Source organism: Mya arenaria, chromosome 12 (assembly GCF_026914265.1).
Source record: "Mya arenaria isolate MELC-2E11 chromosome 12, ASM2691426v1".
NCBI lineage: Eukaryota > Metazoa > Mollusca > Bivalvia > Myida > Myidae > Mya > Mya arenaria.
Window position 1 is genome coordinate 16914866 of NC_069133.1, and position 72089 is coordinate 16986954.

At 33.4% G+C, this 72089-nt stretch overlaps 2 protein-coding genes across 2 annotated transcripts in view; one reads left to right on the plus strand and one right to left on the minus strand.

Moving 5' to 3' along the window:
* The window catches only part of LOC128210314 (uncharacterized), a 21232-nt gene extending 17334 nt beyond the window's left edge, over positions 1–3898 (plus strand). The window contains exons 8-10 of the mRNA XM_052914582.1: positions 1075–1345; positions 3344–3411; positions 3546–3898. Of these exons, the coding sequence (XP_052770542.1) occupies positions 1075–1345; positions 3344–3396 (324 nt within the window). The 3' untranslated portion in view covers positions 3397–3411; positions 3546–3898. The remainder of the gene's footprint in view (positions 1–1074; positions 1346–3343; positions 3412–3545) is intronic.
* A 12324-nt stretch (positions 3899–16222) lies between these two features.
* LOC128210502 (uncharacterized) lies at positions 16223–47326 on the minus strand. Its single transcript, XM_052914851.1, has 9 exons — positions 47223–47326; positions 45912–45935; positions 42188–42208; positions 34132–34152; positions 28914–29106; positions 28031–28108; positions 27525–27663; positions 19364–20329; positions 16223–17330 (listed from the first exon to the last, which is right to left on the minus strand). The coding sequence occupies exons 1-9, from the start codon at positions 47324–47326 to the stop codon at positions 16876–16878; spliced, it is 2001 nt and encodes a 666-aa protein (XP_052770811.1). The 3' UTR covers positions 16223–16875.
* Between the last annotated feature and the right edge of the window lie 24763 nt (positions 47327–72089).

Sequence of the window (72089 nt, forward strand, 5' to 3'; positions counted from 1 at the left end):
ACTCATTAACTTTAAGCTACAACATAGTAACTTGTGGCCACAACTTAGTAACTTGTGGCCACAACCTTTTTACTTGAGTCCACAACTTAGTTACTGGTGGCCACAACTTAGTACCTTGAGTCCACAACTAAGTAACTTGTGACCCAACTTAGTAACTTGTGACCACAACTTAGTAACTTGAGGCCACAACTCATTAACTTATAGCCACAACTTAGTAACTTGAGGCCACAAACTATTAACTTTAAGCTACAACTTAGAAACTTGTGGTCACAACTTAGAAACTTTTGGCCACAACCTTTTTACTTGAGTCCACAATTTAGTAACTGGTGGCCACAACTTGGTTATTTGAGTACACAACTAAGTAACTTGTGACCACAACTTATTAATTTTAAGCCAAAACTTAGTAATTTGAGTCTACAACTTAGTTAATTGAGGCCACAACTTAGTAATTTGAGTCCACAACTTAGTAACTTGAGAAAAAACTTATTAAATCGTGGCGACAACTTAGTAACTTGAGGCCACAACTTATTAATTTTAAGCCACAATTAAGTAACTTGAGTCTACAACTAAGTTAATTGTGGCCACAACTTTGTAATTTGATTCCACAACTTAATAAATTGAGGCCACAACTTATTAAATCGTGGCAACAACTTATTAAATCGTGGCCACAACTTAATAACGTGAGCCCACAGATTATTAAATAGTGGCCACAACTTAGTAACTTGAGGCCACAACTTAGTAACTTGTGGCCACGACTTAGATTAGCCAATTTAAACAGCCGTTTCATTTTTGCCGCTTTATGACAATAACACAGTTAGCACGCCTGATACTAAAACGCCATTTGTACACATAAGCTGTGGCCATAGGTTACTAAAATGTGGCCACAATATAAATAAAATGTTGCGGATGTCACCTATGTGCCACCATAGTGTAGCATTTAGAAATAACGTTTTCTAAGTCGGAGGCTTTAAAACTCAGATTCGACACGTTGATGATTATTGGCCAGGACGTCCCATTATAATATCATATCATCATCATGTATCGCAATTGTAACCATATGAGGTCATTTATCAGGTGGAAGCCGTTGACGGTCCAAACGTCGGCTACCGGTTCCCCGGAAGTGGCGCAATGGCATACAGCGCCACCGTTCTGGATCCGGTCTGTACATATGGAGGTTTGACGTACGCTTACACGCAAGAGGCCGTGCGCTTCTGGCGTCCAACTGACGTCATCAATGGTGGACTGGTATGCGTTGCCAGCGTGTTTGGTAACGGAAGGAATGCTCAACGCTCAGTAAACGGCCTTGCGATTGTGATGGTGTGGACGTCAGTGACACATCCAGAAGGTATGATGCATTATGTCGCGTAACGTAGTTGCGTGTAGACACTTTAAAGTGTCACGTAACATAAAAGTTACGTATGAAACACTTTAAAGTGATAGCCAAAAATCAATAGTAGAATTCAAAGTTTATTTGAGACAGAGGGCAAATACTTCATCATAATTAAATGTAGATGTACTTAGCTGGTGACAGTCGTGATAGCCGCTGGCTATTGGTCCAATTAGCTGGACAGTTCATGACTGTAGAATACGTTCTTTTTGTGTATGGCAAGAAATTAGATGTGCACAACTGTCACTAGCTAGACAAAAAGTGATATATATAGACGCATGATTATAATGTTAGGGAGTTGGGTTAGGCACGGCAAGGAGACCGGCCTTGGGTCCTTAATGGACGGCAGCTAGGATGTGGGATTACCTTAAATGTCATGCTGTATTATATACTGATTATTATACTTAGAAAGAACGGTGAACAATAAAGACTTAGAAGACTTGAACAGTTGTTGGTTGGTTACTGAACGAACTATCACGAAAGTTAAGTGAGCGTTGGCATTACGCGACAATTATTTGATTTATTACAGGAGCAATATGTATTTCTTAATAAAACGTACTACTGATACCCTGTTTATATGACAAACATTTGCACTATGGGTGGATTAAAATATACCCTCTGCAGATCATTTGCTCCTGTGGTATGTGTTTGTATAAATCCCATCACCAGCCATGGGGAAAATTTTGACCCGAGTGCAAATTTATCCAAGTGGGTATTTGATTTTATACGCACATATTTGCCTCTGGTTTAAACGGCGTATTAATTTCAAGTTTTAAAGAGAGCACACTTAGAAATCCAAAATAATGAAAGTATAATTGTAAAATAAATAAAGCTTTTAGCTTTCCTGTGGTAAGGTACTTTAAAATGAAACGAGAAATGAATACCTCGGGTGATATTCATGAAACTTCTTAAGTCATTTTCTAACTTAAGTCACTTTCCTAATTTAAGTATCTCTTCAGTCCTATGAAATAGAAAATAAAGAATTTCCAAAATACATTATTTCTATTGACCTTATTGAATAGAACATACTTTAATTTTAAGTATACTTATACATTTATTTTTATTTGAGTATGAGCATTTTAAGAAAGTTATTTAGTTTAGAAAATAACTTACGAAGTTTTATGAATATCCCCCCTCCAGGCCCCTATTTCTTGGAACGTCTGAAGTCCATTGATTATAACAGTATCAATATAAGCTCACTATTTTTGTTTGGTTTAATGTGATATATTCAACATTCTTCAGACATTTGAAACTTTAAAAGGAAATTAACTCTAGTATGATCACCATAAGCTAATTCTTTATTTACGGAAATCAATATAAAGTAAAAGATTTGGCTTAATGAAATAAGATACTTAAGCTTGTTAAGCTAAGAACGTTAGAGAACTTGCAGCCTTGGCCCGATTATCACAAAAATACTCAAGTCAAATTTTCATCTCAATCTGAACATATTTTACCACATAAAAGCATAGTGATTTTAAATCTTGCAATTTGTTATATTTTGTGAAAACGTATTTTCTCATAGAATTTTATGATAAAAAGATTTAGTCCATATTTCTAAGAAACTTAATTCCGCAGCAAAAAATATACTTGAGTAATTGTTAAAAAACGGGAAGTTTTACTTAAGTACATTTTTGGCTGTACAATATATTTTCCTTGGAATCTTGACCAATGGCATAAATCATCATATTACCTGATAGGATGCCTCTCCGAAGGTGTGAACTCAATTGTTATTTTTAATAAATTTGGATGCTTAATTTGGTCTTCTAACAAGTAAAATAATAATAGTATGGAAGTAATAATTGTTGACTTGAAATGATTGGAAAAAGTGCGTCTCTTAACCTTATTACATAACACTATTAACAGTATGTTTACGTACAAAAGAAAACATCAGCCTGTTATACCCTTGTTGAATTTAAAATTTAATGAATATATTTCTACATTTTTTCTTTGTTTCAGACACATTCCAGTGGGCTGACCCAGAAGAAAGATGTATCCGTATACAGCCGTGAGCGCTGGCTTTAATGGTGATCAGCCGGCATTTTATACTCTTACCAAAGGGCAATTTGCACATGGGATTGCTGATTTTTCATATTTCATATCGTCTGTATTTCACCAGTGAAATAAATCTAATCTTATTTTTCCTTTCTTTTTATTCCAGCGCCCGAAGGTGATCGTGAATTTTCCGGGAGGCGGTGTCCCCCTTTCGGCTTATCCTATGGGAATAATTTTTCAAATTTAAATTTTATATGATATCTTTTTAAATGAATGCATATGTAAAAGCGATAATAAATGACAAAATGACGAATGCTGCCTTAGACAGGACAAAGTCGCCGACAAAACTCCAGTAAATGCTGCAAATAGTGGACTTACAGATAACTGGATTTAATTATTTTTTCTAGACACTACTTTGTGGGTTTTAATTTTATGGTGACTTCCTTAAACATTCTTATTTTGAAATTTAAATGAATTAACAATTGTTTAAATGAAATGATTTTTTAAATAAATGTTTGCAATAAAATGTATGCATTAAACAAGTTTGTAAACATATATTTTTGTTCTAATATTTAAACAAATCAGTGGCCGTTAATGCATTTCGTCCAGTGTATTTAAGTCTTCTTCATAGGGAGTGCAAGCGCCCGCAGATCGAAGAAGCGTTATCAGACAACTTAACATCAATTCAATATTATCCAAGGGCAATAGTTATATGAGACTCTAGCATGGTTATATACCCACTTTATTTTTTTTCACTAATAATTTAATCCTAAATGGCACTGGGACTTGAACCGAAACTAGGCTTGCACGGGTGGTTTCGTCATGTAAACAGGAAAGCATTTTATGGCCAACACAATTCGCTAAACAGGGGCTTGTTTAATATGCTTGTTTAACAAAATTGTCAAATGTCATTTGCGCTCTACTGTCTACAAGTGTGTGTATATACCACGTGACAAATTACATCATACATGCTACGTCGGAAGGCAACATTTTAAGCAACATGAAGATTTAAATCAAAGATAACTTTTCTGTTACAACGCCATTTAAAATAAAACAAAGGGCAGTCTTAAAGAGCCCCACCTTCGTCTTATTACCGGAGTTTGATAAGGTGATTAGTTTCATCAAACACTTCCAGTGTGTGTATACCACGTGATATATTGCGTCATATATGCTACGTCGGAAGGCAACATTTTACTTTAGATGAAGTCTTAAATCAAAGATAACTTTTCTTTTACTACACCATTTTAAATAAAACAAAGGGCAGTCTATGCCACTTAAAGAACCACGCCTTCGTTTTATTACCGGAGATTGATATGGTGATTAGTTTCATCAAACACTTTGACAAACCTGTTTCCAAAATAATGTTTGGACAGTGCTCCGTCAGACGGCCGTATTGTGAAAAGGTTTGTCGAGGTGTTTTAAAAAACTAAACTTTCAATCAAACTCTGGTAAAAAAAACAAACAAAGGCGGGGCTCCGTAAGTGGCGTAAACTGAGCTATGTTTCATTTAAAATGGTGAAGAAATAGTGAAGTTATCTTTAATTTAAGTCTTCATTCGCAGCAAGATATTGCCTTCCGACGTAGCATTTATGACGTAATTTATCACGTGATATGCACACACTGGTCTACATACCAGCTGAATTGAAAAAAGAACGTGTCTGTTTTTAAAATAATAGTGATGGAATAGGAATATTTAATGTTAAACCAATAGTGATGGAATAGGAATACTTAATGTTAAACTAATAGTGATGTAATAGGAATACTTTGTGCTAAACTAAAAGTGATGGAATAGGAATACTTAATGTTAAACTTAATGTGATGGAATATTAATACTTAATGTTAAACCAATAGTGGTGGAATAGGAATACTTAATGTTGAACCAATAGTGATGGAATAGGAATACTTAATGTTAAACTAAAATGATGGAATAGGAATACTTAATGTTAAACCAATAGTGATGGAATAGGAATACTTACTGTTAAACTAATAGTGATGGAATAGGAATACTTAATGTTAAACTAAAAGTGATGGAATAGGAATACTTAATGGTAAACTGAAAGTGATGGAATAGGAATACTTTCTTACTACCAAATTTCACTTTCAAATTAGAATATTGGAAATTTAACTGCACTCGATTGTATTCATTGTATTTGTTTAATCGGAAATGACGTTATTTTTTATCTTCTCAGCGCTCTGTGAGAATATTCCAGTTTTTTTTTTTTACATTGCAACGGTCATTCGGAACACCTCGGTCATTTTCCATCGAAAATAACCTCGGATGTATGGCGGTACATCAGTAGAAGTAGTTCGTAAAAATTTAGATAATAGTTTTACTTATATTTTGTATTTCTAAGTTTAAATTGATTGTTGGTGAGGTATACATAATAAAGATTCCTCAGACTAAAGTCATAAAGTTTTACTGCTAAATTGAGATTACTACGCGATCTATTTGCTGTGTAGTTAAATGTATATATTTTTGACATTGTAAATCGTCCATATACATCCGAGGTTGTTTTCGATGGAAAATGACCGAGGATTTCCGAATGTGGAACGGTCTTAAAATGAGCGAAACAGCGGAGTAATAAGTATATTGATAAACGCACTGTTTCAAACGGTTAGATTTTCAGGATTTAAATCACCGTTATTTTTTAACGAATCATTGCAAAGGCATGAACTAAGAGTAGTTGTTTGTGCGTTTAGTGTAAGTTCCTGTTTCGCTACAGGCTGGCGCCAGTTAAGTATTATACAGCACATCATTGCTTTACGGGCTAAGCCACAGGGCGGGTAATCGACCTGCACCTTACCGAGATTTTACGAATACAATTACTTTCTTGGATAAAAAACATTAGAAATAGCAAACTACACTGCACTTTACCCAGTCAAATCGTGGTAATTTCATGTCGATTCAATTTACCATACACTTGTAATTTTTGTTCTAAAATGACGTAGATGTCGAAAAGTGGGGAGCAGGTCAATAACTTGTTTTCTGCTTCAATAATTTACTATAAAAGGAGAAATAGTTGAAAACGTACATTTTCACACCCAAGATGGCCGCATTTTGTTTACATTTGGAATGGTACATGTACGGTACAGGTCGATTACCCGATTACCCGCCGGGTGATGAAAATATCAACAAGGTCTCGCGAAATAAATAAAATGCTATTAAAGCATTGGGGATAAACCGCACGGGATGTTAGCTTTAGACTTAATATGTTTAATCGAGAAAGAAATTAAATTACAAAATGCTTGAAAATTGAAGTGCTTGAATGATTATTTGTCGTCGGAAATAAGTTTCAATCAGAACGATATATATTATAGCAATGCAAATTTTATTTCAAACGAAAATGCAGTTAATGGTATTATTTTGTATTTTGGCGATCAACAAAAATGGTAAGTGTTTAGTAATTATCAAATAAAGCCGACTTAAACCACTTAAAGGTAAATTGTTTGATGTTATATATTTGCAAATTTTGTTTAATAGAAAACAAATCGTATTTACTTTATATATTTTTTTTTGTTAAAAAAACTAAGTATGCTTTAAGAGATTGATATTTCTAAACAATCGATTATTCTTGAACAATGCATTCAGATTTTATTTTTCATTACGTTCTTTGCCGAAGGATGCTGAGCTTTAAACTAAAGTTGTCCTTCGGCACCCACAATACACGTAACTGGGTCTCTGACACAGGTGTGTAAAATGTTGGAAACTTCACAATTTGTTAAAAAAAGCTAATTTTTACATTACGTTGAACTGAGAACTTGCACCCCTTGAATATGCCGGTATCGGGCATGTAGTTTGATGAACTAATTTGTAGTTTTCTCGAAGTGTTGAACACTTCCAGTAATCGCTTTTCTTGTTGTTTTGTTTTTCAACATGACATTGTACATGAAAGTTAGTAGTACAGTTCCGCTATTTCTTAAATATTAAAAATCTGCGCTACTATAAAGTACTAGTATTTTAGTGATATATGCCTGCTGTTCTGTTTTTCTGGTCGACTGACGGATTCTGGTATGATTGAGATGTTCGCGTGGGCTGCATCGTCACTCCGGCCAGCCTTCACCGCCGCAATGGACAATTGACCGGAAGTGGTCGACGAACAGCTTGGGATTCCGCTTACTTCCGGTCATTTTGACTCCTTTACCAGAGCCTGGGTAGGTACATATTGAGCAAGACGTGCTCAAGTTGAGCTATTGTGAAAGGGGGGTTGTCGTCCATCGTCCCTTCTAAACCACTGAGATTAATTCAACTTAACTTCACAGGAATGTTCCTTTGGTGGCCCTCTCCCAGATATCTCAATAAAAGTTGTTCCAGGCATAACTCTGGTTGCTATGACAGCCTGAGGGAAAATCTTCTTGTTAGAAACCGTTATCCTGATTTAAAAATAATGACCCTATAACAAATTCCTTCATCCCATGTTGATTCATAAAAAACCCATCGCGGCCAGGGGTAGGAGCTTATTTTCCCTATATGTCTTAATTGAAAACTTTGAAAATAGTTTTTCCCAGAATCTGTTGGCCCGATTTTTAAATACTTTTAAAGAAATGTTCTTTACGTGGCCATGTATCAAATTATCAAAATAATATCATATATGTATCGCAATTGTAACCATGTGAGGTCATCTATCAGGTGGAAGCCGTAGATGGTATAAACTACGGATACCACGCGTATTTTACTTGACAAGTGAATGAATATATTTCTTAATATTTCTCTGTTTCAGACATCTTTCAGTGGGCTGACCCAGGAGAAAGATGTGTCCGTATAAGACCATGAGCGCTGGCGATAATGGTGCACCACTCTTGACTTAATATCCATGTGGTTGACTTTGCATAAACATGTATAAAAACATTTGCTTTTCGCCAGTGAAGAAGTGTGCTATCTGATTAGTGTTCCCTCCTTGACAATGTTGCAGAGACAACTCAAGATGCAAGTGATTTTCCATGAGACGGGAGCCCCCCTTCAGGCGTATTCCCGAGGAACTATTTTAAAAATTATTATTCTTTTTAACCCAAATTTTAACTCATTCCCAGGAATCACCTCTATCTTTTAAAACAGCTTTAAAATAGTAAATTTCTCAACTTAATTTTGAACGAACATAATAATATATATTTTTTTAGATTATACCAGTAATTAGCTTGGTCCAGTAGTAAAATGGTATATCAAATTGACTTTACAATGACAGAATGTTGGTTAGCTTTATCAAAACATGACATTTAACCATTCCTGTATCGAGGTGGCGTCCGTGGTGTGTTCGTTTCCTTTGTTATGACTTTAGTTTATACCTGATTGGTTTGACCTGCTTTACCGATATACATAATTTTGCAGCTCATGATGACCATCAGCAGCTAATATCAAACTGATATACATAAATGGAGCACATTAACCCAAACGCATTCAGGATCAGGTATCCCATTCATGTACAATGTATATATCAGAAAGTCTGATACAATATCATTTAAACAAGCACATTTGCCATGCATTATCATGATATTGTAATAATCAGATTTATATCTCATAATATGTCATTTCCGTGACATGCGGTTAACAAAGTATATGGCCTTTATGGTTACAATGTCATATTTTTAGCACTGCAAAATGAAGATACGCGCACTTCCCTGTCGGAAACGTACTGTCCGTTGTATCTTGGTATGCGTTTAGAAGTATCAGTCTCCTCACTGCGCAACATGAATGACCGCTGCGCTCATTGCTGGCATGTCCACGAAAAAGATACATGTGTCCTATCAGTGACAACACGAGCAATGTGTAGTAAGGCTTATAACTCTGAAAAAGATACATGTGTCCTATCAGTGACAACACGAGCAATGTGTAGTAAGGCTTATAACTCTGACAAAGATACATGTGTCCTTTCAGTGACAACACGAGCAATGTGTAGTAAGGCTTATTACTCTGAAAAAGATACATGTGTCCTATCAGTGACAACACGAGCAATGTGTAGTAAGGCTTATAACTCTGACAAAGATACATGTGTCCTATCAGTGACAACACGAGCAATGTGTAGTAAGGCTTATACATCTGACAAAGATACATGTGTCCTATCCGTGACAACACGAGCAATGTGTAGTAAGGCTTATAACTCTGACAAAGATACATGTGTCCTATCCGTGACAACACGAGCAATGTGTAGTAAGGCTTATAACTCTGACAAAGATACATGTGTCCTATCAGTGACAACACGAGCAATGTGTAGTAAGGCTTATAACTCTGACAAAGATACATGTGTCCTATCAGTGACAACACGAGCAATGTGTAGTAAGGCTTACAACTCTGACATTGGCTTTAGTCATGTCAGTTATTAGTATCATACAAGTTTCACTCGTGTGGACTATTAATGTTCACCTTGGCCGTCCGGCCGGCCGGAAAACAACTCAAAAATGGCTCAAGAAGTATGCAAGCTAATTTACGAAACGTTTGATGTGATTAGAGAGTTAGAAGGATATCATGTACGCTATATTGGACCGAAAATGTGGTCAACGAAAATAAGGAAAATTCCATAATAACAGGATCTTTGCATAACTGAAAAAGCATATTAGAAAGCTACATTTATGATGTGTGGATAAAGGGTACTAAGAAAGATATTATCAGTAATTATTATTCAACAAAATTGTCGGTTGCTATGGCAACATAAATAGTGCGATTGTCTTTCCTTCCGTCTGAAAAAAAAAAGAATTACCACAGTTAATACAGTTGTTTTAAAGTGACACTCTTCCAACACACATCATTTATGACTTATAAAGCTTTAACTACTTACTAAATAAAGCATTATGGAAAGTATTAATTACTGGTAACAAGAATAAAAAAAGAAATGATTGGTGAATGCTAAACTATTTACTAAGGTCCACTTTAGTCTCATAGGGTAGAAATAGTGCGTTTTATGCTCATTTCTGTCATTGTCGAAAACAATGGTTCTTATCAAGGATACTGAGTTTAATTTGAAGAAAAGTTGCAGAAAGCATGGCATTCCCACCTTAGGAGACTATAATATATCACAGTAAATCTTTAAGCCCTCACTAATCATCCACTATTTTTGCGTTTTCGGTTATTAAAAACACGGTTACAATCTTGTTATCAGTAATTATTTTTTTCATAGATGTTAGATTTAGTAAGTAGTTAAAAATGTATCACTCAAATTTTATGTTTATTATACATGTGTATGTGTTGATTTTAAAGAAGAGTGCCACTTGAAACATCATATAAAGTCAATCTCTTTTGATAAGGAAAGGTGACATACGTGCTTTTGTCTTTCTCTCGTTTAAACGACTTACGTATCTCGTTAAAACTACATAAGCTTTGTTTCCAAGGGCAGATACTAGTATTCATTATATCTGTTTGTTTGTTTTAACTGATTCTTAGAAATATTTAAGATCATCCTAGAGTCACGGTGACTCTTCAACAATACCTGATCAATGGAAAAGTAGATCGTTATTATAATTTACAATTCATTTGCCTCCAATCAGAGCCCGGGTCTGGAATGATAATGCCCATCACTTTAACAGCGACTCACGGGCTTCATCGGGTTATCGGAAATCCGTACAGGAGTTCTGTACTAATACTTGCTAAATTAAAACGTTCTTGATTTGTCAGGGAAAAGTTTAAGATTAACATATGTATGTTTAATCTTTAGAATTCAGTCCTTAATTAGAAAGTGCGAGGATTAGTAAACAGTGGGGATACCGCTTATTTCAAGCGAAAATGCTTGTCTCGGTAATAGTTTGTGTTTTGGCAATCAAATATGGTAAGATTTAATACTTATTTAATTTATACCCGTTTTCATTTTAAAATAAAAACAATGTTGTTTTTTCCTTGAAATTTAACACACAGCATAGCGTCTAAAGAATTCAATCTAATTCTTAAACTAACTGGATTAAAAAAAGCAACATTAAGAACCTGTTAATGATTTTGAAACGGCGTAGAATAAAAGTTTTTAGATATTATGATATTTGTCGAAGGTTGTTGAATTGTTGTTGTTCAATTTAATATGTATTTTACCACAACTGCATGCCCATTTTGAAAATTTATCTATAAAATAACACTTTCTACAAGTGATATTAAAACATTTGGCACACGTTAATTGTAAAATGCGTCTGTTTACAGAAAATGTCATTTGTAAATCTACTTGTATGTAAAATGCATTTTGTGGGTTAAAAAACGCAGTCAGATCAAATACTATACAGTGTTTAGTGACCGCCACTTTTCAGCCAATGGACTGGGCTTTCCTGACTACCAGAGTAAGTGGATACCGTTGCGTTCGGGAAAACGTGGTCAGGCGCTGGTCAACGTCACACACGGGCTCGGGGAGACGCCCCTCCTCTTGGACGTCCAGGTCAAGTCCCCGGACGCGCCTGACTTCATCTTCACAGGAATGGGTTTGATTGTTGTCTATTTTCTAGATTAGGTATGCAAATTTGTACCTCAAAGATAAACTGATTAGGCCAAAAATAGTTTGGTAAGAGTAACCTCCTTTTTTAAACAGGTAGGGTAGGTAGTATATATTTTTTTCGGTTGGGTCGGCGCCTTTTTGTAAGTAGGGTCGGGTAACCCGAACCAAATGTATTTTAACGGCTTAGTCAACGTTTCATTTTTCAGCAATACTAAAGAGACCATTACAATGTTGACAGCTGACCCGATATGTCAAAAGATGCCCAGATATGTCAAAGGATGCCCCGATACATTATTAGTAGCCCCGATGTGTCAGTAGTTGCCCCGCTATGTCAATAGTTGGCCCGAAATGTCAACAGTTGTCCCGATATGTCAATAGATGCCCCGATACATTATTAGTAGCCCACATATGTCAATAGATGGCCTGATATGTCATTAGTTACCCTGATATGTCAATAGTTGCACAGATATGTCAATAGTTGGCCCGATTCATTTTAAGTAGCCCAGATATGTCAATATTTGCACTGGTATGTCAATAGTTGATCCGTAATGTCAATAGTTGCCCTACAATGTTGATAGGAGCCCCGATATGTTAAAAGTTGCCCAGAAATGTCAATAGATGCCCCGATATGTTAATAGTTGCCCCTATGTGTCAATAGTTGCCCCGATATGTTTGTCAATATTGGCCCCGATATTTCAATAGTTGCCCCGATATGTTAATAATTGCCCAAACATGTCAATTAGGGACCCTGATATTTCAAAAGTTGCCCAGACATGTCAATAGTTGACCTGAAACATCAATAGTTGCCCTGATATACGTCAACAGGAACCCATATAATACAATAGTTTCCAGGATATGTCAACAGTTGACCCTTACATGTCAATATTTGCCCTGATATTTCAATAGTTACCCAGATATGTCACTAGTTGTCCAGATTTGTCAATAGTTTCTAAGGTATGCCGATAAGTGTCCCTGATTATGTTAATAGTAGACCCTGATATGTCAATAGTTGCTCAAACATGTCAATACTTGACCCTGATATTGCAATAGTTGCCCTGATATTTCAACAGTCGCCCCGATATTTCAATAGTAACCTAGATATGTCAATATTTGAACCTGATATGTCAATAGTTGCCCTGATATTTAAACTGTTGCCCCGATATGTCCCAAGTTGCCCTGATATGTCAATAGTTGACCCTGTTATGTCAATTGTTGCCCTGCTATTTCAACCGTTGCCCCAATATGTCAAAAGTTGCCCAGATATGTCAAAAATTGAACCTGATATGTCAGATATGTCACTAGATGCCCAGATATGCCAATAGTTCCCACGGTATGCCGATACATGACCCTGATATTTCAATACATGACATTAATATTGTCAAAAGTTGCACAGAAACGTCATTAGTTGACCCTGATATGTCAATAGTAGCCCTGATATTACAAAAACTGCCCCGATATGTCAAAAATTGCCCATATTTGTCAATACTTGCCTTGATATGTAAATAGTTGCCCAGATATGTCAATAGGCAGATATGTCATAAGCTGACCCTGATAGGTCCATAGTTGACCCTGATATGTAAATATATGCCCCGATATGTTAAAAGTTGCCCAGATATGTCAATAGTTGAACCTGATATGTCAATCTTGGCCCCGATATGTTAATAGTTGCCAAGATATGTCAATAACTGAACCTGATATGTCAATATTTTCCAACATATGCCAATTTATGCCCTGATATTTCTCTAGATGCCCAGATATGTCACTAGATGCCCAGATGTGCCAGGTAGTTTCCACAGTATGCCGATACATGACCCTGATATGTCAATACGTGACATTGATATGTCAAAGGTTGCATAGAAACGTCATTAATTGACCCTAATATGTCAATAGTTGCCCTGATATTTCAAAAGCTGCCCCGATATATCAAAAGTTGCCCATATTTGTTTATAGCTGACCCTGATATGTCAATATGTTATTCTGATGTTAATATTTGATCCGATATGGTAATTGTTGCCTTGATATGTCAATAGTTGCCTAGATATGTCAATACCCAGATATGTCATAAATTGACCCTGATATGTCCATAGTTGACCCTGATATGTCAAGATTTGCCCCGATATGTCAAAAATTGCACTGATATGTTAATAGTGGCCCTGATATGTAAAACGTTGCCCAGATATGTTAATAGTTGGCCAGATATGTCAAAAGTCGATCCTGATATGTCAATATTTGACAAGATATGTCAATACTTGCCCTGATATTTCCATAGTTTTTCCATATATGTCAGTAGTTGACCCTGATATGTCAATAGTTGGCCCGATATGTCAATAGTTGGCCCGATATGTTAATAGTTGGCCCGATATGTCAACAATTGCCCCTATATGTCAATAGTTGCCCCAAGATGCCGATAGTTGCCCTGATGTGTCACTAGATGCGCCGATTCGTCGATAGTTGCTCCAGTATTTCAATAGTTGCTCCGAAATGTTAATTGTTACCTCTAGATGTCCGGGTGTGTTAAAAATTGCCCAGATATTTCAGTTGTTGCCCTGATATGTTAATTGATGAACTGATATGTCGAATTGCCCCGATATGCCCTGATAAGTCAATAGTTGCCCCGATATATTAATTGATGCCCTTATATGTTAATGGTTGCCCTGGTATGTCGATTATTGTCCCGATATGTCAATAGATGCCCCAATATGACTATGAGTGGCCCCGTCATGTGAATATCTGCCCAAATAATTCAATATTTGGCCCGATATAGCAATAGTTGTCCCGATATGTCAATAGATACGCCGATATGTTAATAGTTGCCCAGATATGTCAATAGATGCCCTGATATGTAAGTAGTTCACTGATGTGACAATAGTTGCCCTGATATGTTAACAGATTCACCGATATGTTGATAGTTGACCCGACATTTCAATAAATGTCCTGATATGATAAAATGTGCCCAGATATGTCAATATATTCCCCGATACGTTTATAGTTGCCCAGAAAAGTCAATAGTTGCCTGATTTTTTTTTTAAGTTGACCCGATATGTAAAGAGATGCCCCGGTATGATAATGTTTTTTTCCGATATGTCGATCTTTGCACCGATATGTCAATCGATGCCCCGGTATGTAATTAGTTGCCACGACATTTTAATAGCTACCCAGATATGTCAATAGTTGCCCCGATATGACAATAGTTGCCCAAATATATGCATAGTTGCCCCGATATGTCAATAGTTGCCCCGATATGCCAATATTTGCCCCGATATGCCAATAGTTTTACTGATATGTCAAAAGTTGCCCCGATATGTAAATAGTTGTCCCGATATGTAAATAGTTGTCCCGATATGCCAAACGTTGTCCTGATATGCCAATAGTTGTCCTGATATGTCAATAGTTGTCCTGATATGCCAATAGTTGTCCTGATATGCCAATAGTTGTCCTGATATGTCAATAGTTGTCCTGATATGTCAATAGTTGACCCGATATGTCAATAGTTGTCCTGATATGGCAATAGTTGTCCCGATCTGCCAAACGTTGTCCTGATATGCCAATAGTTGTCCTGATATGTCAATAGTTGTCCTGACATGTCAATAGTTGACCCGATATGTCAATGGTTGTCCCGATATGCCAATAGTTATCCTGATATGTCAATAGTTGTCCCGATGTGCCAATAGTTGTCCTGATATGTCAATAGTTGTGCCGATATGCCGCGATAGGTCAATAATTCTTATGGAGTCAAAAAAAATGTTCGAAAATCGCAATAATATGTCATAATATGCCCGATTTGTCAAAAGATACTCAAATATGTAAGCAACTGCCCCTGTTTGGATTTGTGCACTATTGTGTCTGTTTAAACGCCTAGCATTTTTTTCCCAGTCGGGCGTCCAAGGGACAACGACATACCAGTGCCGTTTGGTGGCGTCATTTGCTAATACAACGAGGTAAACATTACAGCCAGCGTCCCGTACAGCAAACATGGGTTCGCGATATTTATAGAATAATACATGGTTGACCATGGCTTTTGGTTGATAATTGCCCCAGTGAAAGGAATAATTGCTCGAGGGCAATTATTTTCACTGGGGGCAATTATCAACCAAAAGCATTGCTTTCTTAGTTCTTTATACAGTTGACATTCAAGAATAAAATAAAATTCGTCTTCAAGTTAATTACATGCAATACATTTTCTATCACAGTGTGGTATTGCTACTGGTTTGTGCCATCCATAAGGCATCGCATAAGACCTTGCAGCCATAACTAATGGACAACTTCTATGAAAAACCATTTTAAGCATGTTTAAGTAAAAAATGAGGTGAAAATTGTAAGAAATATATTGTTATTGTTTTTATTTTACAATATTTGCAGATACCTTTTTTCTGACGTTTAAGCATTTTATATTGGTTAATATGGATTCTAAAACGTAATCCTAGAAAAAGCTGGGCGTTCAGACAAATCGCATCTCTAAATGCAGATTGTTTTATAATCCATTTTAAAAAGGACGAGGTTAATAATGTTGACTTTGATAAAAGAGAAGCTCAAATAATTATTTATATCGAGTTTGGTTGTAATATGTCCGGAGACTTCAAAGGAAACAATGTTTATGATAATAAACAGAAAACATTAAAAATATAACACAATAAAAGCAGTAGCACTGAATAATATAACAGCATAGTGCCATAAAACAATATCTTATTAAACATAGATCGTTTCAATATTTATGCTAAAAGCTACAGAAACAAGCTCAGCAGCAAAAAGTTTAAACATAAACCCGGTTTAATGGCACTGGGTAAACGCCAAAGAAATAGAACATAAAAACAAAAGATCATAAACAGGAAACATGGAAGAACAACACCAAACTCCACAAACAGCACAGTGAAATACAGTATTAGTAAGGACAAATAAGCTAGGTTGTAATAATCCAGGCCGCGTCAAATAACACAATTAGAGAAGGAGCACTTAAAAATATTACAAAATAACTACAGAAATAAAAATCTGATTAAATATAACAACATTGACGAACCCTATAGTAATGGAAAGTAGTGAAACCTGTCTAGGTTCTGAAAACTCGCAACAACTTCACAATCGTCCAGTATTAGATACATTCAATTAACAAAATTCGTATCTGTTCTTCAGTCCAAGCAAATTTTTTTCCATATACGTTGAATAATATGATCCGTTCTCTTCTGAGGTGACCATGCCCACAAGCCCAAGATCATTATTTTTGGAAAATCTCTCGTCAGTTTTATCTTGTAAAGCGTTTGGGTTAACCACATAAACGAAAGCTCCAGAATCACCAACATCGGAAAAAAACGTCTGATGGTCCTTCTTCTCCTCAACATCATTTCTAGGACGTTTTGCTGCGAAGTCTAAAACACTTTTCGGATCAATATGCCATATTTCTATGAGGCAAGTTTGTCCGGCATCGTATATTTCAGCTGAAATGTCGTGCACATGTCCAAATGTTAGTCCCGTTGTTTCTCCGTATTTCAAGACAACATCTCCAATTTTGGGATGACAGCATTGAATCCCGCTATCGGGAAACTTTAATATTCTTCGAAATCCTTTAAAAATACAGAAAATTTCATGAACTATAAGATATTTTAATTTACAATTCAAGAGTCAAAACACGGGAGATTTAAAGTAGCTCAATACTTCTACATAATATTTATGATGGAGTTAATTTATTTTTAAAGCATCTTCAAGCAAAGAGCGTGCATGCTTAAACATCTTTTCCACGCGGCAAATACCTAACATAATATTAAAGATGTTTAGTTAAAAAAGGAGCATAACAAATAAATGAACTTCAACAATGCCAGGTTCTGGCCCTATCTTAAAATCAGGACAAAGTCAACAGCGCAACTTTTTTTTATCTTTTTTTACTTTAGCGCCACCGAGAGAAGGGCGCACGGTCATCTGTTTCAGTTTTTAAAGAACACCGGGCAAAAGTAGATAATTATCATAGTCGTTATTATAGGCATTGGTTCTCATTTGCGCAATGTCAGTAGTTCATGATTCATGAAGGTAGTTCAAAGATGTAATATTTTCGAGCGCCGTACGACCAAATATTGTTAAGACCATTTGCCCTAAAACCACGGGCATACATATTTTTGGACCGAGTAAAAGGGTCAGACAGAATTCTAGGTGTTCAACGGACCATGCTTACTTATAATCCTCTGCAATTTCATGAATATAATACTTATGAAGTAAATGGAACACAATAATTGACCTTATGACGGAATGACAGACAAGGTAAAAAATATAGGCCATTCCATTTGCAATTCCGAAAAATATTTTTCATTTTGAATTCGAATCTTAACACACCGTCACCTATATTGGCCCAAAATTTGTATTTATATTTAACTTCGATCTGCAATTGGTTTTAAATATTTTAAGAATAGAACGACATTCAACACTTTCTTGCAAGATTTTCTCCTTTAAACATTCCCGGAGAATTGTGAAAAATTAAGGCTCTGATGGTAATCTCTTCTTATTGATTTTTCATGTTGAAAGAAGATGCTTTTAAAACAACTAATCTGGTATGAGTTTTTTTTCTCTTTGCGTATTTACGTACGAGTTAAAAAATTTTTTTTTGACAATCTTACAATAACTTAATTAGTCTCTACGGCAAACATTTTGATGCCCCCTAAAAAGAACCGTTGTTTTTCAATTTATCAAGCTTAAATCGAGGACACTAACTGTACTCACGTATCTTGGATGACAGAATCGAATTGGGCATATTTAATGTTACCAATAAGCTAGACTTACTGCATGAATCGTAGAAATGTGCTAAAGAATATTTTTTTTTGCGTTTTAAAAAGCGTTTGTGTTATCAAAATATACATAAATAGCTTTATAGCATTGGCCTTCAATTGGTCATACTTACACATATATAAGGTATTTTATATAAAATACATTTGTCTAAAGTATGTATAGCACATGCAAATAATACAGTCATTGGTGATTGTACTATTCGTTTATTTTCGGTGACTAAATATAGTTTTTTCATCACTAAAAAGGATAATGCATACCTATTATTTCTGTCAAGACTAAATGACCGAAAATACATAATGGATATAGCTATGGCAGTTTGTATTGTGATCGTTAATTTAACCGAAATCGGACGTGGAATTACCTACTTTTCAAGCTTTCGAGACCAAATATGCTTGAGCATAATATATTTTCAATCTCAAACTGTTGGAAATGATGGCCTCTTATTATGTTTGCATCATTTCCAACAGTTTGAGATTAAAATATATTTTGTCTATAAGTCACATAGTTGTACAGAGGATTCGTAATTTTCCAATTTTATATCACTTCATGTAAATTTATAATAACACGAAACGGCTGTGTTGAAAATAATAGATCGTGGAAGAAATCTGTCGTGCTTTTTTATTTTACAAACTAAGAGGTTGACAAAGATAAGTTTAAGAATTGCAGTACAAAAATCGTCGAAAATATATGTTTCAGTAATTGTACTTGTGTAAATTGTATTAGTTTGATTTTTTACATATAACTCCCAAACTAGTCTCATGAGGACAAACAATAACAAATTATTATATCTTGTAATTTTGTTCAAAACAGTAAAATAGTATACCGTATTTCATCCAGTCAAAGACAATTTCTTTTTCCACCAAAGGAGCTGTCAATGCGATTGCTGCTACGTCAATATGTGGCTTTCCTTGGTATGCCACTGCCTCAACTTCTCCTTTTTGTACATCTGACGTAACAAGATTTTTATCTGATTTGTGCATGAAAGGTGTTTCGATATCGAGCATTTTAGCCAAAGTTTCATCTGGTAGAACTGCATGCGCCGCTGTCAGAGCATAAGACGTATCCGTGTCGTTATTTGTACCTCTTCTTTTCAGGTTTCCTTGGATTGTACCGCTTCCAATTATGCTTTTGTCCGAAGAAATCTTTGTAGAGTGCCTTTTCATCATCATAGCTTGGCGAACATCTACATTGTATCCTTCAAATGTTTTTGGGAAGGCGTCCATTCCTATTGGAATCCACTTCTTTAAGTAAACGAAAATGACCACGCAACCTTTTTTTATGTAATCAATTTCTCTATCAACCTCTCCGAAACGCTTCGACTTGTAAAAGCTGTAAGAAATACGTGAAATGTTCGGGTTTTTCGAAAACTGTTTACGTGCTTTTCCTATAACATTGATTATTCCTATTTCGTCCTCTTTTGATTGAAAATGCAAAGCTTCATTCATTTCCTTTTGACGAATATATTGCTCTTCTTCACTTTTTGTGTATGCATACTTTATTTTCAATGGAAATTCGTCGAAATATTTTCGATCACTAGGGCAGGTAGAAAGTACAACAAAGTAGATTTTTTGATTTTTTGGACTTTTGGCCGGATATATAACCTTTGCATGTCGAATGTTCAACAGTATGTGTTTACTTATAATGCGGCATAGAGATATTAAATCGTCCTTTCGCTCATGTAGAAATTCAACAGCGTCGTTAAATATTCTGTTATTCGTTGGACTGATTCCATTTTGTAGCAAGTAGGCAATCCCGTTGTAGTCGCTTTCTTTCAACTTTGTCTCCCAGTCTTCAATTGAAAACAAAATGACAAAAATTAACTTCTTCAATGAAAATTGAGTATTTGACCTTTGTATTTGATCACTGGTAAAATTCAATTTTGGCATTGACTTCATCGTATGTACTAATTTTGATCTGCGACTTTTTCAGTATCGCGCTATGCCTGGATTACTGAATGAATATTTCCTGTGTTTCCATACGATTTGAGTAATTGCTATTTTGCCTTCTTATTTTCTTTTCTTCTCTAAGTGATTAACAGAACCGAACGGAAAATTTGCATTAACATTAACATTTCAGCAAAACAAAATGCTTTTAGCAAAAACAGACATAAATGATTGAAATATCGCCACACTAAATATTTGCTAACTTACATCAAACATTTTGACGGAATCTGTATTTCATCAGCCGTATAAAGATGTTTTGCATTTAAATAAAAGGTATTTTAATGGTGAATTAAATATCATGTTTCAAGCATTAAATGCCCTTTTTATTGTTTGTGAAGTTAAAAAGGTTGGAAGAACGTAATAATGGTCAGGCCAGTAGGCCAGAATTCTTTTAAATGAGTTTTATAAATTTGGATGTCATAATGAGGTATTTGTTTTCTGTGCAAATGTTTGTTAAGTTATTTGATAAAAGTTATCTTCAAGACAAACGATTTTTTTTATTGTACCACATTTTAAGAAAGGTACTGTAATTGACGTTCAGCGGTATTACTTTGTTGAGCTTTGTTTAAATACTAGACTCAGTAAATGGGCAGAATATTATCATGTGTATATGGAGGCCCAGGCTGGTTTAGGCACTATTGATAATATATTTGTAATAGATAGTATAATCACATATTTACATAATAACAATAAGAAATTATATACAGCGTTTGTATACTTTTCCAAAGTATTTGATAATGTTGTAAGATATATACTCTGGTATAAATTGTTAACATTTGGTGTAAGGGGAAAGATGTTCGATATCAAACGTTTGATATATCTTAATGTTAAAGGCCTAGTTTACTCCTTCTATAAGTGACCCCCCCTCCCCCCCCCCAAAAAAAAAAACAGAAAAAAAACCGTGTATTATACACAATGTCTGTGTATTGATCTTAATCTAAATGCCTAATTGTCTTAAAAGATCTTCGATCTGAATATCCTGCTGTGCAGTTTTGAAGCTTTTATTATAGAAATGGACAATCAATGGCCATAAGCCAATGAACAAATAAACAGGAAATTGGTCCCTATTGTGACATCAGTGCAATAAGCAGGGGATGCACAACAGGGGATTGCCATGCCAAACATTCCTTTAACTAGAGCTGTCACAGGAGTGACGAATACCCCCAAATGCCGCCTGGACACAGGAATGGCAAACCATTCCTTTAAAAAGAGGCCATAACTCCAAGGTTACTGCACACTGCATCTTTTTCATCATGCATGTATTGTTTTATTTAAATCTGTTGAGTAATTTAGAAGTTACACTGCTGACAAGAAAAACTAGCCTTTCACGGGTTATCGTCCGGAAACCGTTTTTCTATTTTTAGTAACAGTGACCTTGACCTTGGCCCCACCAGCCCCAATATCGAACTTGACCTGTATCTTCTGATGTTACACCTGTGTACCAAATTGTTCAAATCTGTCTAGCCTTTAATGAGTTATCGTCCGGAAACCGTTTTTCTATTTTTAGTAACAGTGACCTTGACCTTGGCCCCACCAGCCCCAATATCGAACTTGGCCTGTATCTTCTGATGTTACACCTGTGTACCAAAAATTGTTCAAATCTGTCTAGCCTTTCATGAGTTATCGTCCGGAAACCGTTTTTCTATTTTTAGTAACAGTGACCTTGACCTTGGCCCCACCAGCTCCAATATCGAACTTGACCTGTATCTTCTGATGTTACACCTGTGTACCAAAAAATTGTTCAAATCTGTCTAGCCTTTCATGAGTTATCGTCCGGAAACCGTTTTTCTATTTTTAGTAACAATGACCTTGACCTTGGCCCCACCAGCCCTAATATCGAACTTGACCTGTATCTTCTGATGTTACACATGTGTACCAAAAATTGTTCAAATCTGTCAAGCCTTTCATGAATTATCGTCCGGAAACCGTTTTTCTATTTTTAGTAACAGTGACCTTGACCTTGGACCCACCAGCTCCAATATCGAACTTGACCTGTATCTTCTGATTTTACACCTGTGTACTAAAAATTGATTAAATCTGTCAAGCCTTTCATGAGTTATCGTCCGGAAACCGTTTTTTTATTTTTAGTAACAGTGACCTTGACCTTGGCCCCACCAGCCCCAATATCGAACTTGACCTGTATCTTCTGATGTTACACCTGTGTACCAAAAAGTTTTCAAATCTGTCTAGCCTTTCATGAGTTATCGTCCGGAAACCATGAAAACCGACAGACCGACCGACAGACAGACCGACCGACCGACCGACCGACAAGCTCACTCCTATATACCCCCTCAAACTTCGTTTGTGGGGGTATAACTAGGCCTTTATGTAAAAAGTGAAATATAACAATGAATTACGTTTTGATTTTTTAGGTTGATTAGGGGTTTCATCAAGGAGAATCCCTATCTCCGTTTTTTATCCATTTATCTGAAAGGCATGTAAGAGAATGTATGTATTAATAACTATTGATTTTGAATTGTTTAATATAGTTATATTACCATATGCTGATCTTTGTTATCTGATACAGAGTCAGGATTACAAAAAAGGGTTGTTATTATAAGAACAATTTTGTGAAAGATGGAAATTAAATTTGAATCCAGAAAATTTATATATAAGAGTATATTTTAATGCATTGGAGGCAGTTTTAAACACACAAGTTGTTTATCCAAATATTATTTTATTTCAGTTAAGCATAAAATGGAAATTTTCAATAGTCTAAGTCATCAAGTTACCGGTCGGAAATATTGGGTTTCAGAACTTAACTTACACTAGCGTTTTTTGTAAAAAAAATGTGAAAATACAGACCTACAATTGTTGTGCATTGTGAACTTTATTATTGTAAAAAAGTTCTGTGAATGTCATGAGATATTGGTCAAAGATTGTAATAATGGCATGCAATGAGAGGATAACCCAAATGGTAAGTCATGGACTTACACGAAGCCATTTGTGACAAGCATTTGGTTTTGATAATGGTTTTTAAATTTGGCAGTTTTATTTTGAAGAGTCTATTTGAGTCTTAACATATATACATGTATCTTTATTTGAATTACCACTCTATTGTGTTATGTAAACATATAAGAAATATTACACACCACTGAGGGTCATATGACATTATAAGGACCGGCCAGTCAGCCCCCGAAGGTGTATATGGACCGAGGCGTTAGCCGAGGTCAATTTACCTTCGGGGGCTGACTGGCCTGTCCTTACAATGCCATATGGCTCAAAGTGGTGTGTTATAGTTCTTATATTATACCGAACACCTTTTTTACTACTTAATAATTTTAAAGTGCCTTTGATGTGTTTTATTGATCAAATCTAATAATGTTTACTTTAAAAAAAATCGTTGTGAAAATTACAAGCAACACCCACCTGTTTTATATAAACAATGAAGGGACACTTTTATGTAAGGTTTAATACATATATATACGTCAATGAATTCAAAAGATTATTAGCGCGCAAATAAGACACATTTTGATGGCAAGTTACGATCCTTCCTTTGAAGAAATGATGCCCAAAATCAAGTGATGCAGTGCTGTATTTATGAGCATAAGTAAAAACATTGCAATTTAAGGACATTGTTTATTTGGCGAGAATTGCAAAAGCTCCAAAAAACATTTACTGTCAGCAAAAAGCAGACAAGACTAGTGACAAAAAGGCAGTTTTGAAATGTGGAAGTAAATTTGCCGATATTAAACGTTGCATAACCCGTTTTTTAGCTTAAAAAGTAAAGTCTATAATCCTATTGTGTATCGTCTTCCCGTAAATTCTAAGCGAAAAAGTGAAAAAATAACACAAATAATAAGTCCAGTAAAAGTATTATATTTCATTGTTTCACATACATAACAAATATGTATGTGCGTCAATTCTTTGTCTAAGATCACGAAATCTCTACAGAAGAAACACTGATTGTTGGCAGGAAAAAATGTCGACACTATTTTGACGTTAAATCGTTAAAAGCCTGTGGTATTGATTGAGTTTTGGGTAAATATTTTTGATCGCGTTGTTTTGTGACCTGTTAATACTATTTATGACAAATTTGCTCATTCAGAATGTAGGTGCAAATTGTCCCTGTTTAGCAAATACTAATACTAATCCAGAAAATTAAAGTTTACGTCACTGGTAAATATATTAAATTATGATCAGGATGTTAGTCAGAAAGTGGTGTGAAAACGATAAGCTTTATTATGGCCACTTCGGTTTCAAAGACGGCTCTACACCTGATACAAAATTAATGATAAGGCCCTTTAATTGGCAAAGTTAACCACATTCGATGAATCTAGCCTCTCATAGTAACTTAAACATTTTTTCCCCTTCTGAGCAAATGAAGTGACAATTGTAACGGAGATAAAACATTCGTTGCTGATGATATACTGTCACAAAGAAATATTAATTTTGCACAAATTACTTTGAAAGGCAACTATATTTGAAGTTATTTTTTCAATTTTCGTTTTTCTTTTCCCCAAAATATGTGATCAATAATTATTTTAAGCGATATTTATTTTGTTTAGACAATTTAACAGCAGAAATTATTCCTACACACTTTTAATAAACATAGATGGGCGTCCCCCACAGGCGACATTAACAATGTGCATAGTTCTAGTTGATGCGGAAAATGTGATGTTACGACATAGCTATTATTTGTTGATACTATAATTGTGCCCGCCAGTGTTTATGGTGCTTTTGTTTGAGTGTGTTAATATCTAAATTAAAAAAGTCGATACATTGCAAATACCGTTATTGACATAAGTGCTATTAGTTAAAAAAGACAGTGTAACGTAAAAATGGCTATTATATGTTAAAATGCAAGGTACAAACGGTCACATCATGATCAGAAATCATGATAGAAACACCAAATATATGATACGCATTGGCAACGTGCGTACAAGGAATTGTCGAAAGATCAATAATTTCAGTCAGATCTATTTTGAGTGTCACAAATCAAGTTGAACATTAAACTTTCAAAATTTAATGAACTTTGCCTAAACCGACATAATAAAATGGCTCCAATATGCCTAAGACAAAAAGATGTCAATCCTTGAAGATTTGTTTCAAATATGAAGAGTATCTGGATACAATTGGGAATTAATTTTGCGTAAATTTTGTTCTTACATTATAGAATCGGCGGAAAAGTAAGACAATGCTTTTGGAATATATCAAGAGAAAAAGTAGGCAAATGTTGTAACGTAACTGTAGTAGTGAATGGATACTTGTGCAGCATTTTTCATAATGCTTTTGTGTATATACCATATTTTGTAATAACCTTCAAAAGAAATTATACGTGTGCAGATTTTTTTCATCAAAGTTTGCTCGGTCGTTTGATTTTTTATAATCCCAAATGGGAAATGGTATCCCTATGGACAGGCACCGGACATCCCCCCGTACCAAAACGGATATTAATTCTAACGGGGATTTAGTCTGGTCACTTTTCATGTCTTATTTCACGAGACAGCACTTAGCTTTCACAAGCTATTTCCTGAAATTTCAATTTTTTGAAATGCCGTCACTTATCCATCACCTAAATGTTCTTGTTTATTTTCTTGAATACTAACACAAATCAGGAGTAAGATTATTTCGGAAAAGTTTATTTAGGAATGAAAACACGTTCCAAAACCAATGTTATGGCTTTATTTAGCATTGCTGAATGCATTTAAACAAACAGTGTGTAAATTTCAGCACTCATCAAAGCATGGAAAGGGACCAGACAACGACAAAAACGTGATACGGACTTTTTTATTTCGACATTCCGTCGTCTTTCACTGAATTATATTGAAAAGAAAATTCACAGGCATATACTTTTTGTTTTTATCTGATCCTATTCCATATCACATGGTTATTTATGATTAATAACTTTAGTACGAATATTTGTTTCAATTGAAAGCACGGTAGTTATTACTTTCCAAATCACTGTTTATGATGTTTGAAGCAGTTGAAGGATAGGCGACATATTTGATTGTATCTTTAATTAAATTATGACCCTTACAAAACGGTTGCGGATGGTCAGAACCGGTCACGTTTTATTGGTGTTTTTTTTATAAACAGTTTTCTTATAAAGTATAAGGAATATTATCAGCAATGCAAATATATTTTAATTGACGGTTTTTAAAGTAAAATCTTCTTGCACATGTTTTGGACTTTTATCACTGAATTAACAACAGCGAACATATTTAAAATGAGTGAAAGTATCAACTTAAAGAACTACATTTGAAATCATTTGTAGTTCAAAACAGAGTACCTCATTTATAAACAAAAACATATATAAAAAGTGATACGAAATTGCACATGTTAAAATAGATATTTTCGGAAATTAACACAACATACCATTTATAAGGAAATGTTAATTATATTTTTGAAAGGAATTTTTGAAAGGAATTAAATATATCTTGTGACAAATACTAATGTGACAATGTACACTTGTATACTATAAAATAATAATAACTCATGAACCCATTGTTGCATAATCTAAGCATACTTTTTAAAATGATTATGCCAAATATATGCTTAGAATATTGAAATGTTTAAACGGTGTTTTAAAAAGGAAAAGAGTATTACATAAAAGCTTTCGGTTATAACGATCAGCCCTTTTTTTAAATGACGGAGATTGTAAAATCATATATGCTTTCTTTTTAGATGGTTCGTGTACAGAGTAAACACATTCATGTGTTGTCATGTGCATAGCATTAACATTTTGATTTAATGTTTCAGTCAAGTTTTATTCTTATGTTTAAATATTTATACTTTAAATGGCATTAAAAACGATTGTTTCAACATGTGCATGTATATGAAAGTCAAATGGTATTGTGCTATCTTTGATGAATAGCATTACAACTATTTTCAGTTCATCCCTTATATTTCTGTAATATAAGTTGCTCACTACATAGTAAAATTATATTGTTAATAAATATATATGTAAATTTAGCACAAAAATGTTAACGTGTAATACAAATGTTCTGATCTGTTTTGTTCTGTAAATGGTTAGACTTTTGGTATGAAAATACGAATGTTTGGTATTTTAGAGAAATAAACATTTATTATACAGCTTACCCAGCTCAATAACCCCTCTTCCTGAGTTTTCAGTCTTTTCAGGTATGCTCATCGCATCTTCTTCTTTTTCTATGGGTATTTCAACATCAGTTCCTTTCGTTGCCGATTGTTTTAAACGTTCATTGTATTTTTTGTCAGGCTGAATCACAGTACATTATTAAAACTATTATTGTAAATCAATGTTGAACTCATTAAGTTTCAGATTTTAATACAAAGGTAATACATTCGACATTTTGATGTTCAAAAATTAGTTCATTTTAATTAAACACCCATTTTTAAAAAGAATTAAAATATGTTAATTGTTTGACCTAAACAATACTATCAGCTATGATGTAAACAGCGTTAAAATGTTATTACACTTATGTCTCGTTATAGATCCGAATGTAATGTTAATCATCCAATAAAGGTCCAGTAATCCAGATTTTTGATACAGATGATTAATTGTTCGCGCAACTAAAGAACCACAACAGTTACCAAATGGAGAAATAACATAAACAATAATATACTTGTTCGTGTGTGTCCATATGCGGCGTCTGTATTTTGTTATCCGAGACTTGCAAGGCATTCTCCCCAGTGGTATTTACCTGTAACATACACTTCTTTAAACAAATTAAATAATAACGAATAACGTTATAACAGATCAGATGTGACTTGTCTTATTAATCGATAGTGATGTTGGGATATATTACTTTATAATACACCTGATAATACTATATTTATGAATGATATATAATATATAATATTAACTAATACTACTGATATTTTTATTTAACTGTATTATTCATTGCATCAGGTGTAGCTAGAAAAAGAAAATTTAACCTCTAATTTTCTTCCGAATCAATATTTAAAACCATCCTTTTCTGTTGTACATAATAGAACATACGCTCGACATGGCAAATTAAAAAACATGTTAAAATACTTTTATATGCACTGTTTACACGACTGAAGGATAATTTATCATAACATCGAAATGTTAAATGGAACCTTAATAACAATTTAATTGTTGCGATTTATCATTCTCTAACAAAATTATTTTAAAGCTTCAGCGGTATTTGTGTATAAAAAAGAAACTTAACAAGAACCGATGCTTTCCATTTAAATAGTTTATGCGTATACATGAGTAATCCTTTAAATGGCGTTTATTAACGGATATTTACTCTTGATGGGTACCTTTTTATTCTACCGTGTGACACGTGCTTTACACTAAGACTAAATTACTTCGTTTGGAAGTCAAGACACAGATGTACCACGGAATGAATATATATACCACGGCTTAACTAAAATGTAACATATAGTTAAACATGTCCAGTTTCCGAATCCTATGAATTCAATAAGGGTCCCTTTGTTACTGTTGGTCGGATATAAATAAATGCATCTTCAAATACTCACTTTCTCTGCTATTTCTGGTTTCGACAATTTTAAACTTGCCGTTTCGCGATTGCCTATTGCATTGGGCTCGTCAGATTGGTTCACATTTTCAGGTTCTTCAGCAAATGTCGCCGTTCGTAAATCATCCGGAACAGACTTCTTATATTCAATGTCGTCAACACCGTCCTTTGCTCGATATTTGTCATCCTTCGCACTAAATTAAAAAAATGCAACGTAAATACAGTTAAGAAACCGCCATTTCTAGCAAACCGGCACGCTGAGCAAGGGACACACGGCAAGCGCCATAACGACAATGAACTATAGACACAAGCACATCAAAATCACATACACAAATACAAATACTAAGAACAAACTTACACCACGTACACAAAAACAAACATCGCAAACATACCCTACCCTTATCAAAATTGCTTTACCTTTAAATGATTTGATTATCTTCTTGGAATGGTCAGTGAAACAAGATTTGACTGAAACTCTAGTCTACTGGGGGCTTAAACATTTTAGAATTACCTCACAATTGTCCCATCATTTATCAATTATTACTTAATTTAAATAAATAAGCCTAATAAGAGCATGCATCAACTTAAAAACAATGAAGAATTACGCAGAAAATAACACATAAACTGATAAATTTATTCCAAGTAATTAATGACCGCATACCAACATTACCTGTAAACAAAGTAAACAAAGGAATCGTGTCGGAGCAACAGTGCTAGCTCTTAAGAGGTACGATCAATCAAATACAGCTCGCCTTAACAAGGTTTAAAATAATGTCTTCATTTAGTCTAATAAAAGAGGTATCAAACACGATGATAAAAAAATCTACGCTTTAGCAAAACAAATACAGTGGCATTGGCCACCAAGAATGGTGAAGACACGTTTGTCATTATGTTTTGGGGTCTGCATATTGAAATGGCGGCATTTCAGTCCATTGGAACCCTCCTGCATAATGTTGGATGGACAGAAGCCGTTGTTGAGAAAGGGACTGCTTCCTCGTGGACAGCAGAATTCTTTCTTTCTGTTCCACGTGTCACTACAGCACGGTAAATGCACCAGGTTACAGTGAGCACTCGCTTTAATCTGATTAAGGAAGCATACAGGCTGTTCTGTTCAGAGGCCAATAAACAAACAAAGGATGGTCTCAGTATCGCTGACTTGTGTTAACAAAACGCAAAACTGAAAGTTCACAAGTTCAATGTCGCAATCCAGTGTTGAAATTGGAATGAACAATACTGCCCATGTTCCGATCACTTTAAGAAGCAGACTTTACTTTATACCGTCAACTGCTGTACGAGTTAATGTCATTTTGTTCTGCAAACAACAATGTGAACTGTGCACGATGGTTACCCTTTCATTTGAGAGACATAGTGTTGCTTGAACATACACATCCACTGCTAGCTGCATAATTCCATAACAGAATTCCATAACAGTAAACTTGTTGTTCACAAATCTAATCGGGAATTTTCAGCTAATGACCAAGCTCATGAGCGAATGTTGTTATAAAAGTTGATGGTGGTGCCATTTTTGTGACTGTAGACCCATCTGCATTACAAAAATGTGGTTACCGAACCTGAAGTCAGTCACTTGCTTACTCAGTATGAAAAGACATCTGAGGCCAAGGATGCAAATGAAAATACCGGACATCCTAAACAGACAGAACAAACACAAAAGGCTTTCTTCGATAAAGTACAGAAGGTGTACACTGTATTGAACAATATGGGCAATCCACTTACTGAGGAGCCTGGGAATCTTTTTACACTGGGTAAAATACGTATTGCCCATCTTAGTGGTACTGAAATGTTTGCTTCTCATTATGATAACGGTAAAAATCGCTTAAATGAATTTCTGAAATGGATGGATACAGAAGGAGTATTCATTTTCCTGTTCGTCGGTAATCTACACTTTTTATATCCTGCCTATCTAGAGAATGTGATCTGACGGATGTTTTCAGCATGAGAGTCTTTCCCGCTGCACCGAGTGATCATGGTACCTTTCACAATGCCAGAAATCGCAGCCTGTGCCTTTTCTAAAGACTCGTTTAGTCTTCCTGATACTGAGCTAGAAGCTGGCGTAAGATAAGATTTCGCGAAGGATTTTGTTTTCGGACGTTGAGTTTGAAATTTTTAAAAGTGTATACCGAGTAGATAAACGGTGTCGACTTAACGTGCAAATATAAAGTCTGGAAGAAGCCAGACAGTGTCAAATATTGATAAACTGGGAATGTATAAAGGACACATCACCGTAATAGATAAGAACTTTTTTGGGGAAAAATCAATTATATTTTGGTAACATTTATTAATATGTATACCTGTTTAGGTCATACGTATATAGCAGTCATTTGTATAAATTGAACTTTGTTTTGTGATTAACGTTGGTGCAGAAACATGCAATCGGTAAAATACGGCAGACATTTGGATAACGAAGTAGCTGGAAAATGATAGTAAGACAAACGGGAGTGAGTTGGAACTCCGAACATGTTTGATGGATCACATGTACCTACTAAATAAAGGATATTTGTTTGTTTCAGTAGTTGATCGTAATTTTGTTCACCGAATGGTGTAGCCACGAGTTAAGTATTCACTTTTGATGTCCACGAGGTGAAATATATTGCGATCATACACTGAAACATTTTTTTCTTTCTATTGTATGCATTAAAGAAGCATTTCATCAGAACAACGCGCCAAACTGTATGCACAAGAAGCGTCACTTCGGAAATTGCGTCATTGATTTTGTGTCCCATTTCGTGCGCGCTATATTTAATCAACAGAATACCATTTACACTTATAAATCTGTATGAACCAACGGAAAGGATTTATTAATATAACCGCGTAACTCAATATTCAACTTAAGAAAAAAGCACTCTTCCGAATTTGTTTTAAAAATACTTGTTACTCGTTGTAACTTATGTAACAACATTATAACCCTGATAAGATGCCTGCCCGAATACTCGGTTTGCAGTCAGATTTTTGAATATTATACATAGAACCGTTTTAAGAGAAACTTTTGGCAAGAGTAATACATCTTTCTCAACAAACTCGACCCTCTGTAATTCAGTGTAACTGATGTAAGTATAGTCTTTTATAAACTACAATGGTCAGAGCTATCATTGAATTTGGTATAAATTGAGAAAGGCAATTGTAATGATCTTTTCTTCTCCTTTTTTTCTTCAAAACTTTAATAATATTATTCGGTCAAATGTGACAATCAAAGCATGTTCCTATAGCAACCACGACTTTCAATCCGAATCAATAAAACTGCATTCATATTATCGGATTGTTTCCTGAGGCTTAAATGAATCATGAGTTTTAATAGCTGATCATTTGTACGTATTATTATAAAAACTTAGATAGTAAGTAATTTGGAATAATAATGCGTATCATTTCAATATAGTATTTTTGTTAAGGTTTTATTGTATGAAATATCACAATGTCTTTGGGTATTCGTTATACGCAGAGCATGTTCTTACATGGGAAGTACCTTGCAAGTGTATAAATGTATTTCTTAGAATTACTACCGGAGTTGTCTTTCAATTAGAATACACAATCAAGGAATGAAATAAAACAAACGTCTTCAGTTTTTGTGACTCATATGATTTTTTATCACATATTTTAACGAATTTATCGTTTGGATGCTGATTTACCTTCACATAATGTATTGGTTTAAACCACAGAGAATATCATTCATCTCCAGAGTAAATAAACATAACTTATATTTGTGTCCGTTCTTATCATCTCTCAGTTATTGTTGTATACGAGTTTCAAAATGTTTATACCATCAGAAAATATTTTTCTGTCCGGACAAGGGCGAATACTTCTTGTTAAAACTTTTAAATTCGAGGTTGTTTGAAACAATACAGCTAAACTTTGGGTCTTACAAAACTTTATACGAAGAAGTTGTAGAAAAAGTCTATTTCATTTCAAGTTCGATGCCATCCAATAAAATACGCAGTTGTTTTAGATAAAATAAACGAACCTGATTCTGCAAATTAGTATGAACTTATTTAAACATACTTATTTGCAAAATCGGGTCCGGTTATTTGATTTAAAAAATCTGATACTCGTATTGTATTTAATGTTTTATATTTAGGCTTTTTTAGCATTACTATATCTGCACATTTACATTTATTGACTTAAGCGTAGTCTTTTTAAATGGTTAGTCTGTTTTCTGTTAGTTGACCAGGGTAAGCATCGTTGTTTAAATTTTCTTGCTTTTGCTTGCCCAGGGTGGCTTGGACTGTTCAACCACGTAATTGATCGGCTACGGTGCTCTAATTCTTTTATTTATAGGATTCCATGATGAAAGTTTAGAATATTTAAAACGACTGCGTGTTCTGTATTGCTTGAATTAAAAGTCTGATTATTTCTAAAGAAGTTTGCATATATAATTGTTGACCAAACCTGTTTTTCAGTGTTATAATCGTGTTTGTTTATTTTGTCTGCTGAGCACAGATCTGGTCGTTGTCATGTCGTTATTAATTGACATGTTACATTGCATCAACAAAAATTACTTCATATCTTTTCTATAAACTTTATATCATGGAACGATACGTGTATCTTTAAGCAAGGTAAGATGTTTGAGTTATCTTGAGTTGAGTTGAGTATTTTGTAAGAATGACATTAAATAGCACGTATGCAATCAAGTATTTACAATCACAGAGGTACATGCCTTTTGAATTCTCATATGCTAATTTGAATCAGTTTGCTACGAGCACTTCTGTGATCAAGCCTGAACAATAAATTTCTCATAAAATTTGGGATGTGACATTGACAACTCTCACACAATTATATATGAAATCCCTTAAATTGCATGGTTAAGTTCAGTTATTGTCCATTCAAATGCTACGATAAAAATATCAAAGATTTTGACAATAGTTGTTTGACCTTCCAGACAGTAAGCTCATATCGTTCAAGATAGAATGACGTCAAACTTTTTTAGTGTTACCTGCTTGAAATTTAGACGGAATGTTGGTTAACGTATCTTATCTCACTTGATTTACTGCGGGCTGAGGAAAAGTTATTCAATATTCTTTAACTTTCAAAGTCGGACTTATATCACTGTGTTCTCATTTAGATTACCCACATTTCTCTTTTATAGTATCAGCATGTAAGAAAGTAGCTTGTTACTGGAGTGTACTGTCGTTTAAATATTCAAAACATGTACAGAAAATACCTTACGATATAATCAACGGTTTGATTTGAAAAAAAGAAACAATACATACCTACCCAGTCCTTCGAGCAGTCTGAAAAGAGAAGAAATATCCATCATTAGTTAAACGATTGGTGTTTATATGGTGCACTGATGATGTGTATGTAAACTAATAAAAAAGTATTTTGAGACATTTATTAAGTTATATGCTAACAAATTTTTAACGTTATGAAGAATCAATAATATCTGACTATTTTATACTTGTTTTGAAGGCATATTTTGATAATGATCATTTTAACGACAAACGCTGTTGTTAACTTGCTTTCGAAATCCTAACGACTATTCTTATAAGAGTTATTCTCTGATAACATTATTCTCATGCATTTTATAAACCGGACATAAGGCAAGACATTGCGTATTTAACAGGATATATAGATGAATTAAAACATAAAAGGAAACCTTTATCAGAGTTGTTATTTAAAGTCACTGTTATCAATATAAAATGATCGTTGGCATCATCGCCTTGTGAGACTTTTTAAACAGATGACACAAATTGGTTAATCTTTGAATCATACATTACCGGTTGCAATATTGGAATGCATAATGCGGAACGTTAGATTGGATAATGTTGTATCTGCGACACCCATACATATTTTGGAAATGCTATATATCAATTTATTACTTTGTTGATGTCATTTCAAATGAAAATTTCGGCTGTAAACAAGACCAGAAATTATTGATATGAAACGAATTTCTAAATGAAATTTCCCTATTAAATTCTTTAACGTTTTCATTTTTATTTCAATTTTAGAGTACGTCACTGCATTGGCCCAAACGATCACGTGACTAATGAAGCTTGTAGGACATATGCAGATCTTGTATTAAACATTATTTACATATGCAGTACGATGTAAGTTACCATATTGAAGAAAATGTCAATGCTAACAAAGACACACTAATTAATATGTAATATAGGGGTGTTATATACAGATACTAGATTTCAAGATCACGTTACCAATATCTTAAAGTGACACTCATACTCAAAATCAATACATTCACATGTATAACAAACATACATTTTGAGTGATGGACCTTAAACTGCTTTCTAAATGATGCATATACGGAAAAACACTGAAAACAAGAATGTAATTGTGTATTTAATAGCTGAAAACGCAAAACTATTAAATGATTGGTGAGTGGTAGAAGATTTACTGTGATTTACTATCGTCTCATAAGGTACCGTGTTTTCAGCACAGTTCATTTAAGTGAAACTCGGTTTCTTTCATAAGAATCTTTGTTTTTGACATTTATTCACCCTGTTTGCTATATTAAAACAATTGTATTATTTGTGGTCAACCTTTATTCTAGCCTAATATTTAAATTCAGATATCAACATACAACTAGTATACAAATAACCTACCTTCTTACGTAAATTGTTAAATAATATTTGTTTTTTATGTACATACATATGATACAAAAGTGTATGTGTAAGCGTGTGTAAGCCTGTACTCGCCGGTATGTGCACAATTTAAAGTAATCGAAGGTGCTGAACATGTTTTCTTCTATTGTACACTATTCACAGAGCCACACATAAATATTTTTAGAAACACAATTTCACCCATTTAGCTCTGATAAATTACGTTTAGGTCTTAACAGCTTTTCCGACGATCGAAATGTCTGTGTCTACAGAGATTGTCAATGTTGCTTCAAAAATACCAATCGTTTTTAGTAAATCAAAAGCAGGAGCCTACTTCTGTAGCTCTGTCTTCTTTCACACATCTTTCACTTTAATGTTCTCCTTACATTTTTCCAACAGATAAACAAAAAAACAATATACTTTGATTTAAACATTCCTATCTTACTTTAAAAACACCTTTGCTTGGTAAGTTATTTGATGTATTGGGAGCCTTAGCTGATTTTGGTAAAACTCGTGGCCCAATCCCTTTGCATGTTTGATAATGATTTATTTGTCTCTATGTAAACCTGTTTATTATTTTGTCAACATTTTACCACTGAAGCTCCAACAAGTAGAAAGAAGTTCAACACGGTCATGGTAAAAATCGCGGACAATAGCCTTAAAGTAGAACTGAACTGATATTTGACATTTTATTATTACATATCGATAAGATTGATAATTTTCAAGTTAAATACAATATATTATTGAGTACAATTCATTTTTATAAGGCGGCACTTTTGTTACAAACTAACCCCTGTTCCGTATTTTCCGAAAAACTCCACTAGGCTTTCCTTGGCGTTGCTATAAGTGCGTTGTTCCTGCCCTTGGTACTGCCTCTCAACTTTACGAGGTTTTCAGTCTACTTACAGGGTTTATCACCAAAATAACGAGTAAAACATTAAGATTCTGATAAATCTTTCGAAGTATTCCAATGACGCTTGTAATTTGAAAGTTAATAAAAGGAAATCTAACGAATCAATATATTCAACTAAGTCAAACACTGAAAGTTTGAAACAGTTTCACACTGACGATAAGTCCTGTGTTCCTGAACCGGCTGAAGTCTAAATCTGTGAAAAATTTAGTATACCAGTACTGGTATAATATGCAGGGGCGATTCAAGAATTTCAAATGGGGCACGGTATGTAAAAGTTTTCAATGTCAACCAAATTTTAAATCAAGGTTAGCTAGATAAAACCTGCACAAACTAAAAAATCATTTAGCAGATATTCATATGTATGCATCTATTTAAAACCTTATGCAAACAAATCTATTGTGAAATTTGCAAAGAAGCGCATATGTTGATCATTTTAAAGATGAGAGAACTTCATGCTGGTTTTGACCCAAGGCATTTATTCTCTAGATAGGAATTTGGTGATAATTATTACAAACATATGAACATGACCAGTATGCCATGAATTCACTATGCACTGACAGTTCCAAGCCAGTGCATTTGTAGTCTACGGGATGATTTGTCATAATCTGCCATTCACGGAATCTGACAGAGCTATACAAATTAACTAGATAATGAAGGTAAGTGTGATACGATTTCAAATTGTAGTTATGTCGTTGCATGTGTAGGGGCACATTAAGACTTACTTTGAAGTAATATAAAATATGAAAACTGAAATAAGCATTTTTATAATTTCAGTTGCCTATTTAAGTTTCAGAATATATGTACATTGTACCATTAAAAATAAAAGCTTTAATAGCGGTCAGTGCTTTGCAAAATATTGGGGGGGGGGGCATACATAAGTATACATGTAACTCTTAGAATATATGAAGTCATGTGGAAAGATCTATAAGGACAAAGTTAAAATATTTTGAGTCTAAATAACAAAATGGTCAACACATGTTAATTTTATGATATGGTGATTAATTTCTTCTATTAATGTTTTTAGAGCTGATCTAATAATTTCTTGTAAAACCATTATTCACAATACTATTTAATTTGATTTTCCATATGAATGTTCATGTATTCATGAGCATTTTATGATGCTGACTTATTGAATTTGATTCATCTTCATGATATCCAATCAAATACTACATACCTTGACTGACCATGCAATGCAAGATATAACTTATACACAATAAACACTATAATATAATGTAATATAACTGATACTTGTTTTTATACCAATAATGTTGAAAGAGATACTGTTATAAATATATTCCTTGTAACTGGTCTTCCATTACTCTTATATATTTCAAATTTGATTCAGTGTTTAACCTTACTTTAAATCCTATAAAATTACAATTTACGAACGAAAAGAGCAGTAACATAAAACAAAACAGCAAATGCTGTAAACAGAATATTTCACCAATAAATCCATTTTTCCATTGTTTTCAATGATAAGGACAAAGAAGAAATTGAAAATTTTAATAATGATTAATTGCAACAGAAGTGTATACCTCTTTTCAATAAAAAAGATAAATGTCAACATTTGGGAGTGACAGAATACATACATTGCCCATTTCACTCTTTCTACTCAATGCATTTGTTGCAGCTGATTGTTTTTTTGTTCACAAAGTCGCTTGTATAAATATGGTAATCATAAATTGTCAAGTGGAGGTTATTTTTATAATTAAGAAAACAACTAAAGATTTTTCAGTCAGCTGTACAACAAAAAATTAGAATGATAAGAAGATTGTCTTAAAACATTAAAATTTTAGGTTTAACTGATATGTCACAATTTCGAGAATTTCACTAGCAGATCCAGTTAGGTGGCGGCACACCAGGCAAGTCCCCCCCCTCCCAAACATTTTAGATCACTTTGTTTTAATATAGGAGAAAACGAGTATTAAAATACATCAGAATTTCAAACCCCACTGCCAACGCTTTTAACCAAATACATTTCAGTCCTGAGGGTGACCTCAACGTTAAACGTTTTTGCCTCTAAATTATACCTCCCAGCGTCATAAAACTAAATCCGCTATATAATTTCCCATTGTAAATCAAGCCTCTATTAAAATTTGCACAATTGAAGGATCAACAGCCTTTTAGATAGAAACAACAGCCTTTTGATGACTGTAAATAGTACAATTTTCTAGTAAAGTCACTGTACCTTATTTTCACCCAGAATTATAAACTGAACTTTCCACAAACTCAATGTTGTTGATATATGATTTTTTTCAGTCTTTCTTGTTTTTATTTGTTTTATTATTTTTATGGATCACTCCCTTTTAAGTGGTTCATAAAAGTGTAAAATCATGATGTCATGTGATTATGGTGGCTAAAGACCCATAACTCAAGCTCAATGATTTGTTTACAGATTTATTTTACAACATAATTTGCAAAATAAATAGGCAAAATAAGTGAGTATCACATAAATGGAAACAAACAATTGTTGTATTTAAAATGTCGAAGGACAGTTTTTAAAATCTCAAGGTCTCTTTTTGTTCAATATAAATTAATTGCTAGATTTTTATCCATTTGTTTTAAATGGGGGTATTTTGTTGTTCATTAGATGAATGTTCATGCTCTTTCTTATTGCATAAGGGACCATAAACATGAGTTTCTAGACGAACCACAAACAAAATTATAACAATTCTCCTTTTTTACAAGTGAATGTTTTACACCGAAGAATAAACTCAGTTCCAAGACAGTACTGGACCAATATGCAAATGCATTCCGGTACACAAGATCAACAGTTTTATTTGAGTCAATACTTCTAAGGGGCGCCGAAAAAAAGAGGATGTTGGGAAATGAAAATCCAGCAATGAATTAATAGATGCCTTATTGTTATAGTGTACATAGTATTTGGGTAAGCAGCAGCCTGGTAAGCTCAGTTAATTAGAGTTCATGCTAGCTTTTGAGTATTTGTTGCCTAGAGTCCAACATCGGACGCACTTTTCATCCAAGGTTTACTTTGATGTTAATGCAAGAGTGTCTTGATAAGTCTCTAGATAAAAATGCGAGGGGTGAAGTTTTTGGGTAATCCCGAACATGGAGCATCGGTTAGAGTGCTGTGTTAGTGTTTTAATGATCATAGGTTCGAGCCCATCATTGGGCACTCCTTTCCTAACAGAGTTACTGTAAAGTGTTATTGTGGATGTCATTCTTCGATAAAATACAAGTGATTATCGCATCACTCACCTTTTATTATTCACAATTGTATCTTCCTAAGTAGAGTGCAAAACAGCATTCCATTAAAATGCTGACTTAAAACAGCCAAATGTTAAGCAATTTATGGAATGCTGGTTGTTCCAATTTCCTTGTATCCAAAAAAAATCCAATATATTTATAACCTGTCCTCGCAAGTATTTAAAATGAATGGCATTGCAATTTTCATTTGGTAAATCAATCCATTTCAACCAGCTGCTCCAACATACGAGCACGGTGGTAAATCTTAATGATCGTCTTCATTTCATTATTGCTACCTTATTTTATGCCACTGCCTGTCTGTCATTGACGGCTTCTGAAAGTTGTGTTGCCATGGCATCAATTTTACATGGCTTATTTTTCATCCAAGGGAAGTAACACGTTTATATTTATCGCAAGGATACAGGCTGACTTCATATAAATCAATTCGTATCGCTATTCAAACCGAATTGGTAGACTTTGTAGGTTTATTTCTTATATCAATATATTGGCGATATCAGAAACCAAGAAATATCTAACATATTCCTGGAAATAAAAGCAATGCATTGTGGTAAATGGTGCAATGCACTGTGGTACTCGCTGGGCACTTAATACAAAGGGAGACAACAAAGTGTCCACTCATTTTAAGGGCATTAATTCATTTAGCAACCATAAAATGGACAGAACAGAGGCCGGATTCCGTGGTAACGTTAGACCGTAGAAACGAAATTAACGCTTCGTGTATTAAACTTGAACACGTTAAGTATGTGTATAATTCTCCTATAGGGAAGTACCCCAAGAGAGCACAATGTTTGCCGTTTTAGCTGTTGTTTTGGAGAAGTACCATGTCACTTGAACAGAAGCCTGGACTAAAAAACCATACAAGTATGTAAAAACTACCGAAATATAATGGATGATACGTGCAAATTTAAAGGTTGTCGGCATATGTGGGCTGTTTTAATTATCATTGTGACAAGATCACTAGTTCACGCATTAATATGATATATTGTGACTAGCCTATCGTCAATATGTTACTAAAATACAAACATCCAAAGAACCAATCAAGCTCAACATTGACAATAAATATCCTTGTATTTGACCCTTTTAATATTCTTTGTCCATAACATATGATACGTCAAAAATAATGAAGATATTAACAGAAATGGAACCGGCTATAGCAAAGATGTTTAATGCACTGCATTGTGTAGTGGCCCTCTACCAAGTTTGTACAAATTATGTCCCTGTTGTCAATGCAATACATGCGGTAGATGCCACTTCTTTGAAATACATTGATATACAACCATTTTAATAGTGTTTTAATGAACTGGAATGGCTGAAGCTTGTGCACTTTGTACATAGTACTGTCTAGCTGTCGTCTTAAAAATCGTGAAAAAGATCCGGAAGTGATCACTGTCCATTCCATTAGGGTTGTTTTTACTTGTATATACTTATACAAGAACAACTTTGAATATGAAACTTATTTTGATGGTCGATATGAAAATTGCAATGCCATATGTACCAGGCGTTCCTAGCAAGAATAAGTAACAGTTGTGTTGTTTTTTTTCGGTCATTATTCAGTTGCAAATGTAACGCCGTATATATTTTAAGTTAAAGTATGCTCGTTGAAAAAAATACAGATGTAGTCACTAATAAAAGATACCACCATATTAAGGTGTGCTACATAATTTAGTCCCTTTACGTCACTGTCATTGGCCTTCCACTCTTTTTAAAATTTATTCTATTTTTGTTAAAAATATTATGGTAGTGTGTGTAACTGTAACCAGATATTTAGCCCGTTTGATCCTACAGATGTCTTTAAAATGTTATTTATTGCCTTTTTACATTTCTTTCCAATTTTATCATTTTCAGGAACAGAACACAATTAAATTATTTTGCTACTTTTTAAAAATCATGCATTTGATATAAATGACCAATACGACGATCGTTGTACCAACATATTTGTTTACTTACTTATCTGACATCATACATTTTAAATACCACTCATAAAAAACCCATTACATGTTTGACAAGTTCCATAGCAGCAAAAAAGCGTCAACGGATGCCTAATCAAAATTGATATTTAAAGTAACTTTAAACAATACTGGTTTGCCTAGTGAAACCTAAAGACGCTATAACAATTACAGAGTATAGACCTTTGACTTATATTATCTATCTTTGAATCATGCCTTTTATCATGACTTTAAAGTATTGCCTAGCAATATGAAGTTTACGTTACATGATGTGCAAAGTGTTTTACCAACCTATATCTGCTACAATGATATTGTTGAAGTGTATGATTTGTATTTCAATATTAGCATGGTTACGTATATTACCTATTACCATATAAGAATGATAATGTTTATTACGCATTTTCTTATGAGCATGGTTACATTCTTTACGTATTACTGTATACGTATGGTTACGCTCTTTGTGTATAACCGTATTCGCATGGTTACGTTTATTACGTATTTCACTATAAGCATGATTACGTTCGAAAGGTATTCAATTTAAAAGCATTGTTTAATGTTAAAATGTATACCTGGAATAGTTTATGATATATGCAAAGTTTACATTTGAGGAAAACAACATACATACCGTTTAAACTCTCCGTTTATCCTGAAATTAGAAAGACATCCGTCAATATTTAAACGAGTGGAATGTATGTGATGAACTGATGATGTACATGTACACGGGTTTTGTTGACATTTATAAAATTTTATGCGACCACATGCTTAACAATATGGAGAAAACGATAATTTTATATTGTCAAAAATCGGTTGCATCTGTGACATCGTTGAAAATAAATTCCCTTCTTTCCAAAAAAATAAGTATCGCTATCAGTTAAATATATATAAGATATATACTCTTATACCTATAGAAAGCATGATATGTGATCGAAACAGCAAGATATGTTTATTTCTTATCACTCAAACTAACGGTTCGCTTAAGACGATTATCAGGATTCAATATGTCCCATTAACCTAAAGATATTTTTGTCGGTAAAAATAGTCAACATTTTCAGGATTTTTAAATATAAATAAATCAGAATGAGATATGTTTCCTACTACAAATAATATTGGTAAGTTTTGTTTGTTTTTGCTAAATGTTTTAACTCCGAACTAACAATTTCCTGACAAACACACTTATAGCATATTCAACTGGATTGCCAGTTTTGCATTTTTAGATTTTTAAATGATAACTTACGGTGTGATATGTTCACAAAATAACTCTAGATATCTTAAGGAATTCAACTTTCACTGCTGTAGATAAATATATTTGGACTATTGAACAGAAAACCATTAATGGAAATATATTAATTATATTACAAAACATTCCAACGGTCATTTTCAGGTCATTCAAAGACAGCATCGATATATGTTTGGACAACAGTAAATACAACTGCATCGTCATTATATCTGTATCGGTGATGTACAAATGTAAATATAACAAAGTCATTTATAATGGCATAATAAGTATAATGGAAATATTCCCTGATACTATGAGCATTGTAAGTATCTAACTAATGTTAGCACCAAGCACAATGAAGTAGTACATCGATGTGTTAATTATGTTTAAATGTTTGACAATGCTAGTATTTTTTGACACTAAACTTTGTAACTAAAATATGTTCATTGACTTGTTAATATATACATATCAATGTTCAAATATATTCCTTTCGGACGTTTTATTTCACTAAAACATTCCCATATGTTATTGATGTCACTCACAGCGACTTGACATGCTCATGATTTTGGATCTCTAGTTAACTTCTTTCGGAGTTGTTTTGTAACCTCAAATGCCTTCGTTGACTTTGTTGTTTATACATATCACTGTTCAGATAAGTTGCCTTATGTGACATTAATTTTACCACAGCGTTTAAAATCAACTCAATGCCGAGACATGTTATAAAGGTTCTTTAGCTTCAAAAACTAATTCGAGTGAACTGAATTCAACTTAATGTATAAAGTATAAAGTAACCCAAAGGAACATTTTATATACATGGTTTCTTTGGCTGTTGTCATTTTAGAGATGGCATGATCGATTTAAAAAATCGAATAATCAGGTACTGGTGCATGACTTTGTAAAGTATGCCGTACTTTTGACACGTGAAAAGACTAATACATTGCATACATTTCAAAAATGTTTAATTATAGAAGTGTTTATCTTATTAACAGCGAGTTCCAGAGGGCAAAATCAAATTTTAAAGCCTTTGTAATAGTCTTTAAAGTTTCAATGCAATCCAATTTTTATGAAATAAATAGTATGTATTTCATCAAACGCTACATAAAGATTAATAATAGCAATGACATACTTGCCTCAGGTGAAAATTATTTAAGTTTAACTTTTTTGTTTAAATGTAAAATCTATTCAAAAATTTAACACCATGTTTTCTCCTGATAATTTTGGGCTGAAAAATGCAATGTTGGTCACACTTTCTTTGCATTTTTAAGCGCAAAATCACGGTACTATTATGCTTCAAAGAATATAACGTGTAACTGTTGGCTACTTCTGTGGTAGTTTTGATCTGCTTGAAGGGCATTTATGTGTGTTGTTACCGATCGAGAAGTCTATATACAACGTTTGAAAGCATACACTACTTTTATATCATCAATGTAGTATTAGATTGAACCAAACTTCATCTGTACTTCTCCAAAAACATTTCAAATGAAACTTATTGTTTTTAATTTAACATTCCGTAAGGTACCCGAACAACTCTCATACATTCAACAATATACATAAGGTAGTTTACAAAAAATGACAATATTTTTCTCATTGACCTGAAATCAGAAAACAACTCAGCATTAGTTAGTTGTTATGTTAGGCTGTCTGTAAATTGTAGATATGCATGCACAAGGGCCGGACAGATGTTGTGTCATTGAGTTATTTGTTAACAATGCATTGCTATTTACTATATATTCAAACAATAGTGTCAAAGTGATTATTTTAATTAATTATTTGAATTTAGTGTTACATTTTTATTATTTCTAAATTAACATGGTACTACTCATTACGAATTCCCATACTAACATGAATGCAATTATTTTATTAAGTATAAGCGTATAACATAGTATCGCTTATAACTTATTACCGTATTAGCTTTGTTACGTTATGTACATATTACCGTCTAACATGATAACGCACATGGTTTTCTTTTGCTGTTGACATTTTTTGAATTGTGAATTTTTTGGATGGTATGCCCCACATCAAACATCGAATAATCATTAACATGTGCAAAACCTTGAGAAATATGCCATACATAAAACGCGACCCTCGATTGGTCTGTGTTGAGTTAATGAGAATAATAAATTGCGAATGTTGACTCTTTCATTAAAAACAATGCCAGGCCTTAAAAGTGGCCATTGATTGAATTGGGCTGAGTTCGCGAGACCAAACATTGTTAAACATTTTACACACATTTTGAAAATGCTGAATAGCGTATTTGTTATATCTGAGGTAAATTAAAGGTGAAACTCCTGTTATTTCCGGGACCAAGAAAAGTTAAGTATGTTGCAAACTTAGCTGTAAAATCTGATTTTGAAAAGGAAATTCCTTATTTACCAGAATTTCTGACCGTTGTTAATTTAAAAGACGGTTTCTGCAATTGAAAAAAGTAAGTAATAGCGACTGTTTTATTTATTTTATCGCTTCGAAACAAGCGAATAAAAGCACACGATGGTTAAAGTGTTTGTGACAGACGAAAAGGTATCACCTATCTTATAACGTAGTATATGTACATACTGTATTTATATAAAACTAAATTTGATACATAAGTTTTACAAGAACTTTCAAACACATGTTGAAAATAAATTATTTCCCCGACCGACTTCTATTTCATGTCTATATTTACGCATTTTACAACTAAACAAATGAATATAGCTAACGTATACCATGTTGGCTTGATGTACATTTATATAGAATCAAACACTTAAGTATAACATCGTTTTTGTCCTTTTGGAAATTGTAGTTCATATGTTCAAAGATAATTGTGCATGGATAAAATAAGTTGCGACATTTTTAGAAATATATTTGAGGAAATACTAACACTGGCTCTGTGATTAATAAGATGTTATGTTAGACGAGGAGAATGGATACTGATTGTCTACATGTGGACATTCGAGAAAGAATGTGTGTTTTCCGACTACAACATCTATGTTAAATAAATCTTAAAACATGTAAAGATACAGTAAAACTGAAATAAGATCCAACTGAAACATAATGTTTTCATTCTATTATCATCGCCGTTTCAATGTTAAAATGTAAACATAATATAGTATACGATATATTTAACGTTTGCATTTGAATAAAACAATATACATACCATGCTTTACGCTCTTCCTCCGACCTGAAAGTAGGAAGACATCCATCAAAAGTTAAGCGAGTCGAATGTATAAATAAATATAAATATGAGCAAAAAATGTAATCGGAAAAGTACAATATGTTTTTTTTTATATTGACGGTTCGATCAAGACGATTATCCAGATTCAACTTTAGCTATTTTTTATTACATCACTCACAGTGGTCCATTTTTCCACATTTTTTTCGTCAAGTAGTTTGACAGTGTGAGCTGCTGTAACCAAATATTAAGCCCGTTTGATACAACGTTTTTAATTTTTATTTATATTGCATTTGTCTATACACTGTTGTTTGTTTCCTTTCCATTTGTATCAATTTCAAGGGTAGAAGAAAATTAAATAATGTTGCTTTTTCATGTATCGGAAATAAATGACCAAATACAGCACGATAAACATTTTAAGAGTATGATGATTACAGCTAAGATTAATGTATACATATTTTTAGCCTTCAACGGAAAAGTACCATTAGAAAAATGGCCGGAAGTATTGAATACTTTCTTCTTTTATGGAGCGTTTTACTAATTATAGGCAGGTTGAATTTGAGTTGTTTTTAACCCTGGTCAAGTAAAAGAGACACGTTGTTTATCGCTCTTTTGTGTTTCTATTGTTTAATAATTCTTTGCCATACAACTAATTCTCCCGTATGGTAAAATTGTCTTTCCAACAAAGACACTGCTCTGACAAGATGTGTTAAAAATTTAGTTATACGGTTTACTGCCATTTGAAGAATTAAAAAAAATGATAATTTTATACATATATGTATAAATATTTTATATGTATTGCTTTCTAATAGTCAACTTTAAATGCTTATTCAGAAGCTGTTCGTTACGTTTGATATTTCTACACATAATCGATATACGTTTAGTGAATATTTTGCAGTACACGTGGTCATCTCAATGTCATTATCTGATTATACGCTGTATTTGGTATTTAATAAACCACGTCTTGAACCGAATGACAATTTAAGTCGTGGATAAGCAAGTCCTGGGAAACAATTTTCTCTGACGAAAAGAAACGTTTGGTTGTAATTAATGTATATTAATACTTGAGCTGTCGCAACATGCCCAATTTCCTCTCAGGGCAATTTGATAATGAAGACTATTATATTTAGAAATAAAATAAATATGAAAATGAAGTTGTTGTATATGTCATTAATGTTGTTTTGCTAACTTCCCTTTTGAATTTCTCTTTATTACGTCTGAGACGGGTTTACGCGCGCACGGGTCGAAACTGTGTCGTCAGAAGGGCAGACGGAGAAAACCATGCACACCTAGTACAGAGCCATGAACCCCTTGTTGGGTAGCCACGTGGTCCCACAATTAGCTGCCCCCGAAGACACAGCTGTTATTGTCACCATCGACAACACCCAGAAAATTGACATGCCGTAGTCAACCGGACGTGTAAAGCCAGATATCGTTAGCCTAAATTATTCTAGACCAAGGGTCACATATCAATATTTTTTCCTTCATTAAAAGTCACTTGGGAGACTTTGTCCTGTCTTCTATAACACAAGTCATACATGCTAATTATGTTGATTCTGCCCACTAATTTGTTGAAGAAAAGCATGAACTACTCATGTAGAGTAGATTTTTTTCTCAATGCCTAAAGAGTAAACCTTTATTAAGAGATCAAACAAATGCTTCAAATATTTGAATTAATAGAAAAATGGACATATGCCTTTTTCATGTACTGTTCCGTAATATGTCAGCTCACCCATTTTCAAGATATTTGAAGTAAAGGCGAGAAATAAGACTTGGGGCAACAACCAAAAAATAAAATACTACTTCTGATAATAATAAATCAATAAATCATTAAAATAATAAATATTTAGGCTTGCGGGTGCGACTTTTACCAACAATTTAGAAGTCTCCTCGCAAAAGACCCGTCGGGCCAACCCTTTACACAAATCGATTATGAGCTTGGCCTTTGTTTATGGGCACACTACTTGTTGTCGTGAATAACGTAGGAAAATCAGCATTGGCAAATGTTTGAATAATTACTACCGGAAATATCAGATAGCTCTATGCCACCACTCTTGCATGCCATCCATATCTAGGTTCTGCACTTGGAATGAAAGAGATAATAATAATGCTAACATGTCCGTAGCACAGCACTTCCGCTCCCCGAATAGGCAGACCACGTAACTTAATATTTTTAGATTTTACATGTGTTTTAAGATGTTCATATATCGCCTAAAGGCCTGGTCCTTAATCAGATGGTGAGCCCCGTCTCATTACACATCAAAATCTTCCAAGAAAACAATATTGAATTTGGGTATTCAAGATGAAATCAAATCGTATTATTATTTACCAGTTCATAAAGTCGTTGATATGACCCTTGATTTAGGTTCCAATTGCTTGGCTATAAGATATATAAGACTAGCATTTCGACTTCATCCAAAAACTCCAAATGACTTTAATTTATTGGAAATGAAAATGCATCAGAAAATATTTATTGATTTGATTCTTTCATTGGACTTAGTTGCCCGCCCCCTCCCCTCTTTTAATTTGAGGTTTTCCCAAAGTTTATACATTGACTAGTAAGAAAATGGTCAGCACTGCCATATCTGGACAATTATCTAAACGATTTAATTTTCAGTGGGGGCCCAGGAGACAAACGATTGTGCCATATTATCTGATACTTTTCATACAGTCTGCACCGAAAATGAAGTTCATATCAATGAAGAAAAAGAGGTCCATACTTCTGTAGATATCCTGGCCTCGAGATGGATTCGCGCAAATGATAAATTCCTTAATCTTATTTATTGGGGTGCATATAAATTCCTTATCACGTTATCTGAATACATTCAGCCGTTGTTGAAAATGTTTCTTCGGCCAAGTTGTTCGCTCAAGTAGGGCTTTTCAAGACGGTTTCATGATGACATGTCCGAGTTAGAAATGAATATGAAGTTTTATGATGTTATTTTTACGGAAAATGACTTTGACATCGAAATTGGGCAAACATTTTTCTGATATTTAATGTTTAACTTAAAAATGATACTCCCGCCTCTAAAGCTTAATTATACTGTAATACTGCTAGGTTCACAGATGTCTTGCAGCGTTCTAGGTGTTCATATGTAGATGCATAAATGGAATACAAAATTTAGTTTTATTGTGTCTTAGTACTATATTGACAAATTAATCCAAAGCCACAGTGGAAAGGTTAACTGGCGTACCATCCATTACATTCCATGAGTAGTGACAATCTCCTGGAAACATTTAAAAAGTTTCGTCAACATTGTGATCTTATTTTTGCGGGATTTTTCAGAAAAGAAAGTGAAAAAGTAAAAGTTACATATATGCTTAGGAGTTACAAAAATAAGATCATAAAAAAATAATCAGATTATAATTAAATACATGCACTGACCACAAAAGTGAAGTCTCGATTTGTCAACCTGATTTTCGATTTTCAAATTCTCTTGCAACGCATTTTACTGTTTTGGTTGTTTAATATAATTGGAACTTTGAATGATAATGTTGAATAAGTAACTGTTGTTTTTTTTGCGGTCAAAGTTCAGTTGCGAATAAAACGCGGTATACATTTAAATTTAAATAAACCCGTTGAAAAATACTGATATATTCAGCAATAATAGATACCACCATATAAGTGTGTGCAACATTATATAGTCCCTTTACCATACTGCCATTGGCCTTCAACTCTTTTCACAATTAATTTCTATTTTTGCTGAAAAATATTTTGGAAGTGTGAGTTACTGTCGCCAGATATTTAGGCCGTTTGATCCAACAGATGTCTTTAAAATGGTTATTTTTTATCGCCTTTTACATTTCTTTCCAATTTTCAAGAAAATATTTTTTTTTAATTATTTTGCTACTTTTTAAAAATTATGCATTGGATATAAATGAACAATACGACGATCGTTGTACCAACATATTTGTTTACTTACTTATTTACAATGGTTATTCAGATGAGTGTTTTTCTCTGACATCATTCATTTTAAATACCACTTATAAAACACCATTGCATGTTTGACAGGTTCCATAGCAGCAAAAAAGCGTCAACGGATGCCTAATCAAAATTGATACTTAAAGTCACTTTAAACAAAATGACGTAAGTATGGTTTGCCAAGTGAAACTTTAAGACACTTGACAATAACAGAGAATAGACCTATGACATATATTATTTATTTTTTAATCATGCATGACTTAAAAGTATTGCCTAGCAATATGAAATTAACGTTAAATTATCTGCAAAGTGTTTTACCAACCTATATCTGCTACAATGATATTGCATAAGTTTATGATTTGTATTTCAATATTGGCATGGTTACGTTAATTACCTATTACCATATAAGCATGGTTACGTTTATTACGTATTCCCTTATTACCATGGTTACGTTTATTACTTATTATTGTATAAGAATGGTTACGTTCTTTGTGTATAACCGTATTAGCATGGTTACGTTTATTACGTATTTTCCTATTAGTATGACTGCGTTCAAAACCTATTCAATATAAAAGCAAGGTTTAATGTAAAAATGTATACATGAAATAGTTTACAATATATGCAACGTTTATATTTCAGGAAAACAACATACATACCGGTTCAACTTTTCCGCATTCCTGAAATTAGAAAAACATCCATCAATATTTAAACGAATGGAATGTATGTCATGAATTTATGATGTACATGTACACGGAAAAAAGGGTTTTTTGACATAAATAAAATTATATGCGAACACTCTCTTAACAATAGGGATACAATGATGATTTAATATTGTCAACAATTGGTTGCATCTGTGACATCGTTGATAATAAATTACTTTTTTTCCAAAAAAAAAGTATCGCTATATTTTATCAAGTTAAATAAATATTTAAAAGGTTTATTCAAATACTTCTAGAAAGCATGAAATGAGATCGGAACAACAAGGTATGTTTAATTCTAATTATTAAAACTGACGGTTCGCTAGAGACAATTATCAAGATTCCATCTGTCTTATTAACCTAAAAATATTTTTGTCGGTACAAATAGGTAAAATTTTCAGGATTTATATATTTAAATCAATCAGAATGACATTTGTTTCATACTACAAATACTATTTGCTACGTTTTATTTGTTTTTGCTGTATGTTTTAACTCCAAACTAACAATATCCTGATATACAAACTTAAAGCATATTCAACTGGATTGCCAGGTTTGCATTTTTAGACTTTTATATGATAAATAACGGTGTGATATGTTCACAAAATAACTCTAAATATCTTTAGGAATTCAACTTTCACTGCTGTAGATAAATATATTGGGAATATTAAACAGAAGTCATTAACAGAAATATATTAATTACAAAACATTCTAACGGTCATTTTCAGGTCATTCAAAGACAGTATCGATATATGTTTGTACAATTGTAAATACAACTACATCGTCATTATATCTGTATCGATGATATACCAATATTAATATAACAAAGTCATTTATAATGGCATAATAAGTATAATGGAAATATTCACTGATACTACGAGTATTGTAAGTATCTAACTTGTTATCATCAAGCAAAATGAAGTAATACATCAATGTTTTAATTATGTTTTTATATACATATCACTGTTCATATAAATTTCCCTTTCGGACCTTTTTTCACTAAAACATTCCTAATTGATATTGATGTCACTCATAGCGACTTGACATGATCATGGTTTTGGATCTCTAGTTTACTTGTTTCGGAGTTATTTTGTAACCTCCAATGCCTTCATTGACTTTGTTATTTATACATATCACTATTCTGCGTTTAAAATCAACCCATAGGCGAGACATGTTGTGAACCGAAATAACTTACTACATTTAAAGTAACACAAAGGGACATTTTATATATACATGGTTTTCTTTGGTTGTTGTCATTTAACGGCATGCTATTTTTAGAGATGGTATGACCGATTAAAAGTATCTAATAATCACGTACTGGTGCATGAATTTGTAATGTATGCCGAACATTTGACACGTGAAAAGACAAAAATGTTTAATTACAGAAGTGTTTAACTTATTAACAGCGAGTTCCAGGGAGCATAATCAAGTTTAAAAGCCTTTGTTATAATCTTTAACGTTTCAATGCAATCCAATTTTAATGAAATAAATAGTTTGTATGTCATCAAACGCAACATATAGATTTATAATACCAATGACATACTTGCCGTAGGTAAAAATCATTTAACACTCCTACGCACAGGGTACAGAAGGTAGAAAATTTAGCTCTCTATGAGCTTATCAAATAATGCTCACACTGAGCCAATTTCTGACCACTGTGCGCAAGAGTGTTAAGTTCAACGTTGTTTTTTTGTAATGTAAGATTTATTCAAAATGATACAAAATCACGGTGCTATTATGCTTCAAAGAACATATCGTGTAACTGTTGGCTACTTCTGAGGTAGTTTTGATCTGCGAAAAGGGCATACAAGTGTGTTTTTACGGATCGAGAAATCTATATATAACGTTTGAAAGCATACACCTTTTTTATTTCATCAATGTAGTATTTGATTGCACCAAACGTTATCTGTAATGGAATTTATTGTTTTTATGTCAAATTCCGTGAAGTATCCTAACAAACCTCATATATTCAACAACAAACATGAGGTAGTTTACAAAAATAACAATGTTTCTTTCATTGAGCTGAAAACAGAAAACAACCCAGCATTAGTTAGTTGTTATGTTAGGCTGTCTGTGAATTGTACGTATACATGAACAAGTCCCGGACAGGTATTTTGTAATTAAAGTGTTTGTTAACAATGCATTGCTGTTTATTATATATTCAAAGAATAGTGTCAAAGTGATCATTTTAATTCATTCTTTGAAAGTAGTTTACATTTTTACTATTTCCAAATTAACATGGTACTATTCTTGACGTATTCCCGTTTTAGCATGTTTGCTTTCATTGCGTATTCCCATATAAGCATGATTGCAATTATTAAGTATTACCGTTTAACATAGTTACGCTTATAACGTATTACCGTATAAGCTTGGTTACGTTATTTACATATTACCGTTAACATGGAAACGCACATGGTTTTCTTTTGCTGTTGACATGTTTTGGATTGTGAATTATTTGGATTGTGATTTTTTGGATGGTATGCCCCACGTCAAACATCAAATAATCATTAACTGTGCAAACCCTGGAGAAATATGCCAGACATAAAATGCGACCCTCGATTGGTCTGTGTTGAGGTAAAGAGAATAACAAATTGCGAATGTTGAAGCATTCATTAAAAACAATTCCAGGCCTAAAAGGTGACCCTTGATTGAATTTGGTTGAGTTCGCGAGACAAAAGATTGTTAAACATTTTACATACATTTTGAAAATGCTGAATAGCTTATTTTTATATCTGAGATAAATTATAGTTCAAACTCCTGTCATTTCCGGGACCAAGAAAAAAATAAAACGTTACAAACTTAGCTGTAAATTTGATTTCGAAAAGTAAATTATTTATCAGAATTTCTGACCGTTGTTAATTTAAAAGACGCTTTCTGAAATTGAAAAAAGTTAGAAATATTATATTTTTTATTTATTTTATCGCTTTGAAACAAGCGTATAAAATCACAGGATGATTAAAGTTTTTGTGACGGACGAAAACGTATCACCTATCTTATATGGTACTATATGTATATACTGTATGTATATAAGAATAAATTTGATACATAAGTTTTACAAGAACTTTCAAATCCACGACCGACATTCAATTCATGTCTATATTCACGCATTTTTTCAGGTAAACAAATGGATACAAGATGAATGTTGATGTAAGGTATCAAAGACGCGGCTGAATGGGTTTTATTGAATATTAATATATATCTATTTATGTTCATGAACCATTCTGATTAAGTTTCATGAATATTAGACCAAACATAATGCCTTTAGTGTGTTCCAGATTGGACCTAGTCACCTAGTTTTTGACCCACGTGAAAATATCGATTCCCAATTGGCTCAATAAAGTCATGTGACAATATATACAATTGTTAACATTCCGAATAAACACGGACATAGCCGAACTATAACGGTTTAATCATTTTCTAGATCGTAGTTACTCGGTCGTCTCCGGCATGCGTAAATTATTTAGAATGGTACCTTGCATTATCACCAATAAAATTATTGGCGTCGGGTCGATTCGGCCGAGATATCATTTCGGCCTGATCCTTTTCGGCCTACATTTATTCATTAATGTTTGTTTTTAATCGTGTGAATTACGCTTTGAACTTTCATTTTATATCAGTTAAATTTAAATTGTGTTAATTACGTTATTGCGACTTATACTTGTTAGTAAAATCGTGTGAATTAAGCTTTGTACTTCCATTTTATATCACTTTAATTTAAAATAGTCAATTAATGTCGTGTTAAGGCACTTATATTTGTTATCAAATGCATAATTTAAACTATTATTCACAATATGCCCGTAAATTCTCACATGCTTATTTACTACCACAGCGTGTATATAAATCGTTTTCACAGAAAGTACATTTCTAAAATAACGAACTCGTATGACCGGCGACCAGTCAATACAAAAAACAGAGAGAATAACTTTTTTTAATTCCCTGATTTAAACATTAGGCTTATTCGTTTTATATGACGTTTTGGAAGTTTTACACCCATCAAAACGGTTATTGACGACAAATCTTAAGTAAAGTTGATTAAGAGTTGCTATCATTAACAAACCTCCTTTTTTTAATAACTAAAATTTATCCGTATACACTTCCCCATTGACAATTGCAAACATGTATCCCTATAGACTCCAGGCCGCGTCTAATAACTTATGTATACCATGTTGGCTTGGTGTACATTTAAATTGAAGCAAACACTCAGGTATAACATCGTTTTTTATCCTTTTGGAAATTGCTGTTCATATGTTCAAAGATAATTGTGCATGCATAAAATAAGCGATATTTTCAGAAATATATTTGAGGAAATACTAACACTCTATGATTAAAGTGACACTCTTATTCAAAATCAATACATACACATGTATAACGAACCTCAATTTTGACTGATAAACCTTTAACTACTTACTAAATAATGCATTTATGGAAAATATGAATTACTGATAACAAGATTGCAACCGTGTGTTTAATAGCAGAAAGCGCAAAAATATTAAATGATTGGTGAATGCTAAAAGATTTACTCTGGTCTACTATAGTCTCATAAGGTATAAATACCGTGTTTTATGTTCATTTCTTTCAAATCAAACTCGGTATACTTCATAAGAACCATTGTTTTCGAAATTTATTCATCCCTTTTTGAAAAATAAAACAATATTATTAATTGTGGTTAATCGTATTTGGGAGTAAGAGTGCATCTTTAATAAGATGTTATTTTAGACGAGGAGAATGGATACTGATGGTCTGCATGTGGACATTCGAGAAAGAATGTGTGTTTTCCGACTACAACATCTATGTTAAATAAATCTTAAAACATGTAAAGATACAGTAAAACTGAAATAAGATCCAACTGAAACATAATGTTTTCATTCTATTATCATCGCCGTTTCAATGTTAAAATGTAAACATAATATAGTATACGATATATTTAACGTTTGCATTTGAATAAAACAATATACATACCGTGCTTTACGCTCTTCCTCCGACCTGAAAGTAGAAAGACGTCCATCAAAAGTTAAGCGAGTCGAATGTATAAATAAATATAAATATGAGCAAAAAATGTAAACGGAAAAGTACAATATGTTTATTTAAAATCATTTATATTGACGGTTCGATCAAGACGATTATCCAGATTCAACTTATTACATCACTGTCAGTGGTCCATTTTTCCACATTTTTTTGGTCAAGTAGTTTGATAGTGTGAGTTGCTGTAACCAAATATTAAGCCCGTTTGATACAACGTTCATATTTTTAATTTTTATTTATATTGCATTTGTCTATACACTGTTGTTTGTTTCCTTTCCATTTGTATCAATTTCAAGGGTAGAAGAAAATTAAATAATGTTGCTTTTTCATGTATCGGAAATAAATGACCAAATACAGCACGATAAACATTTTAAGAATATGATGATTACATCTAAGATTAATGTATACATATTTTTAGCCTTCATCGGAAAAGTACTATTAGAAAAATGGCCAGTAGTATTGAATACTTTCTTCTTTTACGGAGCGTTTTACTAATTATAGGCAGGTTGAATTTGAGTTGTTTTTAACCCTGGTCAAGTAAAAGAGACACGTTGTTTATCGCTCTTTTGTGTTTCTATTGTTTACTAATTTTTGCCATACAACTAATTCGCCCGTATGGTAAAATTGTCTTTCCAACAAAGACACTGCTCTGACAAGATGTGTTAAAAATTTAGTTATACGGTTTACTGTCATTTGAAGAATTAAAAAAAATATGATAATTATTTAAAAAAAAATATACATATATTAATAAATATTTTAAATGTATTGTTTTCTTAAAGTCAACTTCAAATATTTATTCAGAAGCTGTTCGTTACGTTTGATATTTCTATCATAATCGATATACGTTCAGTGAATATTTTGCAGTGCACGTGGTCATCTTTATGTAATTATCTGATTATACGCTGTATTTGGTATTTAACAAACCATGTATTGAGCCGAATGACAATGTAAGTAGTCGTGGATATGCAAGTCCTGGGATACAATTTTCTCAGTCGAAAAGATACGTTTGGTTGTAATTAATGTATATTAATACTTTAGCTGCCGCAACATGCCCAATTTCCCATCATGGCAGATTATTAAAGAAGACTATCATATTAAGAAATGAAATAAATATGATAATGGAGTAGAATAATTAATTATAAATTTAGTTTGTTGTTGTATATGTCACTAATTTGTTTTTGCCAATTTCCCTTTTGAATTTCTCTTTATTACGTCTGAGACGGGTTTACGCGCGCACAGCTCGTCAGAAGGGCAGACTGAGACGGCCATGCACACCGAGGACAGAGCCATGAAACTCTTGTTGGGAAGCCACGTGGACCCTCAATTAGCTGCCAACGGAGACACAGCTGTTAACACCCAGAGGATTGACATGTCATAGTCTACCGGACGACGTAGAGCCAGGTATCGTTACCTAAGTTGTTCTAGATCAAGGGTTACAGATCAATATTTTCCCTTCATTAAAAGTCACTTGGGAGACTTTGTCCTGTCTTCAATAAGACGAGTCATAAATGTTAATTATGTTAATTTTGCCCAATCGATTGTTCAAGAAATGCATGCACTACTCATGTAAAGTCGATTTTTTTCTCAATGCCTGGAGAGTAAACTATTATTAAGAGATCAAACAAATGCTTCAAATATTTCAATGAATCGAATAATAGACACATGTCTTTTCCGTAATATGTCAGCTCACCCATTTTCAAGATATTTGAAATATAGGCGAGAAATAAGAGTTGGGGAAGCAACCAAAATACTACTACTGATTTTAATACATCAATAAATCGATAAAATAATACTTATTTAAGCTTGCGGGCCGACTTTAACCAACAATTTAGAAGTCTCCTCGCAATAGACCTGTCGGGCCAACCCTTTGCACAAATCGATTATGAGCTTGGCCTTTGTTAATGGGCACACTACTTGTTGTCGTGAGTATCGTAGGAGAATACGCATTGACAAATGTTTTAATTTTAACTACCGGCAATATCAGATAAATCTATGCCAATACCATCATTCTTGAATGCCATCCCTTTTTAGGTTCTGCACTTGGAATGAAAGAGATAATAATTTGCACGGCCGGTCACATGTCCATAGCACAGCACTTTCGCTCCCCCGAATAGGCAGACCACGTAACTTAATATTTTGGTTAAACTCTCATGAGTATTCACATTTCATTGTCGATGTCACCAATCTCTCGTCAATCGTTCCCACGTGCATGAGCATGCACGGTTATAAATTGTTTCAAATATGGTTTCTAGATTATTCTTGGTAACGTTAATATTTTGACGAAAAATACCTAAGATATGACAATGAAACCCTGCCAAGCAAACCCATAACTCGTTTTAGACTATATAATAAAAAGCAATTTAAGCTCACAGAAAGGTGGACTTTTTATTTTACATGTTCTTTAAGATGTTCATATATCGCCTAAAGGCCTTGTCCTTAATCAGATGGTCGGCCCCGTCTCATTAAACATCAAAGAAAACAATATTGAATGGGTTTATTCAAGAGGAAATCAAAACGGTGTCTTAGTATGACTTTTATTATTGGGAATGAAAATGCATCGGGAAATATTTATTGATCTGAACATTTCATTGGACTTACTTGCCCGCTTTTAATTCGAGGTTTTTCCAAAGTTTATACATTGACTTAGGCCACACCAAATTAATAACTTGTTCATCGGATTTCCCGCACCTATTTCTTCAGAAAAGCAAAAAAAAAACCTTTTATTTTTTTATCACTTGCACCCGCACCATCTAAAAAAATAGTTATTGTTTTTTACGAGCGCTAATTTGTTTAGTAGAATATAACCATTTCCCTTATAACCGCGTTGTTCGATCGTAACAATTATCATTGCGCCGGCTAGTCTCTATCATGCAGCCGCTCTAATTAGAGTCAATGAACGATATTTTTTTCGAGCGCTAATATGTTTAGTAGAATGTAGCCTTTTCCCTTATAACCGCGTTTTTCGATCGTAACAATTATCATTGCACCGGCTAGTCTCTATCATGCAGACGCTCTAATTAGAGTCAATGAACGACCTAGACCCGGATACAAGCGTCTTGATGATCGAGTCTAAATTGGCAACATGAAAGCATTCATTTCATTTCCTGATTCTTGAAAATTACGTCAACAAATGACAATTATACCACCATTTAAAGTTTGATTAAATTTTGGACAAATGACAGTGAAAAGACAGTTTCCAATCGGTCTATACCTACTACACTTGTCCAGGTAAAAACTTCAGGTGTGTATTTTAACTTCTTTGTTGTTTTGCTGTTAATATAGAAAATATTATGTATTTTTTTTTTTTCTTTTAAAAATACACATTTAATGATTTATTCATGTTTGTTTTTAATTTGCTACAGGTCAGAGTATAGTGTTTATTTAATTCATATGCAATGTATGTACAGTAATAGAAAAATAAAGAAACGAGCATCAACTTTCTTGTGTTATCACCAAACTGTTTCAGTGATGCATACTACATTATACTACAATGAAAATTTATGTATAATATTGCATATTAAAATTTCAGATTCCTCCGACGCAGCGGATCATGAAATTCCTGTCCCCATGAGGCAACAAGGGCGTGCTTGTGGTGGAGGCCTTGCTCGCCGATGAGTCAATGTTCGTGAACAGTAGGATGACGCTAAAAATTAACCTGGCTGACATTCATATGTGCTTCATGCAGTCTCATTAGTTTTACCATTCACACAAAAACATCAAACAAGCCGGACTGTGTATATTTTGTAAATATTAGTCAAAAAGGATAAACAAATGGTGTCAGACTGTGTGATTGGAAAAAAGTATTAATTACACTTTGTGTTACGAATAAATGTTTGTAGTTTTTTTAGATGCTCATGTGTATATTTAAACTATATATGGAAATCATTCAAGTGTTAACTATTTATGCTGATTGGTTTTTGTCTATAAAATAATAATGCCTATTCTTGTATTTTCTTGAAATATATTTTTGCTATATATGAAAATTGACACAATCAGTATTTGCAGTACAAAAGATGTAAAAGTGTCTTTTGTATATATGTTTATGTTTTCTATTACTTGTCTAAATTTGAACAAGATATCTAAAAAAAATAAGGAAAATCTGCAAGTTTAAAAAAGATAGGCGTTAATTCTGAGAAAGCCTAAAATCAATCTGGCGCTGGCTGGAATTTTCTGTGACATATTTGGTGCTGAAATGGTTTACAATACGGTGTAGGTTTTTGTGTAAATTCTCGTCCAGAACTTAGATGGCTACCAAGGCCAATCGTGTAGTCAAAGCAAGAGTGATAGCTGTAGTTTATATTTGATTGCAAATGCCTATATTCATTTTGTGAGTTATTGTTCAAGTCACCTTGTCTAGTCATTTCCATGGCATGAGATATGACAGTGTATTTGAATAGAGAATTATTTTTAAACAAGTTTTCCTAAGGAAAAGTGGAAAACCTAGTTATTAGATTTGGATATGCCATTGGGCAGACAGGTGGCTGTGACCATTGGCGCTTGTGTCCAGGCTTTATCTTAGCCATGCATAGGGTATTTTGAAAAAAAAAACTTTTCAAAAAGGTGAAAAAAACTGGAAAACTGTGGTTTTGAGTTCTCTCATTTAAGAAATAGTTTAAAGAAATACATTCGCTTGATCTCAAATAGCATTTGTTTGATCTCAAAACTAATATTTGTATAGAATTATCTTTTAGTGTTTTCATTCTTTCACTGGATGTTATCCTTGTACTGTTCACAATATCATTGTTTAGTTAATAAGTGTATAAAATGTGAGCAAAAGTGAGTTAAATGACTATATATATTTGTTCGCTCTTCGCTCGCTCCTCTTTTTGCTAAATGCAAAACAAATATTTTTATTATTATTTCGCTCGCTCGCCCCATTTTTTTTGGGGAAAAAAACCCGATGAACAAGTTTTCAATTTGGTGTGGCCTCATAAGAAAATTGTCAGCACTTCCATATGTGGACAATTATCTAAACGATTTAATTTTCAATGGGACCCAGGAGACAAACGATTGTGCCATATTACCTGACACTTTTCATACAGTCTGCACCGAAAATGAAGTTCATATCTCAATGAAGAAAAAGAGGCTCATAATTCTGTCAATATCCTGGCCTCGAGATGGATTCGCGCAAATGATAAATTCCTTAATTTTATTAATTGGGGTGCATATAAATTACTTATTACGTTATCTGAATACTTTTTTTGACATTGGGTGATCTTCAGCTGTTGTTGGGAAAATGTTTCTTCAGCCAAGTTGTTCGCTCAAGTAGGGCTTGCAAGACGGTTTTATGATGACATGTCTGAGTTGGAAATGAATATGAAGTTTTATGATGCTTCTTTACGGCAAATAACTTCCTGAGATTTCTTCAATCGCATCCCAAGTGGCCAAACATTGTTCTGATATGTTTAACTTAAGCAATATGATACTACCGCCCTAGAGTTTAATTATACTGTAATACTGCTAGGTACACAGTTGTCTTGCAGCGTTCTTGGTGTATATAATTATGCAGATGAATAAATGGAATAAACAATATAGTTGCAATGTGACTTCCATACACACCAAACATTAACACATGGTGTCAGAAGTTTTAAATACTTGACACGGATTAGTACTTTATTGACAAATTAATCCAATATCTATGCAAAAAAGCTACAGAAACAAGCTTAGTAGCAAAAAGTTTAAACATAAACCCGGTTTAGTGGCACTGGGCAAACGCCAAAGACATAGAACACAATATCACAGACAAGAAACATAGAAGAACAGCACAAAACTCCACAAACAGCACAGTGCATACATACTATATATATAAAAAATTGGTATGTTTATCAAGAATTGAAGAACCAAAACCACAATGGAAAGTTTAACTGGCGAACCATTACATTTCATCAACTGGAGTAGTGACAATATCATGGAAACATCTAAAAAGGTTCGTCAACATTGTGATGTTATATTTGCAGGACTAGTCAGAGAAGAAAGCGAAAATGTTAAAGTTACATATTTTCTTTTGTGGATAGGAGAAAAGGGCCATAAAATCTGTAGCTCATGTGCAGCGGAAATCAAACCTTTTTTCAGATACAAGTTCAAAAATGAACGGTGTTAAATCTTGAAGAAATAAGGAAAAAGTTAATAACAGAGGGCGAAAAGCTTACATTGACAAAATCAATACAAATCTGCACAACATATGAGTATGCACTTGTCTAACGCAACTCAAATCAATGGACAGCAATGAGGTCAATAAATGCTGTATCTCCTAGATCACAAGGGACAACCGCCACCTCTGGTACGTTCACATCATGACGATGGACAGAAAGCGTAAAACCCAAGATAACCAAAAAGGGACCATAGGTGAAAAAGAGACCCTCGAGATACACAGGCGACAGATGTGCAAAATGCAACGGGCAATACGGAAGAAGGCAGTGTCCGGCTTCGGTAAAAATGCATTATCTGCAAGAAAATACAACCATTTTGCAGTATGTTGCACAACCAACAAATCAATCAATGAAGTGCAAAATACAAGTGACATAAGTGATTGTGAAAAGGTTTTTGTTGATACCGTTCAATCACATGTAACAAATGGACAAGCATTTGTAGAAATTAGTGTAGGATTAAAGCTGCACTCTCACAGATTGAACGTTTTTACAACTTTTTATTTTTTTTGTTTTGGAAAGAGCAATTTTTTGCGTAAATATCTGCAAACAAATGATATAAGATTGCTGACAACAGATCAGATCGCAGATTTTCATATTTCCTTTCGAGATTTAATGTTATAAGGCATAAACCGTTACTAACGATTTAAGAAAAATACATAAAACAAATTTTTGAACATAAATATAAAAATCAGCAATCTTATTTTTGTCAGCAGTCTTATATTACTGGTTTCCATGCATTTTCGCAAAAATTGGCTCGTTCCAAGACAAAAAATGTTTTCAATACGTTTAATCTGTGAGAGTGCAGCTTTAAAGGAAAAACTCTTGAAATTTAAAATCGATACATGGGCACATATAGAAGCAACCACTAAAGTAACATCGTTTTTTACTCCTTTGGAAATTGTTGTTCATATGTTCAAAGACAATTGTGCATGCATAAAATAAGTTGCGATATTTTCAGAAATATATATTTGAGGAAATACTAACACAGGCTCTATGATTAATAAGATGTCATGTTAGACGAGTAGAATGGATACTGATGGTCTACATATGGACATACGAGAAAGAATATGTGTTTTCCGACTTCAACATCTATGTTAAATACATATTAAAACATGATACAGTTAAACTAAAATAAAATCCAACTGAAACATAATGTTTTCATTCTATTATCATCGCCGTTTCAATGTTAAAATGTAAACATAATATAGAGTTTACGATATATTCAACGTTTGCATTTGAAGAAAACCACATACATACCGTGCTCGAAATTCTTGCTTATAGCTGAAAGTAGAAAGACATCCATCATAAGTTAGGCGAGTGGAATGTATGTAATGAAATCGTGTAATGGAATCGTTATGTACATATACATGAAATGACATATATAAGGTTATCTGTGGTTAACAAAAGGGAAAACATATGATTGAGTATTGTCGACGATCAGTTATATCTGTGACATCGGCGATAATAAATTCTTGTTTTCAAAACATGAGTATCTGTATCAGTTAAATAAATATAAATATCAGCATGAAATGTGATCGGAACAGTAAAATATGTTTATTTCAAATGATTTAAATTGACGGTTCGCCCAAGACGTTTATCAAGATGGCTTTTAATCCGTTTTTATTACATCACTGTCAGTGGTCTTCCAGTTCTTCCGTAATTTATTGTTGTTTTTGCCGAAGAGTAGTTTGATAGTGCAATTTTTTGGAGCCAAATATCTAGCCCGTTTGAAACAACATCTGTATTTTAATTGGTTATTTTTTTGCATTTCTATATACACTGTTGTTGGTTTTCCTTTCCAATTGTATCAATACCAAGGGTAGAAGATAAATTAAATAATGCTGCTTTTTTCATGTATCTGAAATAATTGACCAAATATAGCACGATAAACATGATAAGAATACGTAGATTACAGCGAAAATTAATGTATAAATATTCCTAGCCTTCAAAGGAAAAATATCATAAGGAAAAATGGCCAGAAGTATTGAATACTTTCTTCTTAACGGAACGTATTTACTAAGTATAGGCAGATTGAATTTGAGTTGTTTCTAACCCAGGTCAAGTAAAGGTCACATGTTGATTATCGCTCTTTTGTGTTTCTATTGTTTAATAATTCTTTGCAATACAATTAATTTGCCAATATGGTCAAGTTGTCTTTTCATCAAAGACAATGTTTAGACAAGATGTGTTTAAGATTGGTTTACTGCCATTTAAAGAAATAAAAAATGGCAAATTTATACATTGATATATATATAAATATTTTAACTGTATTGTTTTCTTATAGTCACTTTTAAATGTTTATTCAGAAGCTGTTTGTTTCGTTTGATATTTCTACCCATAATCGATATAAGTTCATTGAATCTTTTGTAGTGCACGTGGTTCTCTCATTGTAATTATGTGATTATACGCTATATTTGGTATTTAACAAACCATGTCTTGAACCGAAAGAAAACTTTAGTCGTGGATATGCAAGTCCTGGGATACAATTTTCTCAGTCGAAAAGATACGTTTGGTTGTAATTAAGGTATATTAATACATTAGCTGCCCCAACGTGCCCCATTTCCTCTCAGGGCAGTTTAATAATATAAAATTATCTTATAAAGAAATGAAATAAATATGAAAAGGAGTTGTATAAATCATTATTAATTTAGTTTGTTGTTGTATATGTCACATATGTTGTTTGCTGAAATCCTTGACATAGCCATGAACTCCTTGTTGGGTAGCCACATGGACCCTCAATAAGCTGCCCCCTAGACACAGCTGTTACTGTCGCCAACATCAACACCCAGAAGATTGACATGTCATAAACAACCGGACAACGGAGATTCAGGTATCGTTAGCCTAAATTGTTCTTTAATTCATTGGGTATGAAAATGCATCGGGAAATATGTATTGATTTGAATCTTCCAATTGCCCCCCCCCCCCACCCCTTTCAATTCGAGTTTTTTCCAAACATTGACTTGTTATAAATTGGTCAGCACTGCCATATCTGGACAATTATCTAAACGATTTAATGTTATTAGGCTCATCGTTCATCGGCAATTTTAAATAAAAATGTCTGTATATCGATAGTGTGTTCACTGTATTTGTTTTCATCATATCTATTTTCTGAAAAAAAAACCCCACTAACATTTTAATTACTATGAATATAAAATACATACTTTCATTCCCTCTTATAACGAACAAAACGAACCGCCATCACCACAAACACTATGATAATCATCATTTTTAAAGTATAGGAGTGATGTGTGCGTGTGTGGGGGGAGGGGGTGTACATATGAATATACGAGTTCTCTTTATTAACTTTTATTTTACATGCAGGTTGTGCGTTCAACACAATAAACATGCGCGATTGCAACTACAATCATGGACATATTTCTGTCTAGATCAATACAGTAGTTGAACAACTAAAGCAGGAAGGCAAGCTTTGAAGAAAATTATTTGTTGAAGAAAGACAAAGCACAACGAATGATATCTATGAACGAAGGTGTAAAAACGTTCCAATTGCTGTGCAGTGCACACTTATACATTGCCATCAATCAATGGTCAAAGATTAATTCAGTTCCCTTATGCAATTTCTAAGCCATGTGTCAAAAACACTTAAAAAAGAAAATTTGAGTACAAGGGCAGATAATTTTGACAGACAATTATGCTTTGAACGATTTTTTTAAAATAAAATTCAGAGAACCCGCGGACATCACTCATTCTGCAACAATTTGACCAAGAGTAATAAACGATATAATCACAAACACCAAACTTAAACATCTTTGGATCACCGCAAAATGCTTTATAAATCGAGTGCAAAGCACTGTAATGGGATTTGTGTTAAGGTATCCGATTCACATTCATGTGAATCGTGGGTGCCTTGTGACCCAATATAATTCTGGTATCTAATGAAAAAGTTATAACTAACAATTTATCAATCAATAGTGTGTTTGAGGGGACGCCGTATTCTGCCGCTATCTGCTTCTTTGTCTTGATACCCTCTCGACTTCGATGATGGCTTGGTACTTCTCGGTGTAAGATTTCGATGACAATCCAATTTTCTTTTAGAACCCTTACTTCCAATGGCCGATCCAGATATCCCCCCGGATTTTATACCGGGTCCTTCTCTGAATTGGTCGACCAGAGCAGTGGAACTAACATTTGACATGTTGAAGTTATTCTTCTGTTCCCATTCAGGATTGATATCTAATCAATAAAATGTTCATGTTTTATACAATACCAAAAAGAGCTTGAGCAATAAATGTCTCTTTAATTAAATACATAAACAAACAACTTTAGTTATTCGCACTTACCAATAACATTTTTGTATCCCCCAATTATGACAGTTTGTTATATTGACACGCACGGTATTTTGCGACATGCCGCAAACAGTCATGATTATTTTCACACCTACGTCTCGATCTACAGTTCGACATAAAGAACATAGGAAAGATGTGAAATTCGACCATTGGGACTGAAAAACGAGGTCGACATAGCGAAAAAGTCGAGATAAAAAAATCGACACAAACAGATTTATTTTATATAGAATAAGAAGGAATAAATTCGGGACCGGAAAAAAAGTTGACATAACCGGAAGGTCGACTTATCCGACGTCGACATAACGAGGCTCGACTGTATAACATTTAATCAGAATTAATGAGAGTTGCCTTATCAACTAATGTTTCCTCTCTGTTTCAGACCGGTTTTGCAATATCTTTGCATCCCTTAAAATGGACTTAAACACTGTTTTGTTTTTATAATTAAACGGTTTGTACAAAATGTTGCTACCATGCTTAGTAATACGACGACGTTACAACTTTAACATGCTTGTACATATAACACTATTTGTAGGAAATAAATAATTACTAGATTCTAAAATTAAAATAAATGCTTACTAGATTCTTTATATCAACATTACATTCACGCGTCAACAAATGTAAATAATATCTAAAAGATAAACAAAGGTCAGAAAAGTTGGGTCGGGGGATGGGGGGGGGGGAGCAATAGAAAAATAGGGTTCGATGCAAGTTTGGCGGTGAAAAAGGGTTAAGTTTCAGTAATTTACTATTTTTCATATCATTTTAGTAAAGTTTAACCGTATGCCTTAAATCAGCTGACTGAAACCATTTTTTAGCATTGTTTGGTCAGGCAGGTAAGTATTGAGTTTTTTTTGGGGAAATTAACATATCATGTGACTCTAACCATTGTCGCTAAATGTTGTGTGCACATGATTGTGTAACATGTTTCAGTTCTGGGATTGAACTGTTCCTATATGTTTCCATAAAACCAATGTTTGTGGTTAATATTTGTTTGAAATTAATGTTATTTGGCTAGCAATTGAGCTGTACTATTATTTAACTAACTTTATATATTGCTCGGTATATGTTTCGTGAAACATGGCAGTGTTCGAATCTTTTTTTCTGGCAAAGACCAGTTTTTCTTATGCGTTAATCACTTTCAGTTGACTTTAAAACGGGTAAAGGATGTCTGAAAGAATGACAATTTATAGTCCTCAACTGGTATGTAGACAATGTAAATGTGCCTATATTTTATATGTTATTAAGTTATAGTTATATCGGTTGAGTATTTTGGTGTTTTTTTCATTTAGCAACATTACCAATTTAACTCCTTAACACTAATGAACTCTCTCCCTAAACACCAGTCCGTTGACTTGGACAGACGGACTTAACAGGCAGACGCTTGAATGGCCAGACGGATGAACACACGGACGATGGATTAATATTTGAATACTTGCAATCCTCGTTACAGTGCTGTAAATAGTGTTGCTGAAAACTAACTATTTTTTTAAATGAAGAATTGTAAAAAATGCTGAATTTGAGATATTTTTATACCAAAATAGTTTGACCGTTTTCAAGAAACGTTATTTCTTTCAAATGTAGAGGAAATGTAATACTAGTAAAATACTTTTTAAGGAAACATGATAATATATGATTAAATATGATAAAAATAAGTACACAACAACAACATCCTATGAAGGTATATAAGGATGATGAAGGTACATGTGTATTCGTGTTTTTAAAATGTGAAGTGGCCTAAAATGAACTTAGATACAAATCTTGGCGTATGGGTAGCATTGATTTTAAGCAGAGGCCGGCAATAGATACGTGTTAAGTGTCATGGCTATTTCACGAGGTTTTCGGAGATGGATGAGAGGTTAAGATTCGGTGTTGGCCGTGGCAATGTTAACACATTGTAATGTTTTATCAAACCCTGGTTGCTTTTTCATACGAGATTTAAGTTCAGCGCAGCTGGACGAAAGTTTTTATACGGCAACACGTGATAGGGACTACTCCCTTTCTTTGCCGGAGTGATAGCAGTCTTGTATTAAAGGCACCACTGAACCATAAAAATGAGAACCAGAAAAGATTGTCATTCACTGCTCATATAAAGTGCGTACAGGCCGGCAAGCAAATTGTACATGTTTTGGGCGGAGTTTACCTCATTTAACCAATGAAAATCAATACGGAAACACCCGAGGTACATGTACTTTTTAAGATCGGCATTTTCATATATGGATATGCGTTCAAAATAGTTCTACGTTTAATACAGTATGTAGCAAACTGCTTTTGTCATTTAAGCAATTATTAAAAGTGTAAAATTCACAAAGTCTCGCTGAAAAACATTTTTCAAAGCTTATGGGAGCTTTTTGTAATATTTTCATTGATATTTAAATAATCAATAAAACATGCTGATCCGTTTGCCATGTACTTAACAGGCGCTAATCTCTGACACTCGTTCGTTGAAAAAGACAAACATAAATGTGCATTGGCATCAACCTGTTATAAACAGTTTTGTGACAAAATATAAGAAGTGTAAGTTTAATGAATAGAATATTTAAATATTTGGGAGGCTGTTTTACAAATAAAAATTTACTTAAAAAGATTTAAGCGATGTAATCAATATACTGACTTCTTATCAGAAATGCTACGTAGTATCAATAATATGAATTCAACAACGCAAAGGTCTTGTTTATTTACACAAGGCGACCATAATTAATTGACCGTGCTAAATTAATTCAATAAGGACGCTTATATATTAATAAATACAGCTCCTGATTTAGAAGGTATTGTTGGCCAAATTAAACTTTTGAAGAGTATTGCAGAATTCTATCACTTAAAGATATTGATTATGAAAGATGAAATTGTCAATATGAACTATGATGCTATACTTTGTTTAATTCTCATGATGCATGAAAGTAAATTTCAAAAATGCAATAAACACATTTCAGATGAAAAAAAATCTAAAATACCAAAATAAATACAGTTTTATTGCATTATTACCGACAGAGAATCGTTAATTATCTATGCATTTGAAAACTGTTTATCTTCGGCAAATGTTTTTATATGCTGGAATAACAGAGATCTTGAATTTTGTTTAGGCAATCATAACGGAACTTGTGAATAAATAGGTAATCCTATTTCCAAAAGTATCTTGTAAATTTTCATCTACTTCACGTTGTAACGATAACCAATGGTATTCCCGTTCGTCTCGCAAAAGAAGGCAAGTGGATTTTCAAACTTCCCATAGTTCCAGTTACTTCATAATAATCACTGGGTATCAACTATTTTAGATATCGGAATTATTTATTTCAAGACAGTTTGAGTTATGAGCGAAAAGACGATTATGTAATACCAGATGGAAAAAAATATCAGTAGTCACAATTTTATGTAATCAATTAAGATGAAATTATTTTTTGTCACTATAAATTCCAGACGTTATCAAACAAAACAATGGTATCAACTGTAGAATGTATGCCATTGCTGTCAAAACATCTAATTGTGTTCCTAAAATATTATGTTTCCAATTAATATTCGATTCTAATTCATTCGATCTCATCTATTCCAATGCTTAGAAAATGAATTGATTACCAAGTTCCCATTGACAAGTAAAACTATTAGTCTTCGAAAAAAGAATAAAAAACAACGTTAAATCGACCAGTATACTACATTTTTGCATTTGTTACCTTTCGAAGTGTTTTGACATATCATATCATCAGGTTTATAAATATCATGTCAATTATTTCGTTAATGATTCTAACCTCAATTTGTAACACGACCTTTATATATCTGCATTTTTTTGTAAATACTTTAATTATATATTTGACTTATTTTATAGCAGGTATATCAATAATTGTATAAAACGTATCTGTTTAAATATTGATGTTACTAAAAATATTGTTTTTAAAATAAACAACCTGTGTCTTTAAATAGTGACATGGAGTTTGATCTAAATTGTTGATACATTGTTTATGCAGTTATTTTATTACATGTTTTTCAATGCTAACTTTAAATTATATTGATTATTACCTACGATCAAGATCTGTCTATCAATAAATAGTTGCTGTTAATCGTTTCTGCATTTTCATAAAGATTTCCGTTTGAGTATGAACAATTTTTATTAGTAGTCTACATTTCTTAACTATCTTTGTCATTATGTTTTAATTTGATATCAATGACACTAAATCAATGAATCCAAAGTTGGTTTGTTTAATTCAATTCAGCATTTTCATAAATCTTTCCGTATTAAGTAATAACTATAATCTTATTTATAGAGTACAACTTTCTTTGTCATTATGTCCGAAGACCCCACACAATAAGGCCGTAACAAGTTTCCCCTATAGTTCCTATATGTCTATAATGGCTGCGTTTACTCGTTGTTACATATTGTCTGCGTGTTCCTTATATGTTGTTTTGGCTGCACAAAGGCTGCGTTTTATACCGACCCTTTCAGGGCTACTCAAAGTTTAATTCCGAAAAAAATCGATTTTGACTCTGATAAACACGATACTATTTGCAGTTTGTGTTTAACAGGAGCTATGCATTTTTGCGCTGTAATCCAAGTCATCCTTGTTAATATACACGTGCGCAAGCGACTTTTTATTGACAAATACAACCAAATAATTCTGTCTCCTTCTTTTGACCGGAAGTAGCGCAATTATTCCACGAATCGATCATGCTAGATCTACAAACATTTCATAACAAACAAGCCTAAAGTTTTTGACGGTTTGAATTAAAAAAACAACAACATAAACATCGGAAAGTATTTGTAGTAAAACCTTTCTGTATAGCTGCAGACATTTACAAATATTGACTAGTGAGCCATTGAATATTATACAGACTGTTGATATAGACAGGTTGCTTACATGTAAATATATGATTGAGCACACAATACATATGGTAACATATATTAAAATTGTGTATTTGATGAAAATCATACACTAGCCGTATGATTATGAACGAGTGGACATTATACGATGAACTGCTATTCTACACCTGCATGGACATTCTTTTTGAAGATATATGTTAAATACATGTGAATACGTTTCATGGTTAAGAAAATCCTAGATTGCAAACTCATATTTTGGTTCCGATATCAAGTTGACATTTGAACACCATTACGTTATAGAAAACGTCATGATTTGTTAGTCGAGTTGGTAATGCGATGATACATGTACATTAAAAAGACGTGTTTCGTAATATTGATGAAGCTATTTTAGTTGATACTCTGGATGTTACATTATTTTAGTTACGGAGAAATAATTCTATAAAGTTTGACATAAACTTTGTATGATGACATATTTTATTACTTGTTGAATAAGACTTGAAATTGTTGAATAAAATAAAATAAGTGGCTTGCTTTCTATAGCATAAATTTACACACAGCAGGCAAATTTATAATCATAAACCCTGTTTAGTTATATTCTAGATAATGTAACAATGTTTTGTTGTGATCAATAATTCTATTATTAATTTCAATTCTGCTTGTCATAGCAGCTCTTGCAAAATTTTGTCTTGTTGTCATTTAAGGTGCTTTTTTATGTCTTTATGTAGTTCGCGTTCATAGCAAAACATCAAATTATAAGTGATAGGTGAACTTTGATCTGATTCTAAGAGGTCATATTTCCATACAAATATTTGTAAAACTGTAGCATAATCGACTTTGTACCACTCTCTCACACTTCTAAGCGGTAGCTTCTCCAAGAAACATTGCTGGATATATTTTCCTTTGACCACATATAGAGACTCAGAAGGACTTAGTTTCTTCAAGCTTAAGGCTTAAGAAGAAGGTAGATCGGCTTATGTCTTTACAAAACATATGTACAATATTGAAGGCATTCATATAACTGTTTTGTCTTATTTGAGGGAATAAACGGCATCCTCATGAGGATGGCTAGATTCATGTGCCAAACATTTTCTAAGGATTGTGATAGGAACATGTAATTGCCAGCGGTATATTTCTCCTATCGCTAGATACTGCAAGCGAGCACAATATTTGCCGAAAATATCTCCTATAGCCATCTCGATTTATAAGAAGATTTTCCGCCTTTTTCATTTTCATGTTTTTAACTATACGAGCCTTGATATGTAAT

What these genes read in the sequence shown, in the direction of transcription:
- LOC128210502 (XM_052914851.1), bottom strand. Translation starts at nt 47,326, where the DNA reads ATGTCAATTTTCTGGGTGTTGTCGATGGTGACAATAACAGCTGTGTCT. An exon ending in ATAAACGGAGAGTTTAAACG is followed by an intron (nt 34,153 to 42,187) that starts GTATGTATGTTG and finishes TTCTCTTTTCAG; the next exon opens with ACTGCTCGAAGGACTGGGTA. An exon ending in ATATGGACACACACGAACAA is followed by an intron (nt 27,664 to 28,030) that starts GTATATTATTGT and finishes ACTGTGATTCAG; the next exon opens with CCTGACAAAAAATACAATGA.